Raw genomic sequence first — 72089 nt, forward strand, 5'->3', positions numbered from 1 at the left:
TTTCGGGTCACTGTGACCTTGTCCTTTGACCTAGTGACCTGAAAATCAATAGGGGTCATCTGCCAGTCATGATCAATCTACCTATCAAGTTTCATGATCCTAGGCATAAGGGTTCTTGAATTATCATCCGGAAACCATTTTACTATTTCGGGTCACCGTGACCTTGACCTTTGACCTAGTGACCTGAAAATCAATAGGGGTCATCTGCTAGTCATGATCAATCTACCTATCAAGTTTCATGATCCTAGGCATAAGGGTTCTTGAATTATCATCCGGAAACCATTTTACTATTTCGGGTCACCGTGACCTTGACCTTTGACCTAGTGACCTCAAAATCAATAGGGGTCATCTGTGAGTCATGATCAATGTACCTATGAAGTTTCATGATCCTAGGCCTAAGCGTTCTTGAGTTATCGTCTGACAACCACCTGGTGGACGGACAGACCGACATGAGCAAAGCAATATACCCCCTCTTCTTCGAAGGGGGGAATAATAAGAACTTTAACATTTTCGAGCACGCACACCCGCCAGCCCTACACCACCAATCTATAAGCCGGATTTTTTTTCCAAAAAACTTCGGCTAAAAATCGTATTTTTTGGTAAGTCATGTTTCTTTATTTTCTCAAAAAAGGGGGGGGGGCGTTGATTAGGGGAGGGGTGTATATAAGGGAATATACGATATACATACAAGGAAAACACATTTGTCCCCAAGGCGGGGCTTATTTTGACCCCAGGGGCATAATTTGAACAATCTCGGTAGAGGTCTACAAGACGATGTTTCATGCCAAATATCTAAGCTCTAGGCCTGTTGCGGAGAAGAACATTTTTGAAGTTTCACTATATACATATAAGGAAAACACATTTGTCCAAAGGGCGGAGCTAGTTTTGACCCCAGGGTCATAATTTGAACAATCTTGGAATAGGTCCACAAGATGATGTTTCATGCAAAGTATCTACGCTCTATGCCGTGCGGTTTCAGAAAAGATTTTAAAAGTTTTCCTTTCTGTTGCCTTTGCAACCAGAGTTATGCATGGAATGCAATTCTTTGAACTTGAGCTTCATGCCAGTAAAATTCCAGCCAAATTTGAGCAAGATTCGCCCAGCGGTTTAGGAGGAGATGTTGTTAAAATAATTGTGGACGATAGACATTCAAGTATACTAATAGCTCATCATGTCACTACATGACAGATGAGCTAAAAAGGCAATAGTGATGTTCCACATATAAAGCGTGACAAATGGACAAACAATGTGATTACTGTTATGTTCTTGTAAATGCGGCCTTTAAACAAATTATTGCCCTATTGATTTATTTTTTGTAGGACTTATTACCAATGCTGTTGTCTCCAACACAAAGTGGAGTTCGACATCCACAGGGACACTCCGATGTTTTATCAGCATAACCAGAGTCAATCATCATCTCATTTGAAACTGCAAGCTGTCTGAGAACGTGAACACCAAGTATTGCTGCCCAACTGCTTTCCTTGAAGGCTTTAGCTCGTGCACCCTCAATTTTTTTAGAGGTTTCTGTGAAGAAAAGATATGAAACATGTTCATTAACAAAGAGTTAATTATTAAACATGTACATGTATAGTATACCTCGCATAAATTTCTTTCTTCTTTGCGTACAGTACAGCTCACGCAAAACCAACAAAGTCCGACATATCAATAAAACCAATATTTTGACCAAGTTTCATGATGATGGCCAAAACAAGTGACTTTAAGAGTGTTCATAAGCTTTTTTACTATATAAATCTTAGGAAAATGACCCCCCCCCCACCCCCCGGCTGTCATGTTACAAAATGGATCAAAACCGTTGTATCCAGGAAAAAAGGTTCTGACCAAATGTCATGAAGATTGGGCAAAAAATGTGCCTTCTAGACTGTTCACATGTTTTCACTATTTACATATAGAGTAAACTTCCCCACCCCCTGACGGCCATGTTTTTTCATTGATCACGACCATTTTCGAACTCAACCAAGATATTCACTGAAGGCACTGAAGTTGTTTGCTTTTAGAAATGTATTCAACATCAGTCACAGGAGGTGAAATTCTACCATCTAAGTTAGGCCAATCAAGTGGCCACGAAAAATACAAACATTTAACACCAGAGAAGCAGTATAAAAGGACCACAAACTCACAAAATGTATACTTTTCAGTTGTACACTGGTGTAAACAGCAGAAAACAAAAATTTATTTTTTATAATATTTATGTTTGTATTTAATTTAATTTTTCCCAATGAAATTTGGCATACATACACTTTGTTATACAAACAATATGTATGTGTAATTAAGTGATTGTAAGTTATATAGTTATTGACTTACAGAAAAAAGTTTTTTGTTGTCTGTGCTTGAAATTCAAGTTTCCCTGTAAATGCTAAGCACCGGCCACTTGAAAGGTTATGAACTTATCTCAGCCAGTAGCTAGCGCATGACTCATATCAAGTTTACACTACACTGAATATAATGTCTGACAGATGGCAGGTACATGTAACTGATGTGAATTCTCTAAATAATCCACTTCTTTCTATTTATCAATGTAGATGTTTATTGACATTTATCATTTTATGAAATAATGAAACTAATTCCCACAGATGACCCATGTATGGAATGTTTGATGGGTTTGGGAACCATTGTCTGACTAACTCCAACACACATTTTAGCATTGCGAAAATAATAGACTACACTATACCCTTCTCAAAATAAATGCACTTTTTAACAAAATACGCTTCAAAAAGTGTATTTTTTCGTCATTTTAATTAAAAAGCGTATTTTTCTGCACTTTTTTCATAATTAAGTGCATTAAAGTGCTTTTTTTTTCTGTATTTTCATTATCTTAAAGTGCATTTTACTGTAATTTAAGAGTATCTTCTGAAGACAAAGTGCATCTTTAAATGCAAAAAGTACATTTGTTTTTAAAGAAGTGCATTTTTTGTGCATATCAGTGTTTATCATACCACCGCATTGATATCTGCCTGATATAACGTTGCCTGATATATATTTTTATATCATGGTCAACAGGAAGCTCTTATATCAGTAAATGTTTGGAGTTGCGTGGGATTTGCAATAAAGTCAACAATTTCTATCAACATGACTCAGGTTCAACAAAACAAACAATTTGATACCAAGAGCTTATATATTTTATTCTAGTTTAAAGTCATAAATCACAAAAACATTTATTTTTTTTAAATCACCACAGTCCGCACTACAGAAGTTAGATGACGTCATCAAGGGGACAATAAATCTTAAATATCAATATAGTAATTGCACTCGCAAGTGTTGCACAGAATGTAAAGACAAATGATAACTGTATACAATGTCATGTACTGATCCTCAACTATTTAAACAAACGATTTAACACGCTTATGTCAGTATTGACACCATCATCAAAATGTCAATTTCAATACACATCTCCAAAATGGCGTCTCCAAACTATTGGGTGAAGTTTGTAAATTTGTCGCTGCAGTTCATTCCTGATCTCCAATTCAAGACGTTCATAATTAAATCAGGTGAATGTGATCTTCCCATTCGAAGTGCAAACAACTTTTTTTCTCTATACAATGTTTAAAATAAGCGATTATTCGTGTTGTCTTTACGAACGCAGTTGCTACATGTATGTCAACGTGTAAAAGCCGGATCAGCAAAATCAGCAAGGATCCATACATTTTAAATATAAACAAGAGCTGTCAGAGGACAGCGCGCTCGACTATTCGAGTGCCTGACAGCATAATGTAACCTCTGCGAAATGTTGTTCATGATCGATTTAATGAACACTTCAAGCCAATCAAGAACTGTTCATGAACGGTTCTTGAAAAGTTCCTGAGCTTGGTTCACAAACTTTTGCACATGAACTGTTCTTAGGAGACGTTCATGAACAGTTTATGAATTATTGTTGAACACTTCAAAGTTCATGAACAGTTCTCCATCTAACCATAAATACTTAGTGATGAACATTTCATGAACAATTATTTCTAATGACTTTTCTGAGACAGACTTTGAGGATCCATCATGAATAATTCATGAATTCCTTTGTGCTAGATGTTTCATACATATTCTTGAAAGTAATATTGAAATGTCTAGCATACTTATCTTGTAAGTTCTTTATTTTAATACTGATTAATGTTAGTAACATTTAAGATTATTATTATTTTACTTAAAATACTTGATCTTTACATTCTTTATACACAATAACCATGTAAATTTCATCTAATTGTAAGCTTCTTTTTTTTTACTTCAGGCAACCAACAATACTTGCACAAGTTCAGCCAGACATCATTCTTGCTAAAAATTATATATTTTAATTAATCAACCAACACGATACAAAACGTACCAGTTCTTAAATTACTTTAATTTGAATAGTTTTGCCTTTTTTAAGAACTAATGAAGAACTTTTCATGAATCCTAAGTAAATTTTTTAAAGCGCATTAATACACTTGAGTGCATTTCCAGTCATTCAAATAATACACATTACAGAATTAAAAGCGAATTTTTTAAGCGCATTAAAAACTTGAGTGCATTTTCAGGCATACAAATAATACACTTATCAGTAACTAAAGTAATCTTTCAAGTGCATCAATACACCTGAGTGTATTTTAACTCATACAAATACATTTGTAATACACTTCATGGAGTATTCAAAGTGAATTTTTTAAGAGCATTAATACACTTGAGTGAATTTCCAGACATACAAATAAAACACTTCATTGAGTATTCAAAGTGAATTTTTGTAAGCGCATTAAAACACTCGAGTGCATTTCCATTGATACAAATAATACACCTTACAAAATTGAAAGTGATTTTTTTAAGCGCATTAATATACTTGAGTGCATTCCCGATGATACAAATAATACGCCTTACAGTATCAAAAGTGAATTTTTAAGCGCATTAATACACTTGAGAGTGCATTTTCAGTCATACAAATGATACACTTTATGAAGTGTTGGAAGTGAATTTTGTAAGCGCATTAAAACACTCGAGTGCATTTCCATTGATACAAATAATACACCTTACAAAATTGAAAGTGATTTTTTTAAGCGCATTAATATACTTGAGTGCATTCCCGATGATACAAATAATACGCCTTACAGTATTAAAAGTGAATTTTTAAGCGCATTAATACACTTGAGAGTGCATTTTCAGTCATACAAATGATACACTTTATGAAGTGTTGGAAGTGAATTTTGTAAGCGCATTATACACTCAAGTGTACTTTTCATCACTTCAAATTAATATGCTTAAAAATTAACCAAATTTTTAAAAAATCCCAGCATTTTGAAGCCAGCATATATTCTTTCAATGAAAAGTTTGTGTAAACACATACATAAAAAACAAAAAGTACAATTCAATAGATAAGTACACACTTTAATTAGAATGTTTAACCTTAAAAAACAAAAACAAAGGTTACATATCTACATAAAAGAGAGGATTCAAACAGGCTATTGCCTATCTGGAATTAACAACTTAAAATATCAAGCTCATACCAGTGATTTTTCTCCCCTCTGATTACCGGTAACTGATAAACAGCCAAATACAGGTGGTTTCCGCTTCAAAAATATTAAAGTTTTCCCCTCCTTAAGCTGAAATGTTTTCCCTATCATTTACTACATTTTTATATATTATATAATTCCAAATCCCTTTTTAATATGGACAAAAGCAGCACATTTAATTCAATCATATTCTGGATCGTAATATATGATAAATGAACCGTATTCATGAAATTTATATAAATCTATACCTTATTTTTAAGATCTTGCTTTTTTGTTTATTATTGCGCTACATTGTATTTGAGACTGCTTCCATAAATAATAAAGAAGTATTTTTTACAGCTTTAAAGATTTTTTTTACAATAGATAACTTAATTTTTTATATCAATTACAGATTAATTATTGATTTAGTATAGAATAGCTTAAATTCTTCCTTTGTCATGTTTAAATGCTACAATTTTCATTCGACCAGTATTGACCAATAATGACCAGTATTGACCAATAATGACCAGTATTGACCGGTTTTAACCGGGTATTGACCGCCAGCCCGGTCAATACTCAATTGACCGGTCAATATGCCAACCCTGTTAACAATAGGTGTTGTTTTAGAATTTGTGAAATTTGATAATAAACAGAAGTTGATGTATATCATGGCCAAATAACCAAATGTAACTGTTTAACAATTTGAATTGAGATGCTTTATTTTCTGATGTTTGATCCTGTACGAAAATTCTTTGCAGATTCTGTACTGAGTCTGTACAAAATCTGCCCAGAATCAAGACAGAATTCATTTATTCTGTACAAAGAGCACACAGACCCAGAATCTGCCTGGAAAACTGTACAGATTTTTTAAGCAGAATTACAATGAAGCAGAATTTCATCTGTACATATTACTATACCAAACAGAATTTTTATACTTTTCATTTTTATAAGACAGATTTTTAGCACTCTGCATTTTAGCAAGACAGAATTTTGGTACTTGGCAGTATTAAGCAAGGCAGAATATTGGACTTAGAAAACTATTGAAACAAAATTTCAAAATGGGACTTAGATCATTAAAAAAAATAGACTCCTGATTCAAGTTTCTAAATGTTTATTATGAGAAACATTTGCCCTATACAAGAAAAACAATATTTATGTTCAGTTCAATTTATACAATAATTGCCATTCATGTATATATTACATGTCATAATATTAAAATATGTGAGTATGTAATGATAATTTACCTTTTAATTGTACCTTTGTACATGTAGATCTACTATAATCATAAAATATCTTTGAATTAAGGTTCTTACAGTAAACTTGATTTAGGGTTGAATACATATTGAAAATTGTTTTTCAATTCCCCCTCCCCCCCCCTGACTTATGAAAACTGCTTTGCTTTAATGGTATATGTATTTCCACTGGGGTTAAATGTTTAGTTTGCCTTCCTCTGACTCTATCTATGAAAAATTGTAATGTCAGTGCTTGTATACACCTATGTAACAGTTCACTTGAAAATAATCATAAACCCCTAACAAACAAATCCTGCCTGCTTGATACTTGTAATGTGAAACTGGGGCTATCTTTACTGGCTTGCTGGAATGTGTATAATCTCTTCTGATTGGTTGGGAGCCAAATTTGAACATGTAAACATAGATCCATGCAAGACCTGAAATGCAGTTTCAAAGCAATGTTGGGACTTTTTAAAGTTGAAGTTTTAACAATATCCTGAAATACTTTGATGGACATTCATAAACAATTAACTAGAATGTGGAAATCAACATTTTGTGTATTAACAAGTCTCTAAAAGAGGAATTCAGTGAGTTATGAAGCGGCCCTTTTGGAAATGCTTTGAACTGTTAAACAGGTTTGTATTGTTTTTCTTTACATTGTTATCTTATAATGTTATGTTTAATTTAATGATATAATTTAACAGTTACAAAGATCTGTTTTGGTGGGTGATTTACATTTTAAATAAATGATGAAACCAATTATCTTTGCAGTATGTTCACATAAAAGACATAAGTCAGTCAAAGGTATCTCTATCTTACAAAACCAACATATAGTTGTAACAATCAATTGCCTAATCAGTGACCAAATGAAAGGGCAATGTAACCAATACTTAGATTTATTTATGAATAACTACTCTGCCACAAAATGTAAAGCCTTTTTTTTAATTACATATTTACGAAAGCTATGTTATCACTTAAAAGGTGTTGCATTATTTAAGTTGTAATTTTAGTAGATCCCATATGATCACTTCATTCAGATTGGCTAAACAAAGTAATTTTTAACCAGGTTTTCCGAAGGAAAAAACTGGTTATTAGATTGGCGAATGCGGGCGGGCTGGCTGGCTGGCGGGCTGGCTGGCTGGCTGGCTGGCGGGCTGGCGGAATAAGCTTGTCCGGGCCATAACTATGTCGTTCATTGTCAGATTTTAAAATCATTTGGCACATTTGTTCACCATCATTGGACGGTGTGTCGCGCGAAATAATTACGTCGATATCTCCAAGGTCAAGGTCACACTTTGAGTTCAAAGGTCAAAAATGGCCATAAATGAGCTTGTCCGAGCCATAACTTTGTCGTTCATCGTCAGATTTTAAAATCATTTGGCACATTTGTTCACCATCATTGGACGGTGTGTCGCGCGAAATAATTACGTCGATATCTCCAAGGTCAAGGTCACACTTTGAGTTCAAAGGTCAAAAATGGCCATAAATGAGCTTGTCCTGGCCATAACTATGTCATTCATTGTGAGATTTTAAAATCATTTGGCACATTTGTTCACCATCATGGGACGGTGTGTCCCACGAAAGAATCACGTCAATATCTCCAATGTCAAGGTCGCCACGACTAAAAATAGATTTAAAAAAAAAAAAAAACTTACAAAGGGGGTTAATTTTTTTTGGTCATTTCAAAAGTTCAGTTTGAGTTTTCTCCCTTTATCAGATTTTTTTTTCACAATGAAAACCTGGTTTTGTGACAATTTTGTCCCTTGTTAAATAGTAAATTGTATTTTTTTTGCTTTCAGCGATTTTCAAAAAAGATTGTGTAGCAACTTACCCCTGACAACGACCTCAGAAGTGCAGTCACAGAGTAATGGTGCTGTTATCACTTAAAAGGTGTGAAGCAAAAACTTAATATAATGCGGTTTGTAACTAAATCAACATTACAAATTCTCTTTTTATAAAACACGCTATGAAATGACCTACATTTGAAAAAATGTCAAATTTATTTTATAATGTGAAAAGCAAAATATAAAGAGAAGCAAGTTGGTGAACCATGTTGCGTTATTTAAGTTGTAATTTTAGTAGATCCCATATGATCATTTCATTCAGATTGACTAAACAAAATGATTTAAAAATAGTTATGTGTATTTTTTGCTTTCAGCAACTATCAAAAAAGATTGTGTAGCAACTTTCCCCTGACAACGACCACTGGCTCAGTTAAGTGCAGAGTGATGGTACCTCACCAGGGTCTAGTTCAGGCAAATGAAGAAAAAGGGATTTTCATCTCAATATAATAACTGTAATTTCTTAAAACATAAACTTACTTTATTTACTGTGTTTTTATGTCATATAACAGTGATACAATAATGTGTGTTGTATTTAGGGATTTATTTCTTAACGGGATGTGTAAGAGTAAATTATTTTATTTTATTGACTGTCAGTATTTGTTACTTTTCTTATATATATATAAACATGTCATAATATCATTAAATAAAAATGTTTAATATTTACAGTCTATATATTTTGCTTTACATTTTGCTACATTTTTCTGTACAGAATTTTTTGTGTGTACAGATTTTATTTTGTGTACAGATTTTATTTTGGACAGAATACCATTCTCACATTTTGGTTCACCCCACATTTAATTCTGCCCAGGTTTTTTTCTGCCCCTAAAAAATTCTGTTTAATTTAAATAATTCGTAAAATCTGTACAGAATTCGTTCTTTGTTTATATTGAAAAAATCTATAAATAGAAATCTGCTTCAACTCATTTTTAATGGACACCAAATATTTTCTGCACAGGTTCTATACAGATTTTGTGTATTTTATTCTGCACATAATCTGGTTACAGTCTGCCCAAACTTTTTCGTACAGGATGTATGTTTTTCTTTTCAGATAATGTACATTTGTGTGATTCTATGTTTTAATAAATAAGTCATTAACATTTATGCAGCATACTGTAACATTATGGTTAAAGGGATCTTTTCACGTTTTGGTAAATTGACAAAACTGAAAAAAATTGTTTCAGATTCGCAAATTTTCGTTTTAGTTATGACATTTGTGAGGAAACAGGAATACTGAACATTTACCATGGTCTAATATAGCCATTATTATGCATCTTTTGACGATTTAAAAACCTGAAAATTATAAATCGTTGCAACGCGAAACGATTGAATAACTTGGAGAGTTCTGTTGTTGTCGTTTGATTTTGTGAAACTACGAAGATTGCTTATATACACAGTGATTTTTTAATATTTTTTTTCTTACAGCCTGTGCCTTTTGGATTGGGAAAATTAGCGCTATAAACCATGAAATTGGGAAAAATAGCGCGATAAACCATGAAATTGGGAAACATTATAAATACGATTATAAGAACAGAATTAAAATTATTAAAGTATGTTTGACAGCATTTTTATTTTATAAAATGCTAATTAAATGTGTTCTTACAATGAAGACAATGTTAAGTTAATATCCTTCCACATTCATATTGAACTTGCAATAATCTATATAGATTCTTAAATATACCATTTAATCATAACCTCTTTAACAGTAAGAATTTAATTCAGTATTCTTTCAAATTAAATATCATATGGTGAAAACATTAACAAATATTTATAAAAAAAAACGCTTTAGTGGTCTTGCTATGTCAATGATGTATTAAATAGAGTTAAAATAATTAATTTCATTTCTTTACCTTTCAACATCTTGCACTTCAATGCTATTTCAGTGAACTGTAAAGCGTGACAAACATAATAAAGCAGAATATGCATATGAATCTGATTTTACACAGATCCACTAACATATAAATCATATCATGTTTGTCTCTTTCCATTTTCGAACGATACTCATCTTAAATGCATTAACTTTGTGAGTAACGGTAGACTAACTCCAATTTCCCAACACTGATTTCCGTGATGCACATTCACTGTGAAGATTTGTAATAAATATTTGATGCCCAAACCAAAATTAATGCTTGCGGCAAGCTCGCCGCAAGCTTGCGACAAGCTTGCCGCAAGCTTGCGAAGCTAAATTTTAATTTGTACAAGCTTGCGGCAAGCTTGCGCAAGCTTGCAAGTATTTTAATACAAAATTCTGCAAGCTTGTGCAAGCTTGTGCAAGCTTGCGCAAGCTTTTTTGGATGCAAGCTTGCGCAAGCTTTTTAGTAACTGTTGGACTTTGAAAATTTCAAAGTATAGTGCATGTCTGAGCTGAAAATGAGTAAAAATTTCAAAGTACAAAAATATATAAAAAGTTAACAAAAATCATTTTTTCAAGGAAGCTGATTTTTTCCCCAGCATATTGGGATTCAAATTTAATGGCATGAAACACAGTATCTTAATAATCAGTTAAAAAAAAATTTCGGCCTAGCTGTTTAACATGACATAAATTTTGACCTTTCACGACCTCAGAAGCCAATCAAATTTAAAATAAATTTCCCGCCAGTATGTCTGAATGAATAAAATCAAACAATCTCTTGGCTAATTGGAGAAAATGCCCCCTGAAACATTGACCTTCGAAATGAATAGGCATTCTGTGATACAATTTCCAAATGATCTCTTTGCAAAGGCTTAATTGGCCAGTGTTTCTATACTGTGTAAATCAATAAATAGGTCAACATTGTCTGGTGAAGTTGAAAATAGGACTTGCATTCAAGGCTATGTTTCCATATTTAACAAGCAAATTCGTTGAATTGATATCCCCTGCCAATATGCTTCTGGACACAAAAGTGTTATATTTGACACTCAGCTAAAAAATCATTTTTTTTACGATACAAAGGGCCATAACTCCGTTAATAACAGATGGTGTACAATGCCATTTGGCATGCATCATCCTCATATCCATATATATACTCATACCAAGTTTCAATTAAATGCACCAAAGCACTTCCAAGATATGGCTCCGGACAAAAAAGTGCCAGACGAACGGAAAGACGGACGGACAACGCCAAAACAATATCCCTCCGCCAATGGCGGAGGATAATAATAACCACTGTATTGTATGCGACACAAATAAAAATATATGTAAAAACAAGTGATGCTCTTTTGACCTATTTATTTGACCTTTGACCTGGAATGGTGACCTTGACCTTTTTCCACTCAAAATTGCAGCTCCATGAGATACACATGCATGCCAAATATCAAGTTGCTATCTTCATTATTGCAATTATAGTTATGGCCAAATGTTAAAGTTTGTGCAAATCAACAAACCAACAAACCAACAGACAGGGCAAAAACAATACATGTATGTCCCCCAGTATAGACTGGGGGACATAAACATTGTTATTGCTGATATTTCAATTCACCTTTAATTTATTTTATTTTTTGCTAATTTTGCTCTTCTTTAATTGTTATTTCATTAAAGTTTTATAAATAACAAGATTTGGTGGTTTTCATCCTTTTAAATATTTAACACAATACTATTTTAATTATATATTTATGTTATCAAAATGAATCAAGTTTCTATGCATGATAAACTATAATAGAAATGTATAGTAGTTTAAATTTCTAAAACACATTTTCCCAGTCTCAAACTCCATGAAATGATACATAAAAGACAATGTTTGTTTAATCAGATAAACACTGACCCTCAGCTGACCTGGACCTGGTTTTCTGCAGCCCCAATATTCCCTGACAATGCTGAGCCCTCATACAAGAACCTGATTATAAAACCATCTGGTTAACAGGCTTTGGATTGGTTACTAGTAATTCACAGGAAGTTGTTTACATGTATTTGAATCAAGAGCGTTTAAACAACTGACTGACCTAAATTGTAGGTATAATTCCAAGCAACATGAGGACTTAACATTGTAGTGTAGAAAATACCATGCAATTCTGATAGCAAGGGAGTATTGTGTGAAAAAACAATGTGTAATTAATACAGTGTGGAAATGAACAATAAGTTTGTTTCAAAAGAGGTTCAAAGTGGCTGGTTACTGTGTATTGGTCTCTGAGGATTCTTCACTGTGTTTTTGGAATACTACAGAACAGCATAAAGGTGTGTATTTTGATTTCTGCAATCCTTTTTAATTTAGATGATTGAATAATATAATTTGAATTATGTTTATGTACTGAGTTCCAGTGGGAAATGTAAAAGAATGATCGATGGAAAGTCAATTTTGTGTGCCAATTTGAATTTAAAACAACAGAATTTCTAACAAAAATAGATAAAAATACAAATATTGCTTTTAAATATATAATTAGTTTATATAAACAACATTTCAGATTATATCATAGGATGGGGGGAAAAAAGGAGACTGCAACAGCTGAGCAGCACAAAAGCAGACAGTGTACAAACCAACACCAGTACAGCTTACATACGGTGTAGTGGAAGCCAACAAAATAAACATGAAGTCTCCAGCTAATGGCTTGAGTTGGACCACTGTGATCAAAGTCTGCAAGGGACTTATCATTGGGAGGAATGTGAAAGGGTAAAACAACAAGCACCACTGTGACAGAATATATTTAAACAAGGGCTGTTTGTAAAACATGCATGCCCCCCATATGGGCTGTCCGTTGTAGTGGCAGCCATTGTGTGAATACGTTTTTTGTCACTGTGACCTTGACCTTTGACCTAGTGACCTGAAAATCAATAGCGGTCATCTGCGAGTCACGATCAATGTACCTATGAAGTGTCATGATCCTAGGCAAAAGCGTTCTTGAGTTATCATCCGAAAATCATTTTACTATTTTGGGTCACCGTGACCTTGATCTTTTACCTAGTGACCTCAAAATCAAAAGGGGTCATCTGCGAGTCATGATCAATCTACCTATGAAGTTTCATGATCCTAGCATATGTGTTCTTGAGTTATCATCCGAAAACCATTTTACTATTTTGGGTCACCGTGACCTTGACCGTTGACCTAGTGACCTCAAAATCAATAGGGGTCATCTGCGTGTCATGATCAATCTACCCATGAAGTTTCATGATCCTAGGCAAAAGCGTTCTTGAGTTATCATCCGAAAATCATTTTACTATTTTGGGTCACCGTGACCTTGATCTTTTACCTAGTGACCTCAAAATCAAAAGGGGTCATCTGCGAGTCATGATCAATCTACCTATGAAGTTTCATGATCCTAGCATATGCGTTCTTGAGTTATCATCCGAAAACCATTTTACTATTATGGGTCACCGTGACCTTGACCGTTGACCTAGTGACCTCAAAATCAATAGGGGTCATCTGCGTGTCATGATCAATCTACCCATGAAGTTTCATGATCCTAGGGGTATGCGTTCTTGAGTTATCATCTGGAAACCATTTTACTATTTTGGGTCACTGTGACCTTGACCTTTGACCTAGTGACCTCAAAATCAATAGGGGTCATCTGCGAGTCATGATCAATCTACCAATGAAGTTTCATGATCCTAGGCGTATGCGTTCTTGAGTTATCATCCAAAAACCATTTTACTATTTCGGGTCACCGTGACCTTGACCTTTGACCTAGTGACCTCAAAATCAATAGGGGTCATCTGCGAGTCATGATCAATGTACCTTTGAAGTTTCATGATCCTAGGCCCAAGCGTTCTTGAGTTATCATCTGACAACCACCTGGTGGACGGACCGACAGACCGACCGACAGACCGACCGACCGACATGAGCAAAGCAATATACCCCCTCTTCTTCGAAGGGGGGCATAAAAATTGAAACTGAAAATTGCCAAATGACATTGACCTTATCTGTTAAAATACCAATTCAAAGCTGACATACTTTTTTCTTTAAAGCGGATATTTGTTGATTTCTGTAGCTTATCAATTTCATGTCATGATCGAGTCATGTAGAAATTATCAGGTTTTCTTTTATCACAAGTAAATAATAATATCACAATGCTATAACATGCTTATACCCTGTTTTTACAAATAAACTGTTAGCTCTGAACTGTAAAGCTAATTTTCAACTTGCAATGAGTTTCATAAAAAAGCAGAATAGCAGATTCCACAGAGCATCATTATGAAACATATCAATTAATCTTTTAATATTTTAACTCATGAACTTGCTTCCTGCTAATTATGGTTGCAGTCACATTTATTGAAATAAAAGGATATAAAAAATAATAACATTATATACATTTCAGTGGTATTGATTTCTCTTTTTTTGCAGAGATCTGGTCTTAAAAAGGTTCACCTTCATCCAGAACACGAAGTGTACATTACTCAGGGGCAACTTTCACAAGAACGGCATGCTGGAGCCATTAAAATCCACAAAAGTTAACAATTGCTCTGCTGGATGTCCTTTTCAGCAGGGAACAACTTGCGAAGTCCAGCGCCAATGGGCCTGGCAAGGCCAATAATACTTTAATATCAACAACATGTTTGCCTTGTGTTGCCACACAGGCTGTGAAACATTTTGTGTTAAATGCATTTAAAAAAGACAATGGTACACTGTCCTGTCCGATTCAGCTTTCAATGAAATAATTAACAGTAAATTTGCAAATGCTAGAAGGGCACTAGCTTGTTTAAATGTTCAAATGTGTCAATTATGTAGATATGTATATACTATGTTATATAAACTGTTAAATATAAATTGTTCATTTGTACTGTTTACTTTTTCAGATTGGAAGGTTGAACAAACTTGAAAGTACTATTCTATGGAATCTGCAAGCTTGCGCAAGCTTGCGCGAGCTTGCAAATAAACATCATCAGCAAGCTTGCGCAAGCTTGTGCAAGCTCGCGCAAGCTTGCTGCGAGGTTCCAATTCTAAGCTTGCGCAAGCTTAATGAATCGCAAAATGAGTCTTAATGAGTCTGTACAAAATCTGCCCAGAATCAAGACAGAATTCATTTATTCTGTACAGAGCGGAAACAGACCCAGAATATACCTTGAAATCTGTACAGATTTTCTATGCAGAATTACAATTAAGCAAACTTTTATCTGTAAAGATTATAACCCCAGACAGAATTTTAACACTTACAATTTTACAAGACAGATTTTTAGCAAATGCATTTTAGCAAGGCAGAATTTTTGTACTTGGTAGAAAAATAAGGCAAAATGTTTGACTTAGAAAAAATTCTGATACAAAAATTTCAAAATGGGACTTGTATAATTTAAGAAACAGACTTCTGCTTTCAGTTTCAAATTGCTTATTGCAGGAAACATTTCTGTATTCACCGAAAACCAACAGTAATGTTCAATTGAATCAATTCATACAATAGTTAAAATGACCAAAAATATACAGCATATTATTAGGAACAACAAAATATAGCAATATTTTTCATGTCATAAGGAACATTATAGAAAGTTAAAACTTAAACCAACAGGCTTCAAGAAAAATCTACAATGGAGTGAAATAAGGTTTAATATTTTACAAAGTTTTTATTCTTTGCCTATTGTTGGATAAATTGTCCCAAAATACTGAAAATTGCTAGAAGGTGTTGCCTGCTGTATCTCAGCTGTGACATTTTAACTGATATCCAAAGATAGAAAGATCCAATTACCCAAGTATATTCAAACACCAGCATCAGGTGTGGTAAATTTACTCTTTCACCACATATACGTTGGGTAATTGGCTCTCTTTTAATGAAAATATCCATTGGAATGCCAGTGCTTTAACAATACAAAATTTGTGACATGGCAAGAAAAAAAAACATTATAAAAAGAAACAATTAGGAAATTAAGACATTATAAAAGTGTTGTAATATATATGGTTTAAAGATGTTTGGTTTAGTCTACTTTGAAAAGGACAATACACTTGTAAGTGTGCGACAAAATCACAGAGACTTGACATGTCAAGTTTTCAAGCGAAAATCAAAATGTTCAATGAAATGGGGCGCAGAAGACTATGAGGGAAGAATCATCATTAATACCAGAGGTATGTTAAAATTTGCTTTTTCTGTCATCAAAATATGTATTTAATCTGTTGTCAGTATTTTACTTTGTTTTTAAATTTGCTTACAAATTGAAACTTAGAAAAATGCTTCAATTTAACGTTTGTTAAGCAATATTCACAGATTTAAATAAAGTTCAACTTCTGTCTTAAAATATAATTTTTAGTTTTAGATAAGGTGAATGAAGTGTTTGATTTATTTTTAAACAGTCATAATACAGAGGGAGACATTAGCACGGTCAAGAGGCCATGGTCTGCTGGCGGGGAACGAGCACGTCATCATTTCTGCCTGCAAAGGTACATTTTGTCTTGTTTTTTTTTCTAGGTATTTAACATAATGAAATACAGTACAGCCAAAGCGGAACAAACGTATTTCGCGATCCGCGGCGGCAAGGCGAAACGAGTCGATGCCGCGTCAGTCGTTGAAGCCGCGTCAGTATGCGGCGGCAAGTCGCATTTCGCCGCGAAACTTCGCATCTGTCCGCCGAGGCATGCCGCGGTCCGCGACATGATGCCGAGTCGATGCGATCATGAAATATATTTTTTTTTATTATTAGTTACATGTAGTTAACAAATTTTGAAAGAACAATTATAACAATAATTAAAATCATAATAAATTTATTGTGCGCGGATTGTATTAGCATATACATGTAAGCATAGTTAATGTGTCTGGCCAATTATTAAGTTTGTTTCCCGCGTATGTATTTCACACATAAACAAGGTCACGTAATTATGTTTTCGCACATACAAGTGGTCAAGGCTCAAGCATATGGTGGATTTATAAATTAATTGCATGTTGATTCCGCTATTATACCTTAGCTGAGAAAATTAGCAGTTTGAAGCCACATCAATAATCAAGACGGTGACGACGTATTTGTAGTTTTGTTAATTATCAGCTTATTACAACTATTGTTTGAATATGCGTATATAAACACGTTTTATTTTGTTCATATTATACAGTTAATATCGCTACTAATTACCCGATAATCCCGTATATTCCAGTTTTAAAGCAAATGCTGGTAAATATTTACGATACACCAGGGGTTTTTTTTAGAGAAAGGGGAAGACGCTGGACGCTGGGTGACAGGGGAAAAAAGAGTGCGAAAGAGACAAATTAGGGGAAAAAATAAAAACTGTTCATTTCAATGTCTATAACTCATTAAAAGAGGCTTGTCTCTGTCCTTTTTGTTCTTAAACACATTTAACACGTATTAAAGTCAAAGTTCTTAATAGATGGGTGTAGATCTTGATAATGGGAAATGTTTTCAACTATATTTCTGTACTGGGGCCGGGGGACGATGTCAATTTTGTGATTTCAATTTCATGATGAATGGGTTGACGATCTTGATCTGCTACAGTATTGGAAGGGAAAGGAGCGGCAGCTGCCGATTGTCTACTTTCACTTTCACAATGTTCGATGTTGATTACCTCAGAATCCTGCTGGGCTATAACGGTTTTCGATGATTCTTTCTTAGAAAATGCCTCGATGCGTTCAGTATCTTCCGAGTCCGAATGTTTTATTTTGTTTGTGTAAGAACGCCAATTGTGAGACATTTTTTTTCTGTTTTCACGTTTATATCTTGGCTTGCACATAGCCCGGATGAAAATTCAACTGGTTTCCGGTAATAAATTGACGAAACACCCTTCTCGCGCAAGACCGGTATCCAGTAAAATAGTCACATGATTATTACGATTAGTTGCCCAGTTTACATGACGTAATTTAAGAGCTATATTTAGAATAACTGGGATTCCCAGATTTTTTGTGTTCGTCTGGAGAGAGAGAGAGAGAGCGAGATCGTTGTACATGGTGCAAATTGGATAATTGTCGAATGCCCAAAGGAAAAATAAACATTTCTTTGAGAGAAAATATTATAATTTAGTGAAAAATGATATTTTTGGTGGGGAAATTGTATTTTGAGGGAAACAATTCTGGTAGGGGAAGACGCCGAATATCGGCGTCACTTTCTTAGTAAAAAAAACCCCTGTACACAAACATTCTCGATATTTCCTTAAGTATCAAATACATTTGGGCATTTGTTACTATTTATAGAGATGATGAAATAACGTCTAATCGGGGCGTTTTTTTTCTCCACTGAACACGCGATTTACGCCTGACGTGATGTTCATGTATTTATACAACACAAAATACACCCAAACTTTCCAAACGACGTTCTACATGTCTGCATAATTTTCGCGCGCTTTTTATGAAACAAAGGATATTTTAGCACTGTTTATTTGACGCTAGAATTTGCCAAAGGACGCGTTAGCATTAAAATTCTGAAGTGTGTTTCGGATTACAAATATAATAATGATAATCGAACGAAACATAAACAGTTGCGCGTAATTAATTCTACGCTACACATACATATATGTACATGTAGGTGGATATCTTTTAACTCGATCCGCCGCGTACGTATGCGGCGGATTTACTCCGCGAAAGTACGCGAGGTTAATACAGACTCGGCGTCGTTGCGCGGATCGATGCCGAGTGCCACGGCGATACGCCGCGTGAACACACGATTCGGCCGCCGCGGACTAATAATCTGGCCGTGGCGTAGCCGCGGATTATGTTTGTGCCGCTTTGGCTGTACTGTAGTGGTAGGCTTTTTATTTAAGTTTATGACCTGGTTTTCGAAGCATATTTAAATTGAGATTATTAGATGCGGATAGGGCGTATCTGGTCAATAACATATTAAGTTTGCCTAGACTCAATTGATGAGCTTGCACTGAGGCCAAGCTTGGGATAGCATATAGAGCCCAAATGTGTCACTAAAAATAAGAAAGCTTACTGCTCAATAACTTCAGCTTGGATGGAGGTATTTGACTCAAATTTTGCGCGTAGCTTAATCCTTTTTACAGCCAGTCTCCCCCTAGCTCTGAATTAAGTAGTGCAGTTGTCTGTTACTGACATAAGTACATATATGGGATAAAATGCATTTTTTGAGTGTCAAATATAACACTTTTGTGTCCAGAAGCATATTGGCGGGGGATATCAATTCAACAAATTTGCTTGTTAATACTAGAATCAGACAATGGTTTGAAATGCAATTGGATGTTTGTGCTATAAATGAAGTTTGTTGGGATGGCACTTGATGTATGATGTCTTTAATACAGGTATGGCATTAATGTTGTAAATCACAAGAATTTTGAAACAGAGTAGTAAGTAGTTTCACCATGTATCAGTTTTTTAGGAATGATATAATTATGTAATATGTAAACATTTATTTTTTCCTGATAGGTTATGTCCAGATGAGGTGCAAAGACCACAACAAAACAGTGCCAGATGACACCTCCCTCAACAAGGCAGCGACACTACACTCCAAATAGAATACTCCAGGAAAAAATTGAAATCAACTTATTAAAAAACAACTTAACCAACTGATGAACTAATTACTTTGTTGCACATTGGAGTGGCATACATTTTTATAGTATCTCTTGTTTAAATTGAGACTCAACATAGGGGGTGTTAAATTGTGATTTTTACCCTGTCATAACGTAATCAGATCAACAACAAAAAAATTACTGTCAGTTTATTTCATTATATATATTTTATTGTTTATATTTTATAATTTCAATAAAAAATGTTTTTTATTGACAGTCTGTATATTTTGCTTTTTCTTCCTGTATACATTTTTTGTACAGAAAATTTTCTGTACAGAATTTAATAGTATACAGATTTTATTCTGTACTGAATTATATATTATCACATTTTGGTTCTCCCCAGATTTAATTCTGCCCAGATTTTTATCTGCCCCGAAAAAATTCCGCTTAATTTGTAAAATCTGTACAGAATTCATTCTTTGTTTATATTGAAAAAATCTATAAATAGAAATCCGGTTCAACTCATTTTAAATGAACACCAAATATTTTCTGCCCAGATTCTTTACAGATTTTGTGTATTTTATTCTGTATATAATCTGGTTGCAGTCTGCCCAAATATTTTCGTACAGGCTTGAATTGACAGCAAGAATAGTGTGTTGAAATATCATTGTGTATTTTAGGTTGCATGCAATGGAAAATGTCCATTACTGCCATTCAGGTAAACCTAATGTGTTTATGTATAATCGGTCTTGCGCGAGAAGGATGTTTCGTCAATTAATTACCGGAAACCAGTCGAATTTTCATCCGGGTTATGTGAAAGCCAAGATATAAACGTTAAAACAGAAAAGTCTCACAATTGGCGTTCATACACGAACAAAATAAAACATTCGGACTCGGAAAATAATAATTGCGTCTACGCATTTTTTGAGAATGAATCATCAAAAACCGTTGAAAACCCAGCACGATTCGGAGGTACAGTCTAACCTGTCAATAAAGACCACTTAAGGGATTTGGTCGTTGTGGTCTTTGTTTACAGGTTGTCTTTATTCGCAGGATCGATTGAAACTTTGCAAAATATGCTACTAGGATTTTAACAGGTACCTTATCTATGTATGTGCTCTATTGCTTAAATGGTTGAATACTAATGCATGTATAATGTCATAAAGGATTGAAAACACAGTTTTGATTTTATATTTATTATTTCAATTTCCTTATGTTTTTTTTATTTATTTCATTAATCATATCATGTATAAATAACTATTGACATACATGAATATTTACTTGGACTGACAAATTCCGTATCGATAATCTTATCACGGAGAAATTTAAGAAAGGAATGAATATCAAAATGTATGTTTGTAATTGGCATTGTAATTGTAACGAAACAGTAAATTTCCTTAATGAGTTGATAAGCCCCAAACTTGTGTTTGATATTTGCGGCAATTAGTACATTAATCACGAGTCACTTAAATACAAGGGCAACTTCTTATACTTTCGACAAACTGATAAATGCGTAAAAGAAGCAGGCGGCTACCAATTAGCAATGTGTGTTAAGTAAACAAACAACTGCTATCGAGTTCAGTAAACTTTCACTTGCCAATATCTCCATATCCTCCGTTGGCATAACGACCGACGAGTCTACTGGTAAGATGTTTATCATGTGACTATCACAGCGTCATGGTGGCCATTTTTCTTATTGAAAGTTGCGAAATCATTGATTGTTATGATTGAAGTGGTCTTTGTTAGGTATCAATGGACATTTGGGAATGTAAAATGGCGGTCCTTGGTCTTTGTTCGCAGGTGGGCTTTATTCGCAGGTACAATATATAGTGAAATCGTTCGGGAGGAAATCATTGTGGTCTTTATGGACAGGTGGTCTCTATTAAAAGGTGGTCGCTGGGACAGGTTGGACTGTACATGTAATCAACATCGAACATTGTGAAAGTGAAAGTACACAATCGGCAGCTGCCGCACCTTTCCCTTCCATTACTGTAGCAGATCTAAATCATCTATACCCATTCATCATGAAATTGAAATCACAATATTGACATCGTCCCCCGGCCCCAGTTGAAAACATTTCCCAGTATTAGATCTACCCCTGCAACTTTATTTAGGACTTTGACTTTAATATCATACTTGTTCATGTGTTTAAGAACAAAAAGGTCAGAGACATGCCTCTTTTTCTTAAAAAAATCCCCCTGAAGTCTGTAGGTGAGTTATAGACATTGAAATGAACAGTTTTTTATTTCCCCAAATATGTCTCTTTCGCGCTCTATTTTCCCCATCTACCCAGCGACCAGCGTCTTCCCCTTTTTCTAAAAAAAAACCCCTGCGTATGAACGATTTATGGGTCGTTCATGGGGATCAATTATGGTGTTTGTCCCCTAATAATGGTCGATAATGATCTATTATTAGAGGTACACGTGGAGTAAGAGCAATTAAAAATATGCTCAAATTGTTTGTTTGTTTTATTTGAATTAGTTTAAACCTATTTATTTTAGCTTGATTGCATCGAAAGCCATAGGCTTATATAAACTCTCTCGAGTCCATTTCCTGGGAATAGAACCAGTACTTGGTGTCTTTTGGGGGAGATAGAAGGAAAGCTCCCAGTGGGGTTCGAACCCGTGACCTCCTGATCGCTAAACGGACACCATATCCACTATGCCACGGCGATCTTTTAAATATTTTAATTGTTAACGACTATTGCAAAAAATAACAAGGGACAAAATTGTCACAAAACCAGGTTTTCATTGTGAAAACAAAATCTGATAAAGGGAGAAAACTCAAACTGAACTTTTGAAATGAACAAACAAAATTAACCCCCTTTGTAAGTTTGTTTTTAAAAAAAATCTATTTTTAGTCGTGGCGACCTTGACATTGGAGATATTGACGTGATTCTTTCGTGCGACACACCATCCCATGATGGTGAACATATGTGCCAAATGATTTTAAAACCTCACAATGAATGACATAGTTATGGCCAGGACAAGCTCATTTATGGCCATTTTTGACCTTTGAACTCAAAGTGTGACCTTGACCTTGGAGATATCCACGTAATTATTTCGCGCGACACACCGTCCAATGATGGTGAACAAATGTGCCAAATGATTTTAAAATCTGACAATGAACGACATAGTTATGGCCCGGACAAGCTTGTTCCGCCCGCCTGCCAGCCCGCCAGCCAGCCCGCCCGCATTCGCCAATCTAATAACCAGTTTTTTCCTTCGGAAAACCTGGTTAAAAATAGTATAAAGAACTTGCTTCAAAAACAAACCATAAGGCCTAAATTAAAATTAAGTTTGTTTGCCCTTTACCGACCGACCCACTTTTTACCCCCCGACCCAAAAATTTTTATTGCGATTTCTGAAAACATTTTTTTTTTTTTTTTTTTCGCCAATCATAAAAGAGCCGAATGCAATATTTATTTGTGCGCATATTTATATCCCTGTCCATTCTTATCGCCCCTGACCAATCTAGGTCGCTCCGATGGTTGGAATTTCACAACCCCAGAATAGACAGTAATGCAAGCGTCTATAACCAGCATCGCGATCGGCGGTGTTTCGTGAAAATGGCCAAACGACATCATACTTAACTATTGGTTCGCGAAAGTAGTCTTATTGAATACTAACTATCGAATTTACGATGGACATCATATAATTAGTATGGATTAATGAAAAGAAAGTGTCATTCTACAATGAAGCATACGTTTTAGATACAAATAAAACTCTTTTTTTTGAAAATGTATGAACTGAATGTCACAGAACAATTGTTTGAAAATTGAAATGCAGTCTACTCCCATAGAAAAATAAATCTAACAGTTACCGGATTATTGTTCGAAAATGCAAAATAAAAGACAAACATGATTAGATTTATATGCAAGTGGATCTGTGTTTAATCAGATTCATGTGCATATTCTGCTTTATTATGCTTGCCACTCTAAACAGTTTACTGTAATGGCATGTTAGTGAAATGGATATTTAAAGGTAAACTTATTTAATATATTAATGTCTCTTAGCTAAATGCATAGACAACACTCAAGTATATATGTTTCAAGTAGGGATGGCATCGAATACCAATATCGGTATTCGAATGTTCCCAAATTCATTCAATCGAATATTCGAATATTCGCATAAAACGACTGGATTGATTTTTCCTTGTTATGTGTTAATTTCCATTGGTTTGTAATTTATATCCGTTTGCTAAATACAAGGCTGTTTATTAACGTTGCTATCGAATAATTGTATCGCTGTCGACTAATACTATGACCGATACTGTGATCGGGCACAAATAGAACGAAAAACATCGTGTCATAGAATTTTATTTTTTAATGATTCCACAGATTTGTAGCAGACCGCGCATATTAAAAACTAAGTTTACACACATTACACGTTGCGGTCTTCTTATCCACAGACCTCGTAAAGTATTCCATACTGCAGAAAGGGATGGTGGCATTTTCAGATTTGAATTATGATTCCTTGATGATTGTTTAATTTATATCATCTGTTACTTTTGAGTAATTCACATATTTAAATGTCTGTTCAAACTGTGATCACAAAACCTAAGTTACTATTCGCCAGTAAATTGAAGCCCTTAATTGGTACCTAATTGACAAACAACAGTTCGGACTCTTTCTTATAGTAAGTATATTGCATTGCGCGATTTGAGTAATTCACACACTTAAATGGCTGTACATACTGTGATCACAAAACTTAATTATTATTCGCCAGTCAATTGAAACCGTTGATTGGCACCCCATTGGCAAACAACAGTCGGGGCCTTTCTTAGAGCGTGTATATTGCATTTCGCAATCAACACTGATACGGGCCGCGTTATCAGTTTGACACGAAGAACGTCACGTCAAACATGTTACTCCCAGGTGATTTCGGTTGCATTTTAGTAAGCGGTTCATGAAATATTGGTGAAATTACGTTTGGAAAAAAATGCGAATATGCGAATATCATTTTTATTATTCGAATGCTGACCATTCAATCGAATATTCGAATAATCTTGCCATCCCTAGTTTCAAGCGTTAATATATCCACAAACTGAAACTAACACGCTTAATTTATTTCCCCAAATCAAGTTTTCATGCTAATGTTAGTTGCAATAATACAACTCCCAGCTATTGACCTTCTGAGCTGTACGATTGTACTCATTAAAGCTCAGAGCATTCAAGAAGAACTAATGCTTATGTTCAGTTTGCCTTTCCGTGAATTTACTTTGCCATGCCGAGACTATGCACTAACCGGTCAAACACTTTAAATTGAGGCCTGTAAAAATTTCAACTGGCCTGTGAATTGTTTCTCCTGGTAGGCAAGTCTGGCCTGTTAAATGTCTGAATTTTTCCATTAAAGGCTTTGGGCTGTCTTTCTACACTCCTTCAATGCTTGTTGCATGCTAATTAAGCCCAATTGAAGAGAAAGGTTGAAGTTAAAAATAAAAGCTGTCTGGCAGTTAAATAATAACAAATGCATTTGAGCAATTAACATCATATTATAATGAACACGTATTTGATGTTATAACACACAAGCATGCATTTGATATTGATATATTGCAAGAAACAGCAAACAAGATAATGTAAAGCTACATAGGGCTTCGTACACTGCAACAGTGCTTTAATAACGCTCGATTGGTCATTGTCGGCTCGGGTACTACTTACATGTACCCCGGGTACTCTTAAGTATACTTACATGTACCCCGGGTACGATAAATATACTTAATCGTACCCGGGAAATTTGACGCTAAATCGGTCGTTGTCGGCTATTTTTTTTTCAAATTTTAATTATATTGACATTTATATCAATTTTCTGTAAAATGGCCTTCTATATTATCGAAACTCATACTCAAAAAGCATGTTGATGCAGTTTTTTTAAAGAGAAGTTTGTTTAAGCTAATCGAAAGTGCGTTTTACAACATCGGATTTGGGGAGGAAATACTACTCGGGTACAGTCTAATATCGACTTAAATATTAAGTATATTAAACGTACCCGGGGTACATGTAAGTATACTAAAGAGTACCCAGGGTACATGTAAGTAGTACCCGAGCCGACAATGACAAATCGAGCTTTAATAACAGTGTTTTAAATATTCATAGAATATTAGTGTATTAAAAATATAATTTCTCAAATAAAATAAAATAATTTTCCTACCTACCTACCCACCTGTAAAAATTAGGGTCGGTAAAGGGCAAACCAACAATATTTTTATTGTGGCCTAACTGATGTGTGTTGCGGTTGTGCGTAATTTAAGTCATAACTACAATTAATTGGAATCAAACGTCTTATTTGCATGATTGCTCCCGACCATTTAAAATTTGTTCACATTATTTTCTTAACGGCGACTATAATTTACATGTAACAGTACCAATATTTAATATATTCAGATCCAATATATATATAGTTTCTTTCATATTTACGGAATTCGCTACCCTTCCCAAAATAAAATACGCTTTTTACCAAAAAACGCTTAAAAAAGTGTATTTTTTCTGCGCTTTTTACTAAAAGTGTATTAATTCTGCACCTTTTTCATTAGTAAGTGCACTAAAGTGCATTTTTTCTGTACCTTCATTTTCTTCAAGCGTATTTTTCTGTACTTTTTTATCTAAGAAGTGTATCTTTTTCAATACAAGTGTATCTTTTGTAGACAAAGCGTATCTTTTTATGCAAGAAGTGCATTTTTGTGCATTTAAGTGAATCTTCTTATTTGTCAAAAAATAAGCTTTCTGTACAAGTGTATCTTCTTAAAAATAAGTATAACTCTAATATTCTGTGTATTTTTAATCATTTACTTAATCAGAACACTATAGGAAATAACTGAAGTTAAAGGACAGCAATGTCTTTAATAGCAGGCTGGTACTGAATTCTTTCTTATCTTCACATTAATAATGTCATTATATTAATGGTCTTATTGTTGAAATTTGTCTGCTCATAAAATTAAACAACCCACATAAGTGTTTTTTTTTAAGTTATTCAAAACATGTTATACGCAATATATCACTATGATGTGAGAAATCATTAAAATAAAATTGTTATAATTACGTCCTATCTATCTATTTTGTATCTGTCTATCTATTCTTATCAAAATTAAAAAATATCTGGTTAAATAACAATTATGAATTAAGTCAATAAATAGCACTTTCCAATAAATTGAAATAAGTGTAAATGTTCTGTCAAATACAAATATGTTTAAAAGCAATATTTTCATCTGTTGCCATTCACATTCAGTTTCATATGATACCATCATATCCATTTTCTTAATTTGCAATACAATAATAAGATGCCAAACATGACCTATGTTACATAAACAGTCAACAAAATAACAAGACAATACCTAAAAACACCCCTTTTCACACCACTAACAATAAACAGATAACAATCTGTCAGGCATTCAGAGTTAAACAGGGTACTGATTATCTAGGGGCAGATAAGGCTACTGATAGGGGTTGCCCAGACATAAGGCTAGAATGAGGTATAAGACTTTTGATTGGTTCAAATTTTTGCACAGGAAATTATTTGAAAACAACAACTTTTGAAAAACAAGCTGGTTTCAGCAATTGACCAGTCGCCAACTCCGCCCACATTTTGTCGATCAGCCAATCAGATATCAGCGATTTTCCTCCTTCTTTATAAAGTACAGGTAAACGGCACTTTCCCAATTACGAAAAAAATACAAATTTCCCAATTGCTGTCCTTAAATTCCCAATTAAAGGTAAAAAAAAAAAAAATTTTTTTTTTTTTTCTTTTTTAGCAACATTTAGTTAGTTTCCCTTTGCAGCTCTATAGCTTAAACCTAGGTTTATATAATATTGACAGCTTGAAAACACTTGGTTATCAATTTTAAAGTATTTGGGAGCAAAAAATCAAATACACCAATTTCCCAATTTGAGGTTTTCACGACTCGATTTTTCCCAATTTTGAGGTTTTCACGACTCGATTTTTCCCAATTGGACCGGTACGGGTACTTTTCCCAATTGGACAAGGAAAATCGCTGGATATCGATTTTTTCACACACCCCTCAGCAACGCTTATCTGGCCGCCACTTTGTCCGACAAACAAAGCGTGTTGTACATATGGAATGGACGTAATTTTTAAGAGTTTACACAGATTTTATATCAAATGCATGATCATTACTGTTCAATCATTATTCAAAATTGTAGGTGCTATACATTCTTTATAAAAAGTTATTATTTTATCTTCATTTCTTGAACATATTAACGAGTAATGAGAAAACAAACACAATCAATAGTTTAACCACACCAGGTGTGTGTTCTATAAAATGTGTTATACCGTTTGATGCACAATATTATTAAGCAGTTTGGGCAACATAATAATTGCCACACTTGCTTATTAATCTCAGCGTAATTGTCGATGATTAATAAATAACAGTATGTTGCGTGGATCTCAGAATGAAGGAACATTAAGGCATTGTTAGGTACTGTACACAAGAAAAGAAAACTATTTAATTACTTAAATGATTTCCAATTATATATTTATTTTCTGTGGATCATAAACAAGGGAAATCATTATAAATTGTTAACTTTAATATTGTTTTAACTGAAGTAAAAACAACACAAAGGTGATTTCAACGCGGCTTAGCCAGCTTAAAGCGACTTCAAGTGCAAAATGTACGGCTTATAATACAACAACAACATTTCTAATACAACATATATTGATACGGGGAGAAATGTGAAAATTGCAATTAACATGTAAGAGCCATCTTCTTATAAATAAGCAAATGCATAATATGCTAAATGTATTCAATTCGAATGTTCGTGAACAGCACCGTAATACCAACATTTCATTTTTTGATAGTGAAATGTAACAGGTTCGTATTAAACATAAATGAAATAAAATGCATAGTAGACTATCTGTTAATGAAACCACGAAATTAGGCCTGTATTAAATTATGGTTACAATCAAAATTTAATTTATATCCTAATAAAACAATTCGGTGTCTTTTTAAAAATAACACAATAAAACAAAAATCTAAACATTTTTAATAAACAAAAAACCCATCATGATATGGATATGTCATTTGCATTTAATAAAAATATTTTCAATATTATATATGAATAGCCACCGGGTTCACTGTCAGACGGTTGAAAATCAATATGAAATAAATGCTCATTTTTACAACGGATTTTTCATCCCCTCCCTATATAATATGTATAAGAAACGTTTCTGATAGTCAGTCTGCCGTTAACTCATTTATTTTGATTACGCCATTTCTCTCTAAAGTTTTTATGATTGTATTAACGTTTACAAAGCAGTTTAGGTTAGTGTGCGGCTTTAATAATTTATTTTATAGAAAAGAGCATAATACATCATTACATATATAGAATTTCCCTCACGTAATCCGCTATAATTGCGATCTGCTTGTCAGAGTTTTCTAATCACTAGACCACGTGACTATGTGGGCGGAGCGATCGATAATTTGGCGACTGGTCAATTGAATATTGAGCTAAATTAAATTAACATTGAGACTTATAATTGTTCTGTAAAATGTATTGAAATACTGTCAGCATGAAGTTTTGTGTGATGAAAACAATGTGTTTTTTACTACAATTTGGAAATCATCAGTTTGTTGGAAAAGAGGTTCAACTGTTGTTGTTTTTTTGGAATACTGTAGAACAGTTTTAACAGGTTTGTATTGTCATTTCTTCATCCTTTTTTTATTTAGTTTATTGAATTAATTATGATCACTAGTATATTTATGTATTGTCACTGGGAAATGTAAATTGATAAGTTAATGTATCGCAATTTAAAGGAAAAACAACACAATTTGAAGCAAATATAGATAAACATACACATGACAAAGTGTAAATGTTGTGTACAGTGAATTGTTGGGGTTGTGTTTTATGATTATTGTCATCTTTATTGTTATTTATTGATATTTCTGGTTATTACTGAACAGATTTCTTTCCCTCATATTTTAATGTTGAAGGTTAAACTCTTGCCCCAAGAGCAAAAGGGGTTATCATACTACCTGATGTATGGACTTTTAAACCAGGCTTTTACCCTGCAGAGCTGGCCAACTTGAGGGGAACTGAAGTGGGCAAACCTCGCCCTGTCCTTGAACAAGAAAGCTGGATTTGTTGAGAGGTAAAACTATACAGGTTATTGCATTTTAAAAGCGTCACAATTCTGACCAATGTGACAAATATTGTTTGAAATGTGATGAAAGTAAATTACAAGCTTTGGAAAATTACCAATTGTAAATATTTTGTCAAAACTCCTTTTCTTGTTTTGGTTCCAGAGTATCATTAAAGCTGAAATCCAGCATGAAACCAGGGAGGTGAAGGCCATCGCACAGGCCATGTGCCAACTATTCACTCCCCACCAGCTTGTGACTTGCTCCATGAAGGGAGCAACAACTACAACGGGGTCACCAAGACCAAGCCTCCCTGCTGCTGAGAGAAATGCAATCATTGGTACTTTTTCTTCATCATAAAAATTTGAAGTACCAGTTACCCGTATAAAAATTCAATACACAACCTACAAATATTTTTCAGATCACTTACTGTTTACAGTTGCATAAATGATCATTATTACATCATTTGTGAAAAGGGGGAGTTTTTATTATCCAAGTGACCGTTAACAATGTTGATTTTTTTAATTCATGAAGACAGGGATTGAAAAACTTTGCCCGTGTCTCTAATCACTGTCTCCAGGACAATCAGTTCTAAACTCATTTGTGTTGACTTCCTTAATATGCAAATATTTAACCTCTTTTTCTGGCTAGAGTATTTTCTATTTAAGAACATTTTTTTTTTTGGCATGTTTTTAAAATGAATAGTCTATTATATTTTTTCAGATGTCATAGCCAAAACCTTTGACAAGCCTCTGGTGGATGTTAAAGAAAAGATGAGAGGTTGTTTAAGGCGTCTGCGGCTGATGCACAAGTAGACTGAAGTCTTTGTAAATAAAATGTGCTGTTAAAATGATTATTTAACCATTGTTTTCACTTTGTTATATAGATTTGCACCTGTTGCAACATCATTAACTTATTTTTGTGCTCCCGATAGGGTCTCATATAGCAGTTGAACTGTCCGTCTGTCTGTCTATCCGTCCGAAAACTTTAGCATTGGTCATAACTTTTGCAATATTGAAGAAAGCAACTTGATATTTAGCATGCATGTGTATCTCATTGAGCTGCACATTTTGAGTGGTGCAAGGTCAAGGTCATCCTTCAAGGTCAGAGGTCAATATCCAATGGAAGTAATCTTTAAAAAGAGGTAATTTCTATACCTGCCAAATGATATTCAAAACCTTGTTAGGACTGAGAAAGAACGTTTTTACTTGTTCGCTATTTGACAATTTGGTAACCTATGTCTTTCATATTTGTTAATACTTTAACCCAATGTCTTTCAACATATTTGATTTCACATTGCAATTTTTGTGATATTGTTTAATAATGTATATTATTGACATGTTATTTTTCATTGTAAAAATGAATGTAACCCAAAAAGTATGGGGACAGGGAAACATGCTGTTAAAAATGCCTGATTGTATGCTGTGATTTCTTTGAATGTAGATATGTTATTTAATGTTAATAAATATGTTTATTTACAAAGTTTATTTGCTGTACTTGTTTCAGTTCATATTTAAACTGGTCACTTTTCATATCCAAATGAATGTATCTTTAAAATACTCATTTTTCAAAGATACACTTAAGTGTATCTTTATCTATCTTGAAAATACTCGTTTTAAAAAGATACACTTGAGTGAATTTTAAGTGCACTAATACGCTAAAAAATACACTTGAGCGTATTTTTTATAAAATTCACTTGAGTGTATTTTAAGTGCACTAATACGCTTAAAAATACACTCGAGCGTATTTTTTTTATAAAATACACTTGAGTGTTTTTTAAGTGCATTAATACGCTTAAAAATACACTTGAGCGTATTTTTTTATAAAATACACTTGAGTGTATTTTAAGTGCACTAATACGCTTAAAAATACGCTCGAGCATATTTTTTTAATAAAATACGCTTGAGTGTATTTTAAGTGCACTAATACACTAAAAAATACGCTTGAGCATATTTTTTAGTATAACAAGGGACAAAATTGTCACAAAACCAGGTTTTCATTGTGAAAAAAAAATCTGATAAAGGGAGAAAACTCAAACTGAACTTTTGAAATGAACAAACAAAATTAACCCCCTTTGTAAGTTTGTTTAAAAAAAAATAATCTATTATTAGTCGTGGCGACCTTGACATTGGAGATATTGACGTGATTCTTTCGTGCGACACACCGTACCATGATGGTGAACAAATGTGCCAAATGATTTTAAAATCTCACAATGAATGACATAGTTATGGCCAGGACAAGCTCATTTATGGCCATTTTTGACCTTTGAACTCAAAGTGTGACCTTGACCTTGGAGATATCGACGTAATTATTTCGCGCGACACACCGTCCAATGATGGTGAACAAATGTGCCAAATGATTTTAAAATCTGACAATGAACGACATAGTTATGGCCCGGACAAGCTTGTTCCGCCAGCCCGCCAGCCCAGCCAGCCCGCCAGCCAGCCAGCCCGCCCGCATTCGCCAATCTAATAACCAGTTTTTTCCTTCGGAAAACCTGGTTAAAAATATACACTTGAGTGTATTTATGCACTTAATTAACGCAGTTAATATGCACTTAAATACACTTGAAGTGCAGTTCCTGGGGAACAAATAAAACTGAAGCGTATTAGTGCACTTTAGTACACTTAAATACACTGAAAAATACACTTAAGCGCATTAATACACTTGAAAAGTGTATTTTTTGAGAGAAAAATGCAGAAAAAACACACTTTTTTGCTCAAAAAAATGCACTTGGTAAAGTGAATAATACGGTGCCAATACCGCTGCGTTTTATGCGCATTAAATGCGCATTTTACACACTTTTTCGGGAAGGGTATATACCTGCAACACATTTTTCTTTAGTCTTTGTGCATGACAGAATACAATCTAATAAACGACCAGTAGTTGGAAGCAAGATTTTCCATGGGTCACAGAATGTTTTTCAATATTTTTTTTTGCTTTCTGTTTATTTTGGTTGTTATTTAATATTATAATATATGACTTACATGAAATGAACTGAGGACAAATACATAAATATTAAAAGAAAAGTTGTGATTTGGTAGCTCCAAAGTAGTGTGGTTTTTTATTTATAACATTTAGAAAGCATATAAAGAGTTCGACACCAACCGCCTGCCGCTGTGCCTGACCAAAGTCCTGGGAGAAATGCAAGTATATATATATTATTCGCTTGTTATTCTTGTCTGTTTATCATAACATTCTAATCAGTGACACTAATCAAATGAAAAATCTCTCAAAATCACCTATCACACCAACACATCCGCATTTTGCACAGCACCTCGAACAACACTGATAAAGATCGCACTCACATACAGAACAATTCTTTAAAACGCAAACTTGCCTAACGCATAATACACTTTAACCCATCTCTTTAGTCAACAAAGTCTTTAATACAGACAGCCTCAAGCACTCAACACTCTTATACTATCGGCACATATAACAGACAGTTAAAGTACTTTTAAAAATATTCTTTTTAACTATTACTTTAATTTTTATTACAATATTAACACACATTATTGAAGATTTATATATGTACACAAGTACAAACAAGTAGACATACATCTATGCTTTATTTTAATATGTATTTCAATATTTACACACATTATCAAAGCTTTACAATATGTACACTAGGAGACATACATCTATACACTTTTATTTTAATATTTATTTCATAATCACACACAGTATCAAGCTTTACAATATGTACACAAGTAGATATACATCTATATACGTTTATATTAATATATATTTCATTACGTTAATTAATTAAATACTTAATTGTAAAGCATGAAAAATTAAAATATTTATTAAGTATTCCATACTACAGCCTTACCTCTAAACAACCCCTTTCAGTAATAGCCTTATCTACCACTCGATAATCAGTACCCTCATCAGCTCTGAATGACTTACAGATAAGCTGTTTATTGTAATTTTGGTGGTGAGAAATCAGGGGGTTTTCTGCCTAATTTGGGAAAAGGAGTCTGACCAAATTGTTAATTTTTTATTGACAAAATTGTCCATTTTGGGAATTTTTGCTTCCATGAAACAGCTCATTTTCGGAAAACATTGTGAATTTATCATGCTTAAATAAGTCAGGTTTAACAAATAATTTGTTTTTATTTGTTATTTTGACATTTAATGAAGGTATTCATCAGATGAGTCAGTTTGGTTTGTGAATGTGCTGTGAAATGGGGAGCACAGCAGGTTTATGGTGCTGAATCCTCGCTCAACCACAGCAGTGCTTGTTGGCATGATACACATCAGCTGGACGAGTTGAAACATTAATAATCTAATAATCATAAGTCATAAGACACTTCTTTCTAAACAAGAGGGCCTCAAAGGCCCAAAGTCGCTCACCTGAGATAACAAGATATTATTGGGACAAAATCTTCTGACCAAGTTTCATGAAGATCGGAAAATAAATGTGGCCTCTAGAGTGTTAACAATTAAGGTTTTACTATAGCCCAGGCTTCCTGAAAAGTCCAAAAAAGTGCCTGTCAACCGGACAGGCTGATGGAAAAGTTAGCCTGTCCGGACAAAAATTCACCTGACCGAACAGCGTGAGTTTACTGAAGAATTAAGTAAAGATTTTATTTTCATAAGAATTGCTAAACATAATGAGAACCAACCAACATACCGTACACATACGGCACCAAATATAAAAATGTTTGACATTTTAAAAACAAACAGATATTGGTTTATTTTCACAAAAGTAACTTTCTCTTTTCTCAATTTTCATAAAATGACTTGTACATGTTGCATGAAATCTGAATATAAATTAAGTTTTTTATTGGTCGTTGCACAAGAATATGAACTGTACACGACACTTGTGTGCAGTCAGTATACAATACAATAATTGTTTCAATAATGAAGGAACTGAAACAGCGTAACAGTAACAATACAGCGTGTTTAAATTACATTTTATTAAGAGGAAATGTCACTTCCGAATAATTCGTGAGATACCCTGGTACTTTAGTTGAAATTTACAACAAAACTTTTAATGGAAATTAAATGATTTCAATGTTGCACCCGCTACGAAATTTTATTTACAAATAAATACACCCACGCCAATTTTCGCGCGTTTTTTATCAAGGCAAAGAAATTCATTTATTTAATCTAGAAGTTGTAACCGAAAATAGCTGTACACGATGCGTGCCAGTGATTTTTTTGCCCAAAATTACCGACAATATAATTCAGCACCTTCCCAATTGTTTTTTGTTACAACCTTTGTAATTGGATAGATGGTAATATGTCGGACCAATGAAATTTACGTTTTCGGAAAAACAACAAAGGGAGAGCACTCTTAAGAACTAGTGACGCGTAAGCGTTCTTAATGACAAAAAGGCTCGAAATTCACGAAAAGAGTGATTATAATGGGGTGTTTGTGTTCTTTTGGCAAGTATTAGACTTTTCAGTATTTAGTCATATTTTTTGGCCTGTCACAAGGACCGGCGATATTAGAAACTCCGCCGGACCGTAAAGAAATTTGCCGGACAAGACCGGCGGTCCGGCCTTTTCAGAAAGCCTGTAGCCATATAAGGAAAACTGCCCCGCCCCCTGGCAGCCATGTTTTGCAACCAACTGGCATCATTTTTGAACTCATCCAAGATATTATCGGGACAAATCTTCTGACCAAGTTTCATGAAGATCGGAAAATAAACGTGGCCTCTAGAGTGTTAACAAGGTTTTACTATAGCCATATAAGGAAAAATCCCCCCCCCCTGGTGGCCATGTTTTTCAACCAACCGGCATCATTTTCGAACTCGTCCAAGATATTATCGGGATGAATCTTCTGACCAAGTTTCATGAATATTGGACAATAAATATGGCCTCTAGAGTGTTAACAAGATTTTACAATAGCCATATTTAGCCATATAAGGAAAAATGCCCTGCCCCTTGGCAGCCATGTTTTTGAAGCAAAGGTTACAATTTTCAAACTCATCCAAGATATCATTGGGACTAATCTTCTGACCAAGTTTCATGAAGATCGGAAAATAAATGTGGCCTCTAGAGTGTTAACAAGGTTTTATATATAGCCATATAAGGAAAAATGCCCCGCCCCTTGGCAGCCATGTTTTTAAAGCAAACGTAACCATTTTCGAACTCATCCAAGATATCATTGAGACCAATCTTCTGGCCTAGTTTCATGAAGATCGGAAAATAATTGTGGCCTCTAGAGTGTTAACAAGGTTTACTATAGCCATATAAGAAAAATGCCCCGCCCCCTGGCGGCCATGTTTTTCAACCAACCCGCATCATTTTCGAAATCTTCCAAGATATTATTGAAATAAATCTTCTGACCAAGTTTTATAAAGATCAAACAATAAATGTGGCCTCTAGAGTGTTCACAAGATTTTACTATAGCCATATAAGGAAAAATGCCCCGCCCCTTGGCAGCCATGTTTTTAAAGCAAACGTAACCATTTTCGAACTCATCCAAGATATCATTGAGACCAATCTTCTGGCCTAGTTTCATGAAGATCGGAAAATAATTGTGGCCTCTGGAGTGTTAACAAGGTTTACTATAGCCATATTAGGAAAAATGCCCCGCCCCCTGGTGGCCATGTTTTTCCACCAACCGGCATCATTTTAGAACTTGTCCAAGATATTATTGGAATGAATCTTCAGACCAAGTTTTATGAAGATCAAACAATAAATGGGGCCTTTAGGGTGTTCACAAGATTTTACTATAGCCACATATAGCCATATAAGGAAAAATGACCCGCCCCTTGGCAGCCATGTTTTTCAAGCAAACGTAACCATTTTCAAACTCCTCCAAGATATCATTGAGACCAATCCTCTGACCAAATTTCATGAAGATCGTACAATAAATGTGGTCTCTGGAGTGTTCACAAGGCAAATGTTGATGACGCACGACACACGACGGACAAAAGGCGATCACAAAAGCTCACCATCAGCACGTTGTGCTCAGGTGAGCTAAAAAAAATTTTTTTTTGGAAATTGGAAATTTTTGTTAAAATTTTGGTTTGGGATCAGGTCCGTTTGCATTGGGAATCAGGGCTTTTTTTCCTTCTTTATGAGTGGCCGTGGAAGGACATTTCACAATTTTGAAAAGGACAATTCACAAACCTAACATGGCCGTGAATTTTTACAAAATGGGCCATTTTTCACAATTTTAATAATTTCACGACTCGGTTTTTCACAATTTTAAGAAGTTCGCGACTCAATTTTTCACAATTTTGAAAAGTTTCGCGACTCAATTTGTCACAATTTTGAAAAGATTGCAACTAATTTTTTCACAATTTTGAAAAGTTCGCGACTCATTTTTTCACAAAATAAGGGGGCCAGGGCCGCTTCACAAAGTCAGGAAAAAAAGCCCTGGGAATGCCTCCGTTTTCAGGAGGCGCAGACAGTGTTGAAAAAATCCTGGAAATAGCAGTAACTTACCGGTTTCGCATGACAAAAACGCATGAATTCACTATGCGCATGTAGTCTGTAGCACATATATATTGATAATGATAACCTATTCTTAATTTAGTCAATTTATATACATAACTAAGAAACTTTGATCTATTATACTGCATGCAACAAACATTGCCTAATTTTTGTTTTAATTTTCTTTAATTTAACTTACACCTGGACTTGGATTATAAAAGTAAAACTGTTTAATTACCAGCTTAATCAACTTTGATTGAATCGCGGGCGGTACACAACACCCTTTACAACATTATCCGTGTTGTGACCAGCGCCCTCACACTACTTTGGGGGAAGGGGTCCGCAGCCCTAAGGAGGGGGAATTTTGGCGGCGTTTCCCTTTTTGGGGGATTTTTTTACTTACTCTCTCATTATTACATTTGTACATGTTTGCATTATATTCATTGCATTTTTTATAATTTAGTATGTTTGCAAAGATTAAATTGAACTAGAATTACGATATAATAATCATGAGACACATCTTTCAATTTTAAAAAGTATACTTTTCAGGTGGGGGACTGCCGTCGAATTTCAGCGGCAGATTTAATAGATTGAGGGCCCTGGTGACAAACATTAAAGTATCACCGATTAATTATCATACCAATTAAGTTAAATTGATTAATGTTTTCCCATTTTAATTATTGATTTTTGTATATATGACCTTTCACACCTCTTACACACACATTTATTTAACCCGTGAAAAACACCGACCACAAGTGTAAAAGAGCCATTAAATGTGACAACCGTATATTCAGATTATTAAAAAGGACATAATTTACATTATTAATACTTATAAACCAATGATCATATTACATCCTTCATCTACTATATATTTTTTGGGGGGTGCGAGTTGACTTCAAAAAGTGCGAGTTGACCAGAAATGCCTAGCCAGTTGACCAAAAAACGTGTGAGTTTACTACCGTGTGAGTTGAATTAGGTACGAGTTGATCGGCATGTGTAATAACAGTATTTTGTTTTTGGCAACAGGTTTGAACAAATTACTTTCATTTTGAGTATTTTGGCGTTAAATTAGTCCCAAAAATGAATACGAAATACTTCCACAACGAATGGATACACGTTCAGCCTCGGTCTGGAATTCTGTGAGTCCAGTGTTTTTTTTCACCTATAGGTGAGACCAATGTCTCTGTCCTTTTTCTTAAATATATATCAATGATTGTTTCAACATTATAGTTTCAGACAGTTCAGCCGTTATGCACAGTCTCAGTTTTCCTAGCCAATTTCAGTCTAATTGAAATTTTTTAATTGATATAATGGCAAATTTGAGCATTTTTTATCAATAAAATGGAGCAAATTGAAATGTTTTTATCAACAAATGTCGACACAATATAGATACATCAGGCCTTTCCCTGGCCATTTCGGGAATAAATGAAATTCATGTGAAAAGTGACCACTGATTTGGGAACAACTAATTTATTTAACTCTTTATGATAATTCAAAATCATATTAATATTATATTTATATACTTTGTTAGTTGTTTATTAAATAAATATGAGATATATGTATCATTAGACAGTTCTTTCTAAAAAAATATAAATATATATTATTTTTTTTTAACTTCTGGAGGGGATTTTTTTTAAATATATACTATTTTTTTAGGGAAATGGGGCCAAATAGCGGCCCCAAAATTGCCATAAAAAACACTGGAGTCACGCGACATCGCCCTCTCATCAATTTTGGCTGATTGTCAAAATGTTCTATTGCCTCATCAAACAAATGTGCACGTGTTAATCCCTTTGTCAATGTACCGCAGAGTACATAACAGGGTGGTAGACTTGCTAAGCATGTAAAAACACCCGACACTACATCCAGTTTTTTCCGGATAATAAGTTCAATTAGTATACAGCGCAATAACTGTTTCTACAATGCCGTATCTAAAAGCACGGACTCTGCTACTTATCCGATCGCAGCGAGAATACAGTAATAACAATGTGTCCTAATTCAAACTACACTGTTATACGCAATACAATTTCAACTGCTACCATAAGACCAGATAATCAAACACTACGGTGAAAACAGTTGGTGCAGTGTCAGGCTTTTTCCGCCCTATGCCACGGGTCCGAAATTCGGCCCCATTCCCAATGCAAATCTGGTTGTTTTTTTCCCAATTCAAAAAAAAAAATTCCCAATTCCAATTTTTTTTACCTTAAAATATATAAGTTAACCTTATCCGGTGTACAAAATAGAAAGTGTTGCATAATAAAATTATCTGTTGCCTTCAATTTGTTTTAAAAACTGTAAAATATATTAATGATTATTTAAGACTTTCCTTATTTTCCTCAAAATCCGGCGCTTCACACGATTTTTTTCACCTCAAAAAAGGCCAGGCCTTTTCCCCAAATTCAAATTAAAAAACCTGCACTTATCTCACATGTTCATAATACTTTGTAAAATTTCAATAATAAGTTATCAAAATAGTCGTTATTTACCAGTTAACGGCTTCTTTGAAATATAAGAAACACTATTTACATGCGATTATTTTTCCCAATTGAGCCAATTTTGCGAATATTTTTTTTCCCAAAATGGGGGTTTTCACGACGCGAAATTCCCAAAATTCCAGTGTGGCGTATTCCCAAAATGGAGCGGAAAAAGCCTGAGTGTAACCTTATTACCTTTTTTTTCTCTTTGCTCTAATCCAGGCTTCCTGAAAAGGCCGGACCGCCGGTCTTGTCCGGCAAAATTCTTTACGGTCCTTGTGACAGGCCCAACAACATATGACTAAATACCGAAAAGTTTAATACTTGCCAAAACAACGATTTAACCCAATTGCAATCGCTCTTTTCGTGAATTTCGAGCCTTTTTGTCATTAAGAACACTAACGCGTTACTAGTTCTTAAGAGTACTCTCCCTGTGTTGTTGTTTTTCGAAAAAGTCAATTTCATTGTTCCGACATATAAGTTATAACCATCTATCCAATTACAAAGGTTGTAACAAAAAACTACACATGAAAAAAATGCTTATACAAATGATCGAAATTGTCAAATTTGAAGTTGTCATCATCATATATAAGCAATGTTTTTCTTTATGTATCGTCAGAACGTATGAAATAACACGGAAATGTGCTTATATCAGTGTAATATCGCATAATGCCAAGCCCATTATCATTTTTTTTTTGATAATATAAAACAGAAAGTCTTGTAAAAGATTGCTATTGTACGGAGAATATATGAGTATATTTTTTACAAGTTGACTACATAATTACATATTATATTGAATGAATCCCATATTTCAAAATTAAAGTGTGTTACAATTGCATAAGAACACATGATTTGATGTTATATGTTCCAAAATCAATTACTTATAGTTGTCCAATACTTATACACAGGCTGCACATTGCAATACATGTAAATATGAGTTAAACTTTACTAAATTCTTCAGTTATAAACTCACGCTGTTCGGTCAGGTGAATTTTTGTCCGGACAGGCTTACTTTTCCATCAGCCTGTCCGGTTGACAGGCACTGTTTGGGACTTTTCAGAAAGCCTGCTAATCGACAATTCACAACTTCCGCCATAAAACAATTTGTTATCAAGTTTATGTTTTGAGCATTTCTCAACAAAATACATGCAAATTGATGTCGATTGCCACAGGTATTGTGTTTGTAACAATGTATTAGGTTGATTGAACTCAATTTTATAGACATACTTGTGACAGATTTTTTTTACATAGTTTTTGCCTTTGCAAAGTGGAACTATGAGCTGTACGTATGTACTCATAAAAGCTCAGAGCATTCAAGAAGAACTAAAGGAAAACTTACCCTCTATATTTTCCAAAAATGTGATCAGTCTGTCGAAAGCGGCTATCTGGTTTTCTGTCATTTTATTGACAATGTCACCATCCTTTTCCAAAAATTTGGTAATAACCTCAAAGTCAAATAAATCAGGAAGCAATACGATTGACCGTTTGTTTTCATCGACATCGTCGAGATTTCTCTGTGTCTTACACCAAGCCTTTGAAAAGCTACACGCGTACGCACCGTTACAATGAAGGATTTTTACAAAGCAAAAGGTTATCCACTGATCCGTCCTAAGATTGTCCATCGCAGTTAAAATTTCATTTTTAAATTTCATCAAGCGACTGTGTATTTCACTAAAAGTTCGTCCCGCCCTTTTCAGGCGTTTTTTTGGTGGATTTTCCGCCATTTTTCTGCACATAGAATGAAAAAATTCTCACTCATAAAAATGGCAGTCTCGTTGAGGCTATATACCACCAATAGTTGTTATTCGGAACTCTCCGGTCTGGGTTTTTCCGATATTTGAGCACGCGCGGTAGGTACAAACAAAGGCTGGCGCGAAAATTTAAACCGATAACTTACATTTGAGAAGTTCGCTATATTTTCCATTAAAACGTCGTAATGCCAACAAAAAGATGCAGTTGGGGAACGTGCAATAGTGACAGCCGTTATTGCCACAAACCGCATATGACTGGTGTACCGTTTTTACCCTTTCAAAAGCCAAATGTGGACATGGAAAGATGTTTACACTGGATAAAACTATGTGCGCGTCATCACTCGACCTTATCAGCGGAAAAGATTGGGAAACACCATTATATTTGTTCAAAAGTTTGTAATCTTTTATAAAATCCATGTGCATTCATTTTTTATTTGTATAAAATTCATACTGATCGAATTTTACTTGTTTGAAAACGGTGTATCACGATAAGACTGCATGAACATGTAATAATATTGACTCCATTTGCTTTGCACTTGCACTTATTTAGCCTATATTACAATGAACAAACCATTTTGTTGGATTCTCAATGCAACGCTTGTTTACATGGCGCAAATAACCCTACCGTGTTATTTTGAAGTGCATCAGTCTTTGCAAAATTCTTAATGTGACAGTTATGCATTTTGAATCGTATCTCGTCGTTGATCGGTGGGTATTAAAGCAAAATATTGGGATATGGAGGAAATGAAGATTGCATGCCAGCCAATTTGAATAATCGCGGCAGACACACATTTTCAAGGGGGGTATGTCTAAACGATATTACAGTACTGTACGATTAAATACCAGTTTACTACCAGTACAAATAAGCGGAACCACATTAATGGTATTTTACTAATTTTATTATTTTGGATGAATGCTGTAAACTGTGGCCGGAGTCTTGGTCGCAAGAAATACACACCATATCCCTATTAAGGGGTTAGTTTTTAATTGTAGATTTGAACTTCTCTTTTTTTTAATTCTTCGGACAATGTGTAGTCAGCTGCGTACCATGACAACAGGCAGCTACGAGCCTGAAAGTTAAACGTTATTCTAACCACAATCGAAACGAATAAAGAACAGATTCCAGTTCATTGGACGCGTAAGTTGATTAATGAAGATATCATAACAAATGTCAAACGGTCGTGAAAATTATTGGTGCATCATGATGAAAATGTTGCATATTCAAGCTTTCGTCAAAGATATTTTATCAAAATCATTATAATAAATTTATCATCGATTATAGTTATTTTAAACAAATGTCTATTATATATTTCAATAACAAGGTATTATTTATAGAGTTGTAATAGATGAATGTTATGGGTAGGTCCGTTTCTCAAAAATTAGGAATTGACTGCGTTTTTAACTTCGAAGACATCGCCCTAAAATGCATTTCAGACGCATTCAGGTAATGTGCAGATTGGGAGGGCCGTTCGCGCTGTAAGCGAGTACATGTGTACATTACATTACAATAACAATCAATGCATTTACTAGTGTTTACCGTTATGAAGAAGACGATTTTTGTAAGTTTCTACTATATACATTTTAGAAAAACACAAGTTTTATCAGTATTGGTCCAGAGGTTTAAGAGGATTTATTGTTGAAGTAAAAATGTTCGCACACGCGCACAACAGTTGACGATAGACGACAAATACTGTTTGTTTTTTTGCAAATTAGCAAGCTGGTACCATCTATATTCCAAACACCCAAACCAAGCTGATAAAGCAGGCATTTCAATTCGTCTTTGAAAAAACATTAATACAACCAATGAACTCAGTTTTGAGTGATAAATGTTTTTAACAGCTAACTGTGATTGTAAAAGCAACTTTGCACACCCCACCTCTTATCTGCACATGAACATTGTCGCATAATTGGTGTATTTCATGTATATTCCCTGTTCGGTGTAACTGAATACATAATATCTGTCTTCATGAAGAAATGCATAAATGGGCATCATATGTCATCGTCAAATTAGACGAGAAAAATGTACCAAGTTATTGCCCATGGCTGGGTTCACTAATTAGTTATGTCTATGGTAAGCACATGCAGCACTGCTAATTTGTGTATATTTTCATGTTAAATGACAGGTGAACTTTCATATATGCAGTTAAACAAACGTGGTCTCGCTTAATTATTGGCATATATATGCACAAGATATGTAAGTCACACATAAAGCCATCCCGTATCAGGTAATTCAACTCATGTTAAAGTCAATCATCCAGACAGCCGTCACCCAATTTATTTGTCCATTATTGTATCAATTGGCATCTGCGTTGTATGAAGAGAGTCCTAAGTTTGACATTCGAGTAGAGTAGTCACGCTTTCTTGACGTGGTGGCCATGTTGGCCACCGCGATGTAAAATTGTATTTCATGAACATTAGCAAGCGTTGTGTTAGAGAATATTCAACTGTTTGACGTGCGTAGATAACATTTTATGGTGCGCAGTGCCAGGATGAACCAGAAGTGCCACTCATTTTAACGACCAACAGGGAAAAAACCAACGCTACATGGAAAACGGAGAACAAACAACACTATACGGAATCACAGGCCAACGTGAAAAAACAACGCAACATGGAAAACGGTCAGTGTTTTCATAAATTATGGCAAACAGGGTTTTATGTCAAATTTTATAAAGTAAGAAATAAAACGTAAAACAAAAGCGTCATGACAACGAACTTTTTCAGAATTGTTTTAAAGAATTTTACGAAGTTAAGTGTTTAAAGAAATAATTAATCATGTACGAAGAAATTATGCAAGTATCAAAATCATACAGTTTTTCATTGATCTGTAGTTTTTCTAAAATATCGGGAAATTAAGAATAAAATTAATAAAAATGAAAGTAATTTAAATTTACAAAATTTTCTGAGTTATAGAAATAATGAAATTAGAGGCGAACACATCATTGAAAATATTTAAAGAATTTTATATTAATTGTGTATGATTATAATATAGATTGTATACGAACGTGCGTTTTTTTTGCGCACAAATCCATTTTAAATTGTTTTTTTTTTTTTGTAAAATTCCATTTAATTAAAACGTACAAGGAAATAATAATATCTTATATAGTTTTGTTTATTATTTTAATAAAGAAACTTTGGCGGTGGTTTTATTTATTAATACAATAGAAAAAACTCGGAGATGATACAAATATTCAAATAATTTACCTAGTATTTTACATTGGCAGAATTAAGAATTTAGGAATTTAGATTATTTAAAACTGTTTTGTTTATTATTTTAATAAAGAAAATAAGGCGGGGTTTGTTTATTAGAATGATAAAGAAAATTAAAGAGGACGAATAAATAAAATTATTGGAAAATTTAAAAATAGCTTTCCGAATTGTAAAAGAAAGAAATAGAAAATAAGAACAGTAATGGTAATTGCGAATATGAATAGGGCAGACACTTAAAAAAAATATTATGTAAATATGTATATACGTCATTGTGTTGATTGCAAATATATGTAGGATATCGGTAATATTGAAGGTCTTGAGTAATTTTAAGTAAGAATTTAATGCGATCTGACGCGTATAGCGCAGTTAAAATATAACGATATGTACGCATTAAATTTCTAATATAATTGTTTAAGGGTTACAATTATATTTTATGAGCACGGCTGACTGATCAGCGTTCGGACATACCGAGCCCGAGGTTCTGATAACCTTAGCGTCCTCATGAGTTAGAGAATTTATCCCTGTGCCATCGAAGCAAATTACGCTATGGACAGAAGATGCGATGTCGCATAAGAATTATTTGAGTAGTTCGATTAGGAGCAAAGACCTGAATTTTGAAGTATACCGATACGTGTTCTTATTTTATGAATGCATATATATAAAAGTCTGCCTTGTCATATTTGCGCATTTTTACAAGTGCACAGGTCACACATGTCAATAAATCTATGCACAACGGCAAAACTTTAGTAGTAAAGATGAGGTTTATGACATCATGATATGAACAGTTACGTCTATCATTACCCATTACTCTAGGGCAATAAAGTGGCGCACGCCTGTCAAAAATTTACTGGATGCACGTGCGTAAAATGACAAAATACCAAATAGTCGGAATAGTAATCATACGATGCCTAAGGCGGTACACAGGTCATATTAAGTAAATGGCTTGTCAGATGTCAAACTGTCATTTAATTAGCAAAGTATGTTTTGAGGAATTGACTAATATTTTTTCGTTGCAAATAATTTATTTTTTGAATAAGATATCACAGTAAGTTGTCATGACGGTATTTAAGAGGAACTTAAGGGGATATTTATAAATGTTTGCCATGATTTTGAACAACTGATACTTGTATCACCACGACGCAGATAAAAATATCGAGATTTGAAGACAACGCCGAAGAAGAGCGACTTCGCGAGACAACGCCTTCCACAACGAATAGAAGAAACAAACAACATAATTAGAATGGAACATCACGGCGTTTACTCTCAAAGTGAATACCTGGTTCTATCGCTAAAAGAAGACCAACGCCAGAAGATTTCGAAGGACAACAAGTGACGCAACACTGGACACAATACTTGTGACGTTAAACACTATAGAGTAGATGCAGCCGTTCAACTGTTTGACGTGCGTAGATAACGCATTTGGAATGATACTTCCGAGGCCTAAGACATCAAGGAGAACACTGCTATAGTTAATACCTCGTGAGCATTATGGCCAATAGAAGATCTTAATGTCCCAAGAGAAATGAAGACGCTGGAACCAAGAACAAAAGTACAATCAACAACAACAGAAACAACAATGCGATCACAAAGGTTTTAACAGACGTCACAATTGATAAGCAACGCGGTACGCATCAACACCATATCCAGAGACAACATCACGATGGATTCAACAACAGAAACAACGACGTGATGACGGCTGGTTCAGCGACAAAAACAACAGAAACCACGATGACATATCCAGCCTCGATGTGAACCTTGGTACGCAGATGAGTGCAACCGACCACGTGCGATTTGCCTACACAGCTTGGCGATAGATAGAGCTTCTTCACGACAGCAATGGTAGATAACATCACCCATGAATCAACATAGACAGAAAACAACAAACCAAGACATCTACTTGACAGCAACAGGTACATATTCAACTCGGGCAATACCTACTTCGAATGGACAGCACAGGAGGTCACTAGTCAAACAACGCCTGTAGTGTTACGTGGACAATCGATCAACGTCATTTAACATTGATACATGATATTGTAAGACACTTGTCATTCAGGATTTGATCTTTCTAAAGATTTTAAATCATAAAATATAAAATCTTTCTTTAATGAAAATGAGGTGTGTCGCATAATTGGTGTATTTCATGTATATTCCTTGTTCGGTGTAACTGAATACATAATATCTGTCTTCATGAAGAAATGCATAAATGGGCATCATATGTCATCGTCAAATTAGACGAGAAAAATGCACCAAGTTATTGCCCATGGCTGGGTTCACTAATTAGTTATGTCTATGGTAAGCACATGCAGCACTGTTAATTTGTGTATATTTTCATGTTAAATGACAGGTGAACTTTCATATATGCAGTTAAACAAACGTGGTCTCGCTTAATTATTGGCATATATATGCACAAGATATGTAAGTCACACATAAAGCCATCCCGTATCAGGTAATTCAACTCATGTTAAAGTCAATCATCCAGACAGCCGTCACCCAATTTATTTGTCCATTATTGTATAAATTGGCATCTGCGTTGTATGAAGAGAGTCCTAAGTTTGACAATCGAGTAGAGTAGTCACGCTTTCTTGACGTGGTGGCCATGTCGGCCACCGCGATATAAAATTGTACTTCATGAACATTGGAAGCGTTGTGTTAGAAATTATTTAACAGAAATGAATCTCGATGAAAACAGAAATGAACTTTAGTTGTTACTGTGTATTATCAACGAACAACGTGTAATTACGTGACAACATGTACTTTTAATAGCGAGCTCGCTGAGCCGCCGTAGGCGGCTCGAGAGCTCGCATTACGTTAACACGTGTATTGGACTGAAAATCTACACAGGTTGTTGTTTTGAAAAGTTTGGTATCTGCGCGCGCAACCGAACCTGATATCCGAAACCGGAACTGGAAATTTTGGAAGTAAATAACCAGCGTCTCCTGATTGATCATAATGATAAAATAGAAAAAAATGATCAAATTTACGGCTTTTAAATATTTTAAAATTCTTCTCTCTATTTATTATTATTGTTACTATATTTCGAATAAAGCATCAGCATTCTTCGTGTAAAACATTTGTCTTCATTCAGGGACTTCCCCGTTCGATGACGTCATCACAAAATGTATCCAAGTAACGAATGACGTCACCGTTTTGTGTGTACATAGCAAGTGTCAACACCGACCGCTACTCGCACTTTTTTATTAAAAATGATGACAAAACAAGTAAGTGTTATTATTTATTGGACGATTGCCATTGAGGAACAAACACGCAATTGGTTCGGCATGTACTCAGGTACCAAACTTTTTCAAACAACAATCTGCACAGTCAAATACTCGATTTCATTATCATTTCATATATCGTGACGTTACCCGTTTCCGATAGACACCTATTTCCGATAGGTTCCGATATTGCGCGTGTTTTTGTTTACTACATGACGTCACAGGTAAACAACTTGCAAGCAAGTGCGTTCGACATCGGCGATTTTTTGTAGCTCAACAATTTCGTGAAAATGCTGCGAATTAAGGTAACAAATTTACTTACTACAAGTGTATACGTTTTTAACTGGTTTCTGCTAAGTACACATTTTGTTACTTAGTAAACAAGGTCTGAATACATCAATTAACTATGAACGCTCAATACGACAGCCATGTTTTGTTTCGTAAACTCCGCCCACTGTAATGTTATGGGTAAAGTTCCTCAGTGATTATTGTAAAATACTACACCCTACTGTAAACACGGGTTATAAATTAACATGTTCTGCTTAGACTTATTATATCGGAATGGATTTCGATTGCTCATAATATGGTTTTAGTTCTGTAAATTGACATCAATACATTGATAAATCATACAACACATGCTACTCTGCTGGGTATACAGCAAAGGCAAAAACTGAGGGAACAAATCATTTTGTTTAAAGCTTAAATCTCCGACTTCCCGCGGACCCACGCATGCAAGGCGGCGTTTGTATTCATCGACAACTCTAACTAGGGCATACATGGCAGTTAAAGAGGATAATATCCCCGTATATAGGGCTTCAAAGATATATGGAGTGCCTCTTACCACGTTGCGCGATCGCGTAGACAGTAGAGTGTCGGTTGATAGCGTAAAAAATGGACCCGCACCGCTGCTTAGCCTCAGTGAGGAACAGCTACTGGTCGAGCATGTGAAAGGTCTAGCGCGTGTCGGGTACGGGTACACTCGGGCAGAAATATGCTACAAGGCGTCCGACTTCGCTGTTTACCTTGGAAAACGGGGAAGGGAAGAGAAACCACTCAGTCTCAAATGGTTCTATGGCTTCATGGGCAGGTGGCCAGAACTCAAAGTTGTTAAGCCATCCGGACTTCCTGAACAACGAGCAAGGTGTGCTTCTAAGGAAGTGATCCTGAACTACTTTGAAGAACTGAAAACTATCTTCGACAAGTACGAGTTGCACAACAAACCTCACCTTGTGTACAACATCGACGAAAAGGGTATAAATACCGAATATAGACCACCAAATATTGTAGCTGGCTTCGATGCACGTCCTCAAGTGGTGATGGCCGAACGATCGAAAACGGTGACAGTGATCGGCGGAGGAAATGCTCTTGGTTCCCAGATACCGCCATTCTTTGTATTTCCCGGTCAACGGATGCTACCGGAGCTTATGGTCGGAAAGAGTGAAGGGACTGAAGGCATGATGACGCAATCTGGTTGGTCAAACAGCGAAGTGTTTCTTCGCTATATGAAGACACACTTCTTGAAATATGCCATGGGACGCAACCAAGAAGATACCACATTGGTGTTGTACGATGGCCACAAGAGTCACATCTCCATTGAACTCATTGAATGGGCAAAAGAGAACAGAATAATACTATTCGTTCTACCACCTCACTGTTCCCATATTTTAAAGCCCATGGATGTCGGTTGTTTCGGCCCATTCCAAAAGAAATACAACCAGGAATGTTTAACGTACTCCAGACTGCACCACCAATGTGTGACCCGGTACGATGTTTGCAAATTGGCGTGCAAAGCATACACTGTAGCTCTGTCGCATGTCAACTTGCAAGCATCGTTCAGGAAGACTGGAATTTATCCGTTGCAGAATGCCATTGATGCGGTGACTAGTCTTGGCGATGCCATAGCACCTTCAGAGCTGTATGCAGCCACCTGTGAAAAGCTGGCTTCTGGTGCGGATAACATTATCCAACATGAGCCTGACATAAACGACGGTGCAAAGTTCTTCAGTGACTTCCCCACTGAAGTTTCGAAGAAAGTGTCCAAACCCCGCCGAAATATCCACAAGCTTGTTGGTGGCAAAGCAATGACGGAAGACAAAACGTTCAACGATGAGCGTCAATACATTGCCGAGTCCGCCAACCGCCCATCGACCGCTGGCAAGGCAACAACTACAGGCAGTCCAGTAGCAGGACCATCACGTGCAATACAGACCAGTGATGATGACTCCATGTCCTTAGATGAAGATGTGACGGACGATGAGACATGTTGCGTGTGCAAGAAGTACAACTGCACTTCAAAAGATGGACAGTCTCTTGCAATTTACACATGGGCGCAATGTGATGTATGCCAACACTGGACACACCTTAAATACTGCACACCAGTCAGAGTAGTCCGGAGAAACACCTCTTTCAAATGTCCATGTTGTTAAATAAGTTTTTTTGTTGTTTTAAATTTGCGATTTCAATGAATATTGTTTCTTAATTGAATTTGTTTATAGTTTTAGTGCATTTGCACCGCTGTTTCGTAAGTCAGTGCATGAAATGACGTCACGATATGACTATTCATGGAACTATCGGAAACCGGTGTCGCACTTTCTGTTTTTACAGTTTTTGACGTCCGTTTGTTTTTATTGTTAACTTCCCTTATTTGGGCTCGTTTGTTCCCGTTTTTCGTTGTAAATTACACTTTGAACATTCATCTTGACGATGCAGTGACAGAAAAGACGACAATAAACACAGACAATTTTTTAAGGTGAGTTTTATTGTTAAATTATCGGAAACTGGTAACGCTAGGATAGTGTTTTTCTTTCACTGTCTAAGCCATGCATTACATTTAAATTTAAAGGTGGTAAATCACATTTGAGTATCATTTCAACATGACCAAACTTTATTATCTGATATTGTAGATATCCAAGGTGCCTGAACCACGTGACTTTTTCGGCTATGTGTGGGACAATCGGATGTAAACAAAACGTCGCTTCAGGTAACCTTTTTGATAATTTCTTCATTATTTCAAAACCATTTTCAAAAAAAAACAAAGACGAGTGCCCGGTCATTGTCAAAAGACACAACTTTGGTAAGTTTGCGCTAAATTAATTAAGTAATTTTTCCAAAAAGTGCAACCGCGTGCTTGAAAACACACGAAGTGAAATGCTATGTGTGGTATATTTTTTATTCGATCAACAAAAACGTAGATTACAATATTGTCGAGGGTTTAAAAAAAAGGGCGGACATTGTAATTCTTCATAGAGAAGCTACATACATTGTATATTTGCGCAAATACATCTGATTCGGAGTGTGTGTATGAAAATGTAATGATGTTATGTGTGGGACAAAAATTTTAAATGCTATGTGTGGTATACAAACTAAACTAGAGAATCGAAAGATTGACATTAACGTCAATTACATTTAAAGTCTGTCTGAATAACAAACGTTGGTCAATAAACATTGTTGTTATTGTTTTGCGCGCCTTAAATATGATAATCCTACGTTCATGTTACTATAAATTATCATGATTGTCGATAACTTATATTCATATTTTGTTTACTTTGTTTGCGAACAGTGTGGCAGAGAGGTCAAAACACGGTCGGGGATCTCCTAACACAAAGCCACCCACGCACGGACAGGAAAAAAGTTCCGTCGGGCAAACTTTTTCTTGTTTGTTTCTATAAAATTGATTGTTACAAAATGTTGAATTTTCAGTGAATTGTTACTGCCGACTAATGCACTTGTTTAATACACAAAATCGTAAGGATTATTTGTGCAAGATGTCATGTGAATATTATTGCAACAAAACTACAAAAAGTGTTAGTTGTGTGTTTTTTAGCAGGAATGTGTAGGCATTTTTTACTGTAACCAATTTAATAAATAAGCATAAAGAGATCATACAGCATTTTTAAACAAATATACACTAGGATCAATGGCATTTTTTTCTGGAAAATCATGTATTTGTATGTAAATCCTATTGAGCTATCTGATATATCACACATGCTATTTTTTAAGTTTAACAGTTTATATCAGTTGTATTTTGTTCTTTTCAGGGAGATTAAAGTATTTTTGGAAGCACCTTCAAGAGACGTACTGATATCTTTATCAATGAAAAGTTGTCATACAAACATGTATAGTAAATGTTCCAAAGTTTAAATGACTCTTTGATTTATTACCAGATGGTGCAAGTATTGCAGGGAAAGAAAACAATCAAAATAAACATTACATAAAAATTTGACATTTCAACAAATTGAACAACATTATATGATTTAATGTTAATTACTTGGTGCAGTGGTAACAAGATCTTGCAGCGCCCTTTCATGACCGGGGCGAATGAGTATTTTCATTAAACATCTCAAACTATTGTCAGTTATTCAACTTTCATTTGAATTTGAGTAAATTAAGTATTGATGCAATTCAATATGTTTGTTGGTATAATGACCCCCACAAGTCAAGACGTTTTGGCGATGATCATTTGTTATGACTTAATTGAAGCATTCATATGTTTGAATAGCAAGATTTGCAAATTCATAAATTGACTGATTACAATTTCTTTGTGAATACTAATGTACTTCTTTATGTATTTGGCGCTTTAATTTCTATTGTTACATGTGCATGCTAGTTATAAAGTAATGGTATTATTAATGACGTGTTTATTTTGATATACTGAAGATATTCATGGAGATAATATTGGAATAGACCACAAACAAGCATTATTGGATTCGAAGATGTTCAAATGGAGATGATATTGGAATAGACCACAAACAAGCATCATTGGATTTAAATTGTTATTTGTTATGAAACACCTGTTTTATTAACACACATTATCAGATTTTATATTCATCTAATCAATTTTAGTAATAACATAGATACAAAACCGATAAATATACACACATATCAATACACACACTTTGTTTTGCTTATGCAAAAATACACGTTAAATGGTATGTTTGCGTAGTTAGTTGAAATAGCTTTCCATAAACATCACAGAATGAAGCGGGGGTCCCTGTCTCTGTCACTGTGGTTTTGATTTTTAACTTGCCACATATAACCTTCCGTGTGGTTTGATGGTGTTCATGTAGTTCTTACACAGCTTCGAACCTTAAAAGCGTTACAGATCTTTCGACTAATCCTTTTCAAGTCTGAAAAACAAAAGAAGTAAAACCCATTTTAAAGCATGTGCTCTTATTTTCTTTGTCATTCATTAAAATATGGACCAAATTCAATAATCAGGCAGAAATATCAATCATTATATTTATTTAAAGACAATAAATAAAACAAAGAAATATTATATTTCAACATAACATGTATGCTTTAATAAGAATTAAGTTCAGTTAAACATAAATTGGTTAATCATTACACGATTACTTCAGTATTCAATAATGTAACATTTGGTTAATTTGATATATTTTCAGGACAGACTAAAGTTTATGTTCTAGATTCTTACAAAACTGTGTTCAGATTAAATGCAGAATTCTTGTATACCACACATAGCATTTAAAAAATGTATCCAACACATAGCAGTATAACATTTATATACACACACACTCCGAATAAGATGTATTTGCGCAAACATACAATGTAAGTAGCTTCTCTATGAAGAATTACAATGTCCGCCCTATTTTTAAACCCTCGACAATATTATAATCAATGTTTTTGTTGATTGAACAAAAAATATACCACACATAGCATTTCACATCATGTGTTTTCAAACACGCGGTTGCACTTTTTGGAAAAAAATACTTAATTAATTTTGCGCAAACTTAACAAAGTTGTGTCTTTTGACAATGACCGGGCACTCGTCTTTGTTTTGTTTTTTAAATGGTTTTGAAATAATGAAGAAATTATCAAAAAGGTTACCTGAAGCGACGTTTTGTTTACATCCGATTGTCCCACACATAGCCGAAAAAGTCACGTGGTTCAGGCACCGTGATATCTATTCTCTTCTATTGCAAAAAATACAAGAATTTAGCTTACTTGTTATGCCTCACAAAATGGCATGATTCAAACAAATATTGCTACCTTTGACAATATCTCATAGTGAGGGAGATAGTGCTCTTATTGACATCCGGGCTAACCTTTCTGGTAAAGAACATTCTAAATTAATTATTTGATAATTACTACAAATACTAATAGTGTAATGTTTATAGATACTATAAAATGTGATTGATTCAAGCAATCAAAAGATGTGATCAAATGTGACCTTTAGTACAGTGCCTGACTTGACATTCTATACCTTGAGTACGGTGGGTGACGTGATAGTCGCTATCTTGAGTACGGTGGGTGACGTGACAGTCGCTAACTAAAATGACTTTGAAACAGTAGTTAGGAATATACAAATTAATTTAATCCTAGTATTTTGGTACTTAAAAAATATATACTTACAAGTGTAAAATTATCAAAGTGTTATATCAATGGTATTAAATAATATGTTTTGGTGGGTGACATAATTATCGCTGACCTACCTTGCATTTATTCCTCAATTATGGTAATTTAAAATTACTTTGACTTTAAATGCTCACAAAGGAAAATAAAACAAAAATGCTGCCTGGCCCTTGTGAAATCTAAGTACAGTATGCAACATGGAGAAATCATTGCTGATGCCAGTGAAAATTATAATTGAGAAGGTAGCAGCAGTTGGCTGTTCTAAATTTTTACATTGTAGGTTCTAGTTGATTGTTTAGTGTTTTAAGGAGGAAATGCCAAGGACATACATAATAGATTATTATATAGCTCCTTGGTATATACCAATCTTTGTTTGCTGCACAATTTGTTTATCACGGGTTTTCAATAAATAGGAACACCAGGGGTGTACAATGGACAATTTTTTTAATATTTACGCATGCGTTTTTGATATGTTTATTGGGGAGCCATATCCATCACACACGTACATGCGAAGTTTTACATGCATATCTATTATACTTTTTATATATGATGGTTTGTTTGTGCCCATGTATATTATTCAACAGAGCCTACTCTAAATGTCTGTTACTTTGTTTTATTGTCAAATATGCAGAATATAAACGACTGTATAATGTACAGAGGATTTTACAATAAATTGTACCTCATTCTGAAGATGCCTATCTGTTTGTAGAGACCGTCAGTGAAGTGTTTCTTTTTTATCTCACGAAAATTTCAATGATCAAATGAAGAAAGAAAAATTGTGTTGTCTCATTTTTTTTAAATATGTACTGAACACAAGTTTTGTATTTTGTATAAAACGTGTTGTGTTGATTTCGATATAATGTAAATTACAAAATAATCATATTTATGACTTAGGTCAACCACTAATTACATATGTTTATTCGTTCTGTTTCCTATATAAGTGCACTTCAATAAATTTAAACGATACTATAGAGTAACGGAAATTTAATAAACATTGAACAATATATTGTGTGAAGCAAACATTAAACAATAGCCGATACAGAGCTTTCGCGCTAAACATGCAGAAATGGATGACAATGGCATTATCTATACATAATATTTCTTAAGTGTGACATATATTACTTGTGAAAAATAGTGTTAACTGAGCATTTAGACCACACAAACTGTTCCTTTGCAGATTTACAATATTAACATAATATAATTTAGGCACACACATAAGTGCTAGCATTCTTTATAAACCATTGCAATGAAATAAACACAATGGAATTATAAATCCGATTCTCCCAACATGCCTGAAACGTTATATATGTTACAAGTAACGGATATTTTATCGTCACGGACATTTCTGCGATCGCATATACCAGAGGGGGTAATCACGTGATAGTCAAGATGACGACGTCCATACCGAGACAATTATTTTTCGCCGTTTTATACCCTTTATTACCTCTGTTTATTTTTTAAATGACGCTCACTTTCCAGCCATATCAGTAAAAGGTGATTAGCGTATATTTCGTATTTAAATTCGCTAAATATCTCGACTTGACTCCCCGCAAATTTTCTTAATGGAGCCCTAATTAGGTCATCCCGCTAAGAAATTTCGCACCGAGTAAAGTCGAAATGTAGAGCGAATATTACTATGAAATAGTAGCCAGTAACTTTCTTCCTAATATGGCTGGAAAATGAGCGGCATAAAAAAATAATACAAGTAATAAAGGGTATAAAACGACGAAAAATACCTGCCTCGGCAATGACGTCGCCATCTTGTTTGTCACGTGATTACCCCCTCTGATATACTATTCAACTTCTTTGAGTTTAGCCCATTATTGTGTGGGTATATTCATTTATACCAGTAAACCGAAAGTTTAATTTATTATAAGCACTATTGCTAAATCTAATACTGTTCATAAAGGTTCTGAATATTCACGCGAGTGTTGTTTTCCAATTGAAACATTCTGTTTGACTTCCCCGTAGCAATTGGTGCTGCAATAGTTTACATTTACATATATACATATTTGTTTTCGAAGAAAATGCATTGTTTAAAACCAACAGTATCACAGAGGTTACTTATATGTGGATGGTATAATGTAATTAATATGAGAAGTCGACAGTAACGGACATTTAAATTAGATGTTTTGTTAAATCACTTTTGCTAACTATTTGATCTGAAATGCCAAACTACGATTAATTTTTATTTTATATGAATGGGTTAATAATGTATAACAAGGATAGCCCGTGTTTTATATCGTCAATGTGTCGTTATTACCTGGCGACAGGCATTGTTCCTATTTATTGACGCAATATTCACCTTCGATATATTTTCTCTTCAGGTATACATAATTATCGAAGTATAGGTACCTTAATGGTTTAGATAATTACTTATTAAAATATTAGAGTTATTTAGTTACAAGGACTGTTCTGTTGCTCTTATCGGCAGTTGGTATTCAAACCATATATATTTTACCAGATTTGTGCAAAATAAGGTGATTTTATCTCAACTATACACAGTCGGCAAATTAATTAGCATCATTTTTACAAACAGAAACTTTTGTGGGCTTTTCAAACATAAACTCATTTGAGCTTTTGAACTGACAATATACTGTTCTAAATCATAACAAAATATACATTAAATGTAATTCTTTGTAAAATTTTCTTAAGCAAGGTATCATGCTATTATACAGCATTGCAGTTTACCTATATATTTTTTAAAAGGTCAGATAGCTTAATTGGAAGAGGAACCCAGGCCAATATCATATGATCAATATCATCAGATGGCTCATGGATGGATTCGGGTTCGAATGCCGATTTACGAAATCGTAATCCTGTCGTAGCGAATTATTTTTTTCCTATCGAAGTTAACACTTATGAATGACAAACACACAATCCGAAATAGATCTACGTTTATGATTCGTTCGATGCTTTAAAATATTTAAAAACAAATACTGTTAAAACCACCGCGTCAAAATTGTTGTCCCTAAAATACTGAGAGAAACTAGATCTATCTATCTAGATAGTATGTTTTATCTGAGAAATGACGTCACACTAGATACGTCATACATTGCGTAATCAAGTAAATGAAAATTATAAATACGGAAAGCTGGTTCGGTAATATATTTTAAAGAAGACAAAAAGGGTGATATATAAGATAACGATAACATTCATGATGCGTCCAAATAAATTTCAAAGGTCAAATATTAGAACATGTTAATCGGCGCGTAGGAATACATACTTACGGTTAGATCACGGTCACGTGATGTACTGCAGGATATCAACTAGTTTATCCGACCTTGCTTTATTTGGTCAATGTTTGCAACAGAGGCAGGAAAAATACATATTCTGGGTTATAAACTAACATTCATAACCAATTGGCACAACTTTGTCCCTTCTATCTTTCGTATAGTAGATATATGGGTTTCGCTGAACATCTTTGAGCCCGGTACACATTTTAGGGACCATGTCTACTTGGCTTGTGCTAATATATTTTATTTAGAACTTGCGCTCTGTTGGTTTTTCCGCTTTCTGAGCGCCTGCGGGACGTGTAAAAACATTGTAATGTAGACATTAATATTACCGGGATCTGATTAACGTTCACATTAATTTTCAGACAATACGTATTTCAAAACACACCTTTAAGTTAGGTCAAAGACAAGGGTTGTACACTATGCAGGGAAGTTGAAGACGGTAGTCAGTTGCTCTGGTGAACTACTTTTTGTCACTTAACAATTTTCAAAAGACTGTATCTGTTTATACATGTTCCTTATTTTGCTTTGTTTTTGGTAGATTTTTTTTATTATTGCTTGTTGTAAATTTTGAATGTTCAGATGTGTTACCTACTTTTTAACCAAGTTTTGAACTACTATTTTTTATGTAACCACTGTTAATATTTTATGCACTTATATGTATATGTAGTTGTATCGTTTTGGATGTTACAGTTTTGATTTGAATAAAACCCTCAAAACAGACAAAAAAATAAAACATTTTCAAATGGATTGGACATAACTTATTATTTTTCCATGATCCTGTCACTGGTATTTATTATGAAATGGAGTCTTACAATACAAATAATGAGGAGGAAATCACAGACCAACCGACTATAAACAAGAGGGCCAAAATGGACATATGTCGCTCACCTGTTGACCATCGCTCTTTTTGGGATCTATATTCAGATTCGACTTCCATTGTGTCTAGGTCAGCGCTAAAGTGTATGTACTTGTATCAAAATGAGCGATTTTGGCTAATTTTCTTTATTAAGTGTCACCAAGATCAGTCACGTGAAGTTTTACAGAAAATAAATGGCATAGTGTAAGAAGTCGTTTAAAGGCATTTCTATTTTTAGCTCTGATGGCCATCTTGTTCAGTGGTGCAGAACGATTTTAGCCATTTGTTTAAAGGTAATCCAAGAATCATTCCTGTGCAGTTTGGTCAAGATCCAATAATTGGTTAAGAATGAGATGTCATTAAAGTGAAATATCTTTTTTTTAGCTCTTGTTGCCTAATTAAGCATTGGAGCGGAACTGCTATTTTAATGAGAAAAGAGGATCATCAACTGATCATTCCTGTAAAGTTTAATCCAAATCGAGTCATTGGTTTAGGATGGAATGTCGATTAAGTGCTCCTGTAACCTACTAGTATAATGCATGTTAACGGAACTAGTTATGTAACTTGGTAGAGTACCATCCGCGGATCATTCCTGTGAAGTTTGGTCAAGAGCCATGCATTGGTTAAATAGGAGATGTCGATTAAGTGGAAAATCATTTGTTTAGCTTATGTGACCTACTTATTCAGCGGAGCGGAACGATTTATATAACTTTTGTAGATGATTATCCACTGATCATTCCTGAAAATTTAATCAAAATCCAGTCAGCAGCTTCAGGGGACATGCTGTTTAAAGCAAATGTTGACGACGGACGGACGACGGACATCAGACCATCCTAAAAGCCCACCTTGAGCACTTCGTGCTCAGGAGAATAAAAAGCATGATTATTCTCTTAACAAAGCGCTGACCGCAGTTTTACTCCAATTTTTTGCATTGCAGCTTTCTGTTTTCATGTAATTTGTCGCTTCTCTCACAAAGACTAGCTAAAATGTAGTACGCATTGCTTGTCTGAAAACATTTCCAGGGAGGCATAATATTTGTTTACATGTGTGAATCCTCTGGTCTGGTCCAAGTTTAAGGTACAGCATGCCAACGGATTTAACCGATTTAAACCACCAATGCTTTCTGTAATTTTAATTATGTTACTTTTAACATTAAATTTTTTATTAAGCGTTTAGGATAGAAATGTAATGTTTTAGACTAATTTCTGAACATGTATGTTAACAATATTAAAAATATTGCGATATCTTACGTTTTTTGTTACCGTTTTCGTAAATGTATAACAATGAATGATGATGGATTTTTTCATAGAATAAAATTATTTGTCCAACGAAAAGAAGCCTTTAATATAGATATGCGCTTCAAACAGCATTAAGTGAAGTATCTGAAAGCGTTCAGTATTGTCGTCGGCATAATCTAAGTTAAATTCATATAAAGAAATAAATCTTTAACAAAAACATTTTGGCAACATAATGATCAGACCTGAAATAGCACATCACTATTTAAATAGTTGTACAATTAAAATCCAATATGCTTAGTTGAAATAGTTCATTGATTTTTATATTTCGTCATATTAATACTGAACTAGCTTTGCATAAACATATATCCTTTTCTTTGACATATGTTTTCTCTTAAAACACATGTGTAAACACAGATGATGGCATTGTCAACAATCTAGTTCATGATTATTCATACTTAGTCTGATAGCTTTATTATTATTTATTTTATATAAATTTCCAAAATTAGGTTGCATTTTCCCACGTGTGAAATTTTTGTTTAGTTTGATTCATTCGGATTAAATGCAGGAAAAAGGATCATAATTTGTGTTTTCATTTTATTATATTAATGGCTAATAAGTGTGTTTTTCAGCATTACGGGGAATTTTAAACAAAGCGCTTAAAAAACATATTCCTGGGATTGCATAACTTTTGTTAACATGTGTATACCCTGTTATCCATTCAGGACCATGTTTTATATTCAGCACGACTATAACGTTTTCTCAATATGTGTTCGATACATAAGAGTAAAGCTCTATTTGCTTCAGCGTTTATTTATGATATAAATAAAATGTTTTAAAGTACCCGTATTTACTAACCATGTACGTTAGCACAATTCCGAAAATTGTGATTTATTTTATATATTTTATTACCGTTTTCGTGAATGTATAAATATGTACCATGATGGGTTGAAATATTTTATTTATTTTTATGTTTCGTTATATTAATACTGATATAACTTTGCATAAAAATAAGTCCTTTTCTTAAGAAATTGCTTTCTCTTATAATAACATGTGTAAACACAGATGTTGGGAAAATAGCATTGGCAACAATCTAGTTGATAAAACATTGTATAATTATATCTGATTACCCATTCTTAGACGGATAGCTTTATTATCATGTATTTTTATATACATTTTCAGAATTAGGTTACATTTGCTACAGTCTGAAATGTATGGTTGGTTTAATTCATTCAGACTTGCTGGAAGAAAAAAGTACCAATAAGAAAGTTTTGAGTTGTCATGTTATTATATTAAGGGTTTGTTGCAGCTATGTGATCAGAATTTTAGATCGTGATAATTTCTTACATGCATTTATATTGTTTTCTACTAAAACAGTATTATGTCGAAGTATATGAACGCATTCTGTTGATGGGGTCAACTTAAATATCTTCATATACAATTAACAATACATAGTTAATGTAGATTTTATGTTGTACTTTTTATATAGAAAAAACGTCAACGCTTATTTTAAATTAACCTGATTCATCACCTATATTTTCTGGATAAATGTTAACTTCATAACATTGACACTCTCATTTGTACGAAAAACTGATTTTAATATCGCCATATAATTATGTAATATGCATACAGTGTACGCCTGAATACGCATCTATGGTAGTCAAATAAAACGCATGTAGAAAAATATACATTAGACCAAAATAGTTTAATTATTTCGCTTGCATGGACAAACTTATTCTTTCTGTATGTGTATGTCTAGAATTAGGTGGAATTTTGATCAAAGCGCTTTTTAAAACATATTCCTGGGGTTGCATAATTTGTTTTTGCTCGCGTATACCCTGTAATCCTTTCAGGACCATGTTTAATGTTCATGTCTTTAACGTGTTTTAAATATGCGATCATTATATAAGAGTTAAACTCTATATGCTCCAGCCTTTATTTAGGATAGAAATATTATGTTTTAAAGTACATGTAGTTTCTGATCATGGGCGTTAACACAATTCAACTGTTGTGATATATTTTACCGGTATATATTTTATAAGCGTTTTTGTGAATGTATATTTACGTACCATACTGGGTTTCAGCATAGCATACAAGTTACTTGTCCAACGAAAAGGAGCCTGTACTATGGGTTTGCCCTTAAATCAGCATTTAGTCGAAGTACCTGAACGCTTTCATTTTTGTCGTCGGATAATTTAAGTTCAATTTATATACAGAAGTAGTCTAAAACAATGATTTTGGCAACAAAATCGTTCACGCCGAGGGGCTATGTCACTTTTGAAGGGCCCAAATGGGCAATGTCTTCAAAAAAACATGAAATTAAGAATATAATTTGAACATATAATACTGGTATAAACTGGAAATATCTCACGGGAAATGTATTTATGTATTTTGAAATAAAAATCATTTTATAAATTTGTGTACATATTGATGTCATAACTTTGAGGTTCAATGCCACTGTAATGAAGGTAAACAAGGTGAAACTTCAGCTGCCATAGCGGCACAGCATTCCCATCATCAACCGCGCCTGGTCCTTTATTTACGGCCTATGACCAATTACCGATCAGCACAGCATAGAACATAGCAAAACAACACACATAACAAAGGCCGTTGAATAAAGCTGGTGTCACCGCATTGGAACGGTCAATGCTAAGCATTGGGGGTTTGAACCGGTTTTAGAGCGCTCAACCTCACATTTGGCCCAGCGATATTCAAAACACATATACGTGTAAATAAACATTTACCTGATAGGATTGTAACACAAATTAAAAGGCAATAAAAGAGAACTACACATGTTCAATTTAATTACAAATTAAATACTCTATGGTAAGAAGAAACCAGAACAACAGCGCTACAATTTTCTGAGGCACGATGCAATGAACGAACAAGTATCAATTACTTCCCATCTTTTGAAAAAAAAAGCTTTCAAGAAATAACCTCATATAGTTAATTATTCAGAGCATTGTCGCACATGGTCAGGAAGAAGATGCAATTATGGGTGTAAAGAGCCAAATTGTACACCTTGGTTGTGTATATTAATAGAACCGAAATATAAAGTAAGGAAAATAAGTATAACTTATATGATATTTACCACCTAAAAAAAATTCCTTTACAAGCAGTAAAATATGTACTGAAGAGAGAGAGGATTGTTGATAATCATATAAAACTTAAAGACATTTAGAAAGTAAACTATGTAGAATTATACAAATAAAAAATCATAAAAACAAAAACATCAAGACTGAGAGGTATATAAATGAATGCTAGCTAGTCGAAGTCAGCAACTCATTGTACATGGAAAGTTCTTTAAGTGTTTAAGTGTCCGAGTGTCGTATTTTAACACTTTTATCCGCAACAGGCCAAAGGCGCTGTCTCATATTGTTCGCTCGTATGACCCGTCATTCATTAGTTCGATTTGTACTTCGTGTTTTATTTCTTTTTAAACATTCTTATGATTTGTTTCGACCAAATTTCTCTTTTGTCGTTTTTAATATTTGGTTTATTGTACAAATATGTATCAGCATGAGGTATATGTAAAATACAAACAATTTTTATTTAAAATGGGAATCAATTGTCTTGTTGACATCAACAAGCTTTATAATAATGTATTTTTGCATACATTTTAAGAGTTCGGTTGCATTTTCCACAGTCTGAACTGTTATGTTTGGTTTCATTCTTTGGGACTTGCTGGAAGAAAAAAATATCAATAAAAAAGTTTTGTGTTGTCATGTTATTATATTAAGGGCTTGTTGCAGAAATGTGATCACAGTATTAGAATCTGATAATTTTATTTAGGAATTTATATTGTTTTCTACTAAAACAGTATCATGTCGAAGTATATGAATGAATTCTCTTTATGGGGTCAATTTAAATATCTTCTTATAAAACTTAACATAAACATTTAACCATAATAGTTTAATTATTTTGATTGCGTGGACAAACGTATTCTTTCTATATGTGTGTATGTCCAGCATTAGGTGGAATTTTGAACAAAGCGCTTTTTAAAACATATTCCTGGGGTTGCATAATTTTTTATTCCTCGTGTATACCCTGTAATCCATCCAGGACCATGTTTTATGTTCAGCATGCCTTTAACGTGTTTTAAATATTCGATCATTATATAAGAGTAAAACTCTAGTTTCTACAGCCTTTATTTAGGATAGAAATGTTATGTATTAAAGAACATGTAATTTCTGATAGTGGACGTTAACAAATTAAAAAGTTGTGATATCTTTTATATATTTTATTACCGTTTTTGTGAATGTATATTTACGTACCCTGCTGGGTTTCAGCACAGCATACAAGTACTTGTCCAACGAAAAGAAGGCTGCGCTATGGGTTTGCCCTTAAATCAGCATTAAGTCGAAGTACCTTAAAGCTTTAATGTTTGTCGTCGGATAATTTAAGTTCAATTTATATAAAGAAATAAGTCTATAACAATGATTTTGGCAACAAAAACGTTGACAACTTTAATAGTATATCACCATTTAAACAGATGCAAAATTTAAATCCAACTGCTAAGATGAACTAGTTTTTTTGTTTCGTCATATTAATACTGAATGAACTTTGCATAAAAACCATTTTCTTTAACAAATGCTTTCTCTAATAATCACATGTGTAAACACAGATGTTGGGAAAGTAGCATTGCCAACAATCTAGTTCATAATATTATCTGATTATTCATACTTACACGGATAGCTTTATTTTTATTTATTTTATCTACATTTTCAGAATAAGGTTGCATTTTCAACATTGTAAAATGTTATGGTTGGTGTTTAGTTGTGAGCGTTAGCTCACAACTAATGTAGAGAGGCAGTTTTGCAATTCAGTCTGCTTTAGCTAGGCTATGAACGATAACTGCAAGTAAGTCTGCTGTAAGCTATGCTATGAACGATAACCACTTCCTGCCTGCACTACCTGCATTGACATTATGCAGAAGACGAATGTTAGGAGCGTCTGCGCTACTACTGCAGTGTGTGTATTTAATCAATAGTGTTTAACAGCTTGTAAGACGACATTGGCAAGTCTAGTGTTTATCATTGAAATCTGTACATATTGGCTGCTTTCAGAGAAAACGGGCCTTAATGCATGTCAAATATGATTAGCCTGTACACATTGAGCCTGTGTAATTCGCACAAGCTAATCAAGGACGACACTTTCTGATTGTATGGTGTTTTTCGTTTAAAGACAGTATCTGGTACTGGGATGACAATTAATGCATATGCAAAAAGCCCTGTTTTCCCAAAATGAAGCTTAAATTATCTTTTTTATTTATGTTATAAAAAAACCATCTCAACCTGTGCTTTAAGACACACTCTTTATAAATTGAATGGGGTGTATTCATTTCAAACTTGCGATATAAAATGCTATAACATAATTTTGAAAACTGAGTTGCGTCTAAGATTATACAACAGCGAACAACTTCAGTGCCCCTAGCGCTTTGATATTCACACGGACTTGCTGGAAGAAAAGAACGTATCAATAAAAAGTTTTGTGTTGCCATGTTATTATATTAAGGGCGTGTTGCAGCCATGTGATCAAAGTTTTAGCTTCTGTTATTTTCTTTCATACATTTAGTTTGTTTTCTACCAAAACAGTATTATGTCGAAGTATATAAACGCATTCTCTTGATGGTGTCAAATTAAATATCTATATCTATATAAAATTTAATGATATACAAAATGAAGATGTTATGATGTATTTTAATACCAAAAAAAAAACGTTAACATATTCACGTATATTGTAAATTGACTTGACTCACTACTTATTTGTTCTGGTTAATATTAAACTTATATCATTGAAACTCTCATTTGTACGAAATAATATGATATCGCCTTATTGTTATGTAAGAATTATATGCAAACAGTGTACGCCTGAATAAACATATATGGTAGACAAATAAAAACGCATAAAGGAATATATACATTTTACCATAATAGTTGAATTATTTTGCATGCATGGACAAGCTGATAATTTCTATGCGTGTGTATTTCCATCATTACGGGGAATTTTAAACAAAGCGTTTAAAACATATTCATGTGGTTGCATAACGTTTGTTTACACGTGTTACCCCTGGAATCCATTCAGGACCATGTTTATGTTCAGCATGTCTATAACATTTTCTAAATATATATTCGTTATATAAGAGTATAACTCTAGTTGCCCGAGCGTTTATTTAGGATATAAATGTTATGTTTAAAGCACCTGTAATTACTGATCATGTGCCTTAACACAATTACGAAAATTGTAATATCTTTTATATATTTTATTACCGTTGATAATTATATACCATGATATATTTCAGCATAGCAAACAGGTATTTGTCCAACGAAAAGAAGACTACAATGGGTTTGCCCTTAAATGATCATTAAGTCGAAGTACCTGAACGCTTTCATTTTTGTCGTCGGATAATTTAAGTTCATGGACAAACTGATACTTTCTATGTGTGTGTATTTTCAGCATAATGGGGGATTCCAAACTAAGCGCTTTTCTAAACATATTTCGAGAATTATATGATTGTTGTTTACACGTATATAAACTGTAATTCATTCGGGACCCTGTTTTGTGTACAGCATGCCTACATAACTTTTACTACCTATGTGTTCATTGTTACGGTTAAATCTGAAGTTGCTCCAGCGTTTTATAGGATAGAAATGTTGATCTTACGTTTAAAATTGTTAATACTAAATTTACGTTTTAAATTCTGAGCATGTATGTCAACAAAATTTCAGAAGTTGTGATATTTTTATACATATTTTAACCGTTAAATGTTTAATTATGTGCCGTGTTGGATTTTAGCATAGTATACGAGTATTTGTCCTATGAAAAGGAGCCTGTACTATAGGTATGCCCATATGTAAGTTTTTAGTCAAAGACCCTGAAAGCTTCCATTTATTTGACGTCTCGATAATGCAGGGTTCGTTTAAATATAGAAATAAATATATAACAGCCATTTTGGCAATACAACTGAACACATATTACACGTATACACACAGATGTTGCGAGAATAGCATTGTCAACAATCAAAATAAGATCTGAATTAGCCAAAAGGAGGTTCTCATAACGAAGATTAAAATATTTATAAACTTCGCTCATTCAGACAGTTTTGTTCTTAATTTTCAAACGGGTTATTGACGAGAAGCATTTTTGAAGAACAGATAAAGACATGTTTTAAATTTTGCTGAAAAAATGGTAATACAAAAAAAACGAGTATGCTCTAACTTTTGTATATTTTAAAACAAATATTGACAATTATAAGACCAATTTTCGTTTAAAATGGTAAAAATAAACTTTTTAGCACAATCAATCTTTAATATGACCAACAACACAACTAAAACGACCAAAGAATTAGTTTGACTCATACTATAATTGTTGTTATATAATGTTGACGCTGTAATACAATTTTAATATTCGAATTTGAATTAAATGACTATATACCGTTAAAATTGGTAAGCGCAGCAAGATCAAAATCAGCGTTAAGGTGCTGAGCTTCTTAAGTCTGTAATTGCTACCATAAACTGCGTAGCAGTTTCCGGTTTAGAAAAGAAAACTTAGTGTTTTTGGACAAGTCGAAATTTTGAAATGTATTTCTTATATATTAAACAACAAAACAACGAAATGTAAAATGTACAGACATCTGCAGCTTTCGAAACTTGTTCTTTACAGGGTCCAACCGAAAACATATATTATTGGTTTAGAAGAATAAAATCCACATATTTTAAAATGCGCCCTAAGGCTGGATTTCATAACCACATACATACTTTTTTTAAAGAAAAATCATGAAAAATGCATGTTCTATTGTAAAACGTCTTCAAATGTATTAATATACTTGCTATATCATGCTCTACAAGCATACCAATTTTTAAAGCGGAATAGTTAACAGGTAATTAATAATTAATTAAGAGAATTAAGTCACCTTCGCCATAATGGTCGAGGTCGACTTAACTCTGCAAAATTGAATTTCGGCTTCGCCCAACGGTCGCGATAGTATATATATATATATATATATATATATATATATATATATATATATATATATATATCCTCTCCAACACTGAACTTACAGCCAAAACCTGTTACAATATTCTTCAACTTCGCTTTAATAGTCTGTATAAATAGCGACTGCATACCGTAGTAATTATGTTAGTGTGCTATGATGTAAATTAATGTTCTAGGTGGGAGATGAGTACACATCTTTCAAGTTGACTCAGTCACTCTTACATTTAATGTTTTAGTGTATCCACTAATTCCCTGTTTATTTTTTGTTATACTATTTATTATACTTTATTATACTTATGTACTGAACCATTTTTTAGATAGTATTAATAAAATGGTGTGTTTGTCATGTCCGACCTAGAATGAAAACTGTTTTAATACTTAAGAAAATAAATGACTTAACATGACCTTTTAAATTTATTATTAATGTTTTATCCCTGTGTTTGAGTGTAACCACGGACCAGTTCGTAGATGTCTGACCATAGGCGATATATTACTTTGTAAGACATTTTTTACTATGCGCAATAGTGCTTTATTTTCGCTTTCAATAGTTTATGGTTAATTTCTTATGGCAAAGTTTAAGGTGAGGTCAGTGGGGGCAATCAAACTTGTATTATGTAATATAGTCTTTAACTGTACTGTGCTATATGTGACTTAGTCTCATAACTCTAAGATTGTACAAAGCTGTTTTAACAGATTTAAAGACTTTAGTGGAGACTTTATAACTTTATGGTATATGGAAGAGAGGTAACTCTGTAGTTCATTTTACAGTTTCTGTAATTTGAATTCAGGGATTAGCTCCCTTTCATTTCACTATGAGTGTATGATTATTCTTATGCTGATAAACGGTAATATTCTAGTCAATTATAACTCGATACTTCCGAGTGGCAGCATTTTATTATTCTTATGTTTTATTGTATGTTGTGATTGTATATATGCTGATGAGACTGTAATACTCTAATACACTTGCTTTAGAATGCACATCTGGAACATGCAAATGAATCCATAAACAATAATTGTATGGTAAGGCCTAAAAAAGATAAAGCCTAAAATAAGTATAACGATCAGTCATCAAAATATATGCAGTACGTTCACGTACTTTTGATAATTTATGCTTTAAAACTGATGGCTTCAAAAAAGGTGGTCTTGAAAAAATAGATTTGAAGTGTGCATTTGTCGGTGTTTTGTCTTTAGACCATCCTTAAGTCGATGCTAATAATTAACTTTTATTTTGACAAAAATACTAGTTAATGTCTTAATACACAATAATGCAAGAGATATCATCGAAATATTAGTGAGGTATTAAAGTCGAAATCGGTATTCTTACGGTATAGCTATGTCCACGGTATTTTAAATGCGCACCTAAATGCTGTTAACACGAATCATTTTCCATTCGCTGTCAGAAAAAAGTTTTACATGTTATCATGGCAAATATTTTGGTAACGTGTTGGTGCTATCCATCAAAACACAACTGTCATCCATTTTAACGATATTTTCATTGCTCATAAATGTTCAGTACTTTACGGTATTTCCAATTGTTTACACTTCGTCTTCTCGCATTTTTCTTTTTACCGAGTATCTTTAATATGATTTTTTTCTAGTCCCCTCCATTTTTACGCATCACTTAACAAATGCTAAATTACTACTTAGAGGAAGCGACTTAAGGTACATTCATCGTCCAGAGGAATTGTATTATCACAGTGGTGCGGGTCATACGGCAGTTGAACCAATAATATCCATGTAAGTAACACGTTTTATGTTTTATAATGGCTTTGACCGTTTCAAAATTGGCTTCTTGGAAGATATTATAAACAGACTGCGATTAAGTGACATACAGCCTATTGACCTTCTTACCGCGAGAATACCAATACGGCATCACCAGCTACAGTGCCTTAACTGCCTACCACTTAATATTAACACTTTTTAAATACACTTTAGATGGGTATCAGCGGGAAATAAGTTTATTTTCGCAAAGGAGTCAATAATTTATAAAGTTAGTATTTGTTTTAGCTTCCATTTTAGTTGAACGTAGAGTACCGCGAGAATACAGATGATCAATATGAAGTGTTTCTTTCAGAATTTCTTAAAGAATTATTTACTAAACACATGCTTATATGCATATGCTTAACGTTACTGTAACCAGTACTTTTGCCAAGCGGTCATTGCGCATGAGCGAAAAATAGCAAAATCCGAACAACAACATCAATGGGTCTAAATATTGGTTACATTAATAATACCGATATAATTACACATTTAAAGCTGAATATACGCAGTCCTCTATTGCCTGCTACTCTCAACATTAAAAGATGCTTTGTGAACGTTTCTGTCCTTTATAATTGCTCGTGTTTATAAACCACCACTTGCTATTTATGACAGGCATTCTCTTTGTTACGAACATTTTACTATGGTTAAGGAAATTAAACACAGCATATCGCACAAAGAGAACGCTCGAGTGTTGAGATAGTATCTGCCTTGGAATAGAACTTAATTAGAAAGATATTGCTGATTAAGTGGTTGATCAAAGTCCTAGCCCAGCGTAAACAATTCGTTGCATTCAAAATGAAAGTGTCTAAGTATGGTTTCCGTGCAGAATCATTATCAACCATTGAAATTAATTACAATTGCTATAATTGTCGGGAATTTTGAACTATCCAGTTTCACTATGTAAAGCTTGAGATATTAATATATTATTTAATTTGAAAACAGGAAGACTCTTAGCTTTTTGATTAAACATTAACTTTCTTCCTTCTTCCCTTCCCCTTCATCTGTTTAATGTTATTACAATCCTTGAAACGTAAGCAAATCTGTCTGCGTTCAGAAGTTCCACCATTCATAATATGATTTCTTTTCGTCAGATATCTCCGACATAAATTCGCCCATCATTGGAAACAATAACACAATCATTCGAATGTGAAGTGTTTCATTTGACCCCATGGGATACGGTGTAACTATAGTAAAAAAAATCGCGATTATCGCAACATTTAGGAATACATGAGTTTAATGATTAACAAAGAATTTGTAAAAGCCCCAGTGGATTCATACAAAAGAAATGACACAAATTTAACGTCATAAGCAATTCTTAAAGGGATCTTTTCACGCTTTGGTAAATTGACAAAATTGAAAAAAAGTTGTTTCAGATTCGCAAATTTTCGTTTTAGTTATGATATTTGTGAGGAAACAGTAATACTGAACATTTACCATGGTCTAATATAGCCATTATATGCATCTTTTGACGATTTTAAAACCTAAAAATTATAAAGCGTTGCAACGCGAAACGATTGAATAATTTGGAGAGTTCTGTTTTTGTCGTTAAATTTTGTGAAACTACGAAGATTGCTTATATAAGGTATAAAATACATTAAGTATGTGTACTTGGCGGAATAGCTCAGTAGGCTAAAGCGTTTTTACTTCAGGACTCTGGCAGGTTTGTCATTCAGCTTTGGGAACTCGCAAGGTTAACATTTTATTTTTATTGTAATGTGTTAATATTTCATATTATGGAAATTATATATTGAATTGAATAATTGATATATGTATTGGGCTAAATTTACAAAGAATGTCACTGTATGATGACTGTTAGAAAGATTGTAGTATGTGATGTATATTTGAAGGTTTGAGGATGATAATTATGTTAAGTATAATAATAAATGGACAGCCGGAGCCGGTATGCTAGCAGCCGGTATGCCAGTATGCGAATGCCAACGGCTAGTAAAATACATTCAGCCGGTAATTTAGCCGGTATGCGAGTCCCAACGGCTAGTACCCATTCAGCCGGTGTGCGAGTCCCAACGGCTAGTACCCCTCAGCCGGTATGCGAGTCCCAACGGCTAGTACCAAAAAACAGAGGTTTTGTTTGTTTTCTATATAGGCAAAGGAGGGATGTAAGGGAAGATAAGTCATCGCGTTTCTTTACATCTTGCAATGTTACGAGTTGTCATTTGAACAGTTGTAAAGTCTGCATGAAACCTACACGCGGTGGAAGAGACACAATTATTTTTCGTCTTAGCCAGGAACCAATCCCTCGCTTACGGGCCGAGAACCATTGTAAATGTTAACAACGATTTTTATGGTGCAAGGTGTTAGGTATATATATAATTAATTTTCAACATGCTAATGTAGTTTGTCATCAACTTACTTTCAGATGGATCTTTTATCTTTTATTTAGTATTATGACTACAATATTAGGTATATGAAGATGTAGAATTTATATATGCACTTCTTCATTTTCAGATCTGTAGTTTGAGAAGTTACATGTTTGTTTTTAAACATTCAAACATTTTGTAGAATCGGAACATATAACATTTCACACTTTACAATTGTTCAAAACAGATATTAAAATGTCACATTTTAAAAATTCTCTGTTTAACAAATGAGCTGAATATTTAACACATGCAACATTTCTGGTGATGAATAATATTGCCGGTCTTTCCCTTCCATA

The 72089-nt window shown here is 34.0% G+C and overlaps 3 protein-coding genes and 3 long non-coding RNA genes across 7 annotated transcripts; 5 read left to right on the forward strand and 1 right to left on the reverse strand.

Annotated features, from left to right (window-relative positions):
* Window positions 1-1165: 1165 nt before the first annotated feature.
* LOC127844249 (uncharacterized) lies at window positions 1166-41574 on the reverse strand. Its single transcript, XM_052374313.1, has 2 exons — window positions 41127-41574; window positions 1166-1524 (listed from the first exon to the last, which is right to left on the reverse strand). Exons 1-2 carry the CDS (start codon window positions 41521-41523, stop codon window positions 1307-1309), a joined length of 615 nt encoding a protein of 204 aa, XP_052230273.1. The 5' UTR covers window positions 41524-41574; the 3' UTR covers window positions 1166-1306.
* Window positions 7148-8918, forward strand: LOC127844252 (uncharacterized). The gene is made up of 3 exons (XR_008032645.1): window positions 7148-7329; window positions 8494-8584; window positions 8853-8918. It is a non-coding gene; the product is annotated as an uncharacterized LOC127844252 (long non-coding RNA).
* Window positions 15468-20124, forward strand: LOC127844250 (uncharacterized). The gene is made up of 3 exons (XM_052374314.1): window positions 15468-16493; window positions 16719-16805; window positions 19747-20124. Exons 1-3 carry the CDS (start codon window positions 16337-16339, stop codon window positions 19833-19835), a joined length of 333 nt encoding a protein of 110 aa, XP_052230274.1. The 5' UTR covers window positions 15468-16336; the 3' UTR covers window positions 19836-20124.
* LOC127844253 (uncharacterized) lies at window positions 29502-31050 on the forward strand. Its single transcript, XR_008032646.1, has 3 exons — window positions 29502-29929; window positions 30084-30258; window positions 30642-31050. It is a non-coding gene; the product is annotated as an uncharacterized LOC127844253 (long non-coding RNA).
* A 6473-nt stretch (window positions 41575-48047) lies between the features above and the next one.
* LOC127846047 (uncharacterized) lies at window positions 48048-50386 on the forward strand. The gene is made up of 2 exons (XM_052377224.1): window positions 48048-48265; window positions 48659-50386. The coding sequence occupies exons 1-2, from the start codon at window positions 48251-48253 to the stop codon at window positions 50384-50386; spliced, it is 1743 nt and encodes a 580-aa protein (XP_052233184.1). The 5' UTR covers window positions 48048-48250.
* Window positions 50387-50513: 127 nt separating this feature from the next.
* LOC127844251 (uncharacterized) lies at window positions 50514-52589 on the forward strand. Of its 2 annotated transcripts, none has more exons than XR_008032644.1 (3): window positions 50514-50709; window positions 50864-50940; window positions 51520-51878. It is a non-coding gene; the product is annotated as an uncharacterized LOC127844251 (long non-coding RNA). The 2 variants fall into 2 exon arrangements; XR_008032643.1 differs by adding an exon at window positions 51998-52589 and having other exon boundaries at window positions 50517-50940; window positions 51520-51590.
* Window positions 52590-72089: the final 19500 nt, after the last annotated feature.

Source organism: Dreissena polymorpha, chromosome 9, assembly GCF_020536995.1.
Source record: "Dreissena polymorpha isolate Duluth1 chromosome 9, UMN_Dpol_1.0, whole genome shotgun sequence".
Lineage (NCBI taxonomy): Eukaryota > Metazoa > Mollusca > Bivalvia > Myida > Dreissenidae > Dreissena > Dreissena polymorpha.

Coding starts and splice junctions, on each gene's coding strand:
- LOC127844250 (XM_052374314.1), top strand. CDS start 16,337: ATGTTTGGTTTAGTCTACTTTGAAAAGGACAATACACTTGTAAGTGTG. Junction 16,494..16,718: donor AATCATCATTAATACCAGAG/GTATGTTAAAAT, acceptor ATTTTTAAACAG/TCATAATACAGAGGGAGACA. Junction 16,806..19,746: donor CATCATTTCTGCCTGCAAAG/GTACATTTTGTC, acceptor TTTTCCTGATAG/GTTATGTCCAGATGAGGTGC.
- LOC127844249 (XM_052374313.1), bottom strand. CDS start 41,523: ATGTGCAGAAAAATGGCGGAAAATCCACCAAAAAAACGCCTGAAAAGG. Junction 1,525..41,126: donor ATTTTTGGAAAATATAGAGG/GTAAGTTTTCCT, acceptor TTTTCTTCACAG/AAACCTCTAAAAAAATTGAG.